The sequence below is a fragment of the Macaca nemestrina genome, chromosome 1 (assembly GCF_043159975.1).
Source record: "Macaca nemestrina isolate mMacNem1 chromosome 1, mMacNem.hap1, whole genome shotgun sequence".
Lineage (NCBI taxonomy): Eukaryota > Metazoa > Chordata > Mammalia > Primates > Cercopithecidae > Macaca > Macaca nemestrina.
The window spans coordinates 116,615,795-116,681,193 of NC_092125.1; the positions used below are offsets into that span (position 1 = coordinate 116,615,795).

Below are 65,399 nucleotides of genomic sequence, written 5' to 3' on the forward strand. Positions count from 1 at the left end.
TGAGTGTTAAATAGGAATGAATGCATACGAAACTTTACTTTAGAGAAGGGCTTGGCTAACATTTTCTATGAAGGGGCAGATAGAAACTATTTTTGGCTTTATTGGCCTTATAGGCTCTGTCTCAACTACTGAATTCCGCAATTGTAATAGCGTGGAAGCAGCTATAGGCCATTCATCAAGAGATCAGCAGGGCTGTGTCCACTAAAACTCTATTTTACAAAAACAGACAGTGCGCTGGGTCTTGCTCACGGGCTGTATTTTGCCCATCCTCACAGCCTGTTTCTGTGAGGCCTGTGAGCTCAGGATGGCTTTATGTTTCTAAAGGGTTGTAAGGAAAAAACAAAGAATAGGTGACAGGGCCCGGAGCGAGTATTTACCACCAGCTCCTTGGAGAAGCTAGCTGGCTCTGCTCTAGAGCACCACAGGAAAGTCAGCCCAGGAGGCAGGCAGCTATGTCCCTGAGTATCAGGGGGCCTGCCAGGTAAGTCACAATGAAACAGACGGGCCAGATGAACCCTGGGCCCTGTCCAGCTCCAGGGGCTAGGGTTCACGTGATTCTGATGACCGAGCTCTGGGGCTAGAGGGGGGAAGGGAAACGGCCCCCTAGTTCTCTTTTCAGTTGTCTATTTCAGATGGGTCTTATGAAAGAGGATCAGAAAAGCCTCCATCAGAAAATGAACCCATAATCAAGTGAACCATAATCAAGGTTTTCGTTTCCTGAATTGTCTCTAGCCTGCGAGGCCGTGCTTTCATGTGAAACTTCTGAGTTCTCTACGAACTCGAACAATGAGTCATGGGTGAGCCCGAGACCCCCACCCACTTGGAGTCATGAGGCTCTGAAAATGGAGACAAGACCACGGGGTTTCTGTTAGGCCAGAGCCCTGACCCCTCAGCTAAGATGCTGCTGCTTTGTTCTAGATTCAGTCACATAAGCAGAGGCAGCAGGTACTAGGCCTCAGGGTAATAGTCCCCGAAGAAAATAAAGAGAAAGTCTGTCTGAGAAAAGCGAGTTGTGCCGGTTAAAGAATAACCTATGGCCACAATGCCTTACTGGAGGGTGCTTGGGAGCCCATGCCCTCATGTCTGTTGTATGGGGTTAGGGAGAGCCTGGTGCATTTCAGCGGTGAGGGGGTTGCTGCTGGTCCTGTTTTCACTCCTTCTCTCCCCTTCCCGAGTGACCCCAAGACAAAATGCTGTTAGGTAAGTAGGGTCAGCTTAGCCCCACTAAGTTCCCCGTCCACCATTAGGAATCAGTGGTATTATTATAGTCTACCAGGACTGACCTGGTGCTGCTCAGAACCGGGGGCTCAAAGCAGGGCCTCCCTTCATCTTCTTAAGTTATTCTGTAGCAGCTCTGAGTCTCCTAAAGATTGATCCTAGAGAAAAGACTATGTCACTTACTTCTTTTTGTGATTGTAAAAACACGCATATTTACTGCAGAAAATTTGAAAAATAGAGAAATGTGTAAAGAAGAAAATGTACAGGATAATTTTAGAATCAAAATCAATCTGATTGATTCAGGAAATGATTATTTATTGAGCACCTACTATGTGCCAGCCACTGTTCTTGGTGCCGGGGACATAGCAGTGAAAAAAACCAAAGTCCTCACCCCCGTGGAGCCTACATTTCAGTAGGGACAGTCAGGACAGTAGAGGAAGGGGCTGGGCTGATGGAACAGAATGCCTTTTTTGATAGGATGGTCAGGACAAGAGGAAGCAAGGGATGCAGCTATTTGGGGAAGAGCGTTTCCGGCAGAAGGAAGAAGACCTGCCCAGGTGTTGGATAAGAACCTGCTTGGTGCATTCAGGGATACAAAGGAGGCCAGCATGGCTAAGATGAGGCAGGGGCAACCAGGGCGAGAACAGGTGGGACTTGCCGGCCGTGAAGAGGACCTTGGATTGGTGTTGAGTGAAATGGAAAGCCAAATGCAGGGTCTTGAACAGAAGAGGGCCATGATCAGCCTTATGTTTTGAAATGATCATTCTGGACACCAGCTGGAAAACGGACAGGGGCTGGGGGTGGGGTTGACAAGGGCAGAAACTGGGAAGGCATTTGGTTGTTGCGAAAGTTACACAAAGCTGTGAAAGCAGGGCTGGCCTGGTTGAAGGAAGGGTGAAGGCGAGGGGAGGGCTGGCAGTTCCTCCCACTGGGCCTCTGCCCTTTCCTTTCGTGCTCTCTGAGGTTCCACCATGGGACCCCGGGGTACCTAGGATTACATTTTGAAAGCTATTGGACTAGAGGTTCTCCAAGGGCCCTTCCAGCTTTGGCTCCTGTGCTCTTGTGTTTCAGGACCATGCTGATTCTGTGGAACCAGGCCCGGGCTCTACCAGCCAGGCCTCTGAACATGTCAACTTGAGAACTGAACAGGTTCAGGGTCTAGGAAGGGGAGAGATTTCAAAATTTTAATTAAAAAATATTTTAAATGTTTAAATTTTTGTAGAGACAGAGTCTTCCCATGTTGCCCAGGCTGGTCTCAAACTCCTGGGTTCAGGTGACCTTCCAAAATATTGGGATTACAGACATGAGCCATGAGATTTGGAAACTTAATTCAGCTCCCACGTACTGAATGTGGCCAGCCCTGTGTGGGGATTGTAATGACGAGTAAGAGGAAATGTCTGCTCCAAGAAACTCACCGGCTGGGATGGGAACTAGGGAATCAAACGAATGGCCCATCCCAAAGTCTGAGAGGCCCCTGGCCCCTCCCTGCCCGGCCTTTCTTCCATGTGGTCCCTGAGCCAGTGGTTCCCAAACTGAGCAGGTCATGGGGTCATCAAGGAACTTCAGAATATGCAGATGTCCAGACTGTGCCCTCAAAGATTCAAATTCAGTTAGTCCAGGATAGGTGGGGCCTGGGAATCTGTTCAGACAAAGGCCTGGCCTGAAGCCTGGGCTGGAGGGTTCAGTCCTGACAGAAGCACAGAGACTGAACGAGAGCTTCTGCCAGCCTCACCAAGCCCGTGCTGGGCAGGATGTGGAAACTAAGCCTGTCTTCCAGTGGGATCCTGAGGTGGGGGGATGCTGGAGGAGAGGGTGGCAACTCCTTCATCAGCTGTCCCCAACAGAGGCCCTTCCCCCAGGAAGGAATGTTAAAAAACTCCCAGGAAGGAATTGCTAGGTTTGGAGACCATGGGAATTCCCCATCTCCCCCAATCTCCTCAGCCACCTCAAATCCACCAGCCCATCTCCCCATGTTTGGGTTAACTCCTTGTTGGCTCGGAATGTCTCCCCTGGGTTGAGCTACTGATCTGTGAGATGACTTAGTGGCCTGAAATAGTTCCAGAATACAAGCAACACTGACAAAAATATTCCTGTAGGGTCCCACAAATCTCACTGAGGAAGGACCCCTACAGGTGGAGAGGAGTATGGGGTATGCAGACTGGAAGGTGGGACCCTAAGATTCATTCCAGAACTGGAATGAAATCAGGCGTTTCCAAACAGGAGAGAGATGGGAAGCAGGAGGAGGAAGCAGGAAGAGGAAGAGAATGAATCTTATGTGAATGAATGGTAATTTTCTCTCAGTTACTGGGAAGAAAAAAAAAAAAAAACAAAATCAGACCTTGGTCTGGTCCACTCAAAAGAATTCTCTGAATCCGACTTCTTTCCTGGAAGTTGTGAACTTTATCCTCCGGCAGCCATTAATCTAATATTAAGCCCCTTAACCTTCCTAATTGTTCTCTTTCAGTATCAGCTGGTTTCATATTAACCTTTCAATCTTTCCCATAATGCAGTTACCTCCAACTCCAGCCAGACCCAATTCAGAGCTGCGGTCAGCTCAGACCTTTGCCTGCTCTTGGCAACACGTCCGCCTGTCCTGCTCCTCTGCAATCTGCCCCTCTTTTTCTTCATGTGCTGTGAAGGCATCATGTGGATGGGGGTTCAACTCCTGGATTGGGGATGCACAGAGCCTGGGGGACACACTTTGCAAACCTGCACCTTGCACTTTTGAGTTCTGGTCTGCAAGGTCTACTTTATTCTTTTGGACCAAGGCTGTCCATGGGAGAGGGCAGCCGCCGGCCTGTCAGAGCAAATCAGCCTCAGGCGGTTTTTGCGGCTCTGGTATTTGAGCTTTGTTTTCCCTCTCTCCCGGGAAGAACTCGTTGAAATAGTTTCTCTGGGAAAGACAAAGCATCTCGCCCAGATGCTGAAGGATCACTTGGTACCTGCCTGTCTTGGCTTCCCATTGTGCCGGTGACGGCGCATTCGCTCTAAAGCTGACCTGTGGTTCTGTCTCCAAACAGCTAACTCAGACATCACCCTCTTGCAGCCAGCCGCACAGCCTGAGTTGGAGTTCTGGCCTCTCCTGGCAGTGAGTGACAGTGTTGGAGGGGCCTTGGACACCTTGGGTAATTGCCAACTAAAAATGAGCAGCTGGGGGAAGGTGTTCTGGTCCACGGGAGAGCCAACAGGGCATTTCCTCTTCTGTTTTCTAGTCAGGGTAGAAAGCTAGAAAGAATCCTAAAACTCACTATCCAAGTCCCCCTTGTGTGGCGACAGAGCCCTGTCCTGAAGCCTGGGCTGGAGGGTTTAGTCCGAAGCAGAAGCGGGGAGACGGCATGAGAGGGTTCCTGCTAACTTCACCAAGCCCGTGCTGTGCGGGATGAGGAAAATCAAGCCTGTCTTCCAGTGGGGCCCTGGGGCGGGAGGCGGGGGTAGGGGGTACTGGGGGAGGGGGTGGCAGCTCCTTTATCAGCTGTCCCCAGCAGGGGCCCTTCTCCCAGTCACCGCAGACCAAAGCCAGCTCCTCCTGGGGGCTCCAACCCGTCTGTTCACTGTTTGCCTTGCGCCTTTTCCTGCTGAGGCCACCTCCGGGACCATCTCAGGCCTCAGAAGGACCACCTCACTGAAAGAGCCCTGAGGGTGGGAAAGAAGCAAGCCCTCCGCACCCCGTCCCAGTCTCTCATCTGGGCACTAGCACACACAGATGCCCGGGCCCCGTCCCTGCGCCAGAATGGCCGCTGGCGTTTCCCGGTACGATGCCACTTTCCGTGAGTGCACAGAGAGCCCCTGGGCTGAGCTGGGGGCCGAGCTCCACGCTCTCTGAGCAGCTCTGAGCTGCACGCCAAGGAAGGTCTTTCAGATGGGCTCTGGGATGTGGAACATGGCGTCCAGCCCCAGTGTCCACCCCACGCTCGAGGCACCCTGACTTCCCCCACCTTCTTACCTGAGTATCAGCTTACTTCCATCTGGTGACTGAATATGGGGCAGATTCCAGAAAAAGGAGGTTGGGGCACCAACACCAACACCAACTCTGCCAATGGAGCCAGCACAGCTATTTTTCTTCAATCACAGACAGCAGGGGAAGCTCACGGGCTCTGCATCCCCGGCCCCGGATGTAAGGATATTGCCCGTTAGACAAAGGGAAGGCCTTGACTCCACAACTTATGTTTGTGAGCTCAACCTTTGGAAAAGGCCCAGGTTCTCCCACCATGTACAGCTGCTGTTGACGTGGACAGTCCTGCAGGGTCTTTCACTGGAAACCCAGAAGGGGGTCACTGGCCCTGGAGGTCAAAGTTGCTCTAGGTGACAGGCAACCAAGACTAAAGGCAAACTTGAAACATAAATGAGTTAAAGCCCACAAAAATAAGACAGTTTTAAATAACTAAACACGGTTTTCTCATTCTTCCCTTATCATCTGAGGACGTTTGAGGCAAATGAAGCTTTAGAGTTTTTCTCCTTTCATTGGGTTGACAATATTTAAAATGATATCCAGAGCTGTCTCATTTGCCTATTGCTCTAGGCTTACTGATCCTCAGGAGGTAAGACTGGATGGGTTAAAGTGGGCGGGCTCGAGGTCTGAGACTGTCCATCTCTCTGAGAGTCGAGGGCAGCATTTATCAGGGGCCTGTGGTCAGCCAAGCTCGGCTTGAGCTCTGTGGGAAGATAAAACCAACTGACCCAGATGGGCTCCTGTGGGGCCTGGGTACTGTTGGGAAGATAAAGCATATGAGCCTGATAAGAAAAAAAAAGCAAAGTCCGGCAGAAGGAATGCAAGTGATTCCAATGCAACTGAATTAAGTGCAAACTCAGTAGGAATGGGTGGGGGGTTTGATTGGAGAAGGGGTTATTCAGGGGTGGTTAACCACAGAAGATTGAGGAGGTGAACTCTAAGTTGGACTTGGAGGTAGAAGAGAGAAGTTAGGGGAAGCATTTGTTTTATATTTGGGTGCGGTGTGTGGGGGGTGTGGATAAGTGAAGTGTCTCTCACACACACACACACACAAACACACACACACACACAGCTTTGAGTAGGAAGAGGGTCAAGAGGACCAGGTTGGCCTAGACAAGTCAGTCCTAGCTTAAAAAGTCACACTCAGGATTCCTGCAGTACCTCTGCCATACCCACCCCCACCCCCATGGGCACAGCACTCCCTCTTCTCTCCAACGCAGGCCTGCTGCCTGGGGTGCCACGATCATTTCCATAGCAACCAATTGCTCTGTGACACAGACATAATTCTGACTCCAGGTAGGTTATGAACAGAAGAAACATATGAAACCACTAAGTGACAGAGATCTAGTTTTCCAGTAAGTGCCCTGCTAATAAAGAAGAGAAAATGCACAAACTAGAAGATAAATGGAACAGGAATGAGCAAATGCTAAATTTTCCATGAGGCATCAGCTGTTTGCTAAAAACAATAGCAACCTAATAGGTTCAACAAGAATGGTGCTGGCAAGGACAGCCCGGAACAGCCTCTTTGTCAGTCTGCAGAGTAGGGGCGATGGCAGAACCCGGGGATGCACAGTGTCAGGGTTGTGAGGCAGAAAGGAGATGCCTTAAATGCATCATCTCAATCCTGCACACGTGCCTAGTGCTTTTACTGGAAAAGCTGCACTGCTGCTGCTGTGAATCCAGCATGACCTCGCCTTCATTCATTCATTCACTTATACATGCATGCATGCATACATTCAAGAACTCATCAGTGCTAGGTAGGTTACTAATTAGAAATAATTGGGAGAAAAGTCTGAATTACTAGGTATTTTAGAAGCAAAGCTTTCTTACTCTGAAAGCATGGCTGAGATGGTGCCTTCGGCAGGGAATCGGAGCGTCTGATCCAGTCTGAGTCTGCCACTCATGCTCTGTATGACCTTGTGCAAGCCACCTACCTGTCTTGGTCCTTATCTTGTAGATGAGGTGGTTGGTAATCTGTGTGATGCTTCCAGATCTGTCTAGTTCAGAGGTCTGCTTTAAGTGTCTAAACGGTTAATGTCAGAGTGAGTTGATGTGTCGGGTGTTTTCATAGAGCAGAACCAAGACCGTTTACTCATTTACCCTTTATTTCCACCTTCTGTTGATATTCATTGACCACTTACTCTGTGACAGTCACAGATCTAGGCATCAGAAATAAAGGTAAGACATGATGGTGGCTTCAGGGCCCTCATGGCCAGGTTGGGGGATAGGCAGGCCCAGGCTCAGACCCACAGGGCACAGGCTGGTCTCCAAGTGCAGACAGAGCTCATCAGGTGTGGGGAAGGGCACTTCTACCTGTGGTCAAGAGCTCTCTCCACACCCTGGATGGGGCTGGAAGGAAAGGCAGGAGGCAGACTCAGGGAGGAGGAGCTGCATGGAGAGGGGGTGCTGAGGAAGCCCCCCATGACCCAGGAAGCTTGTGGGGAGGAGGGGAGGAGAGAGATGCAGACAGGCCATGTGAGGGCCCGTGCTCTGACATCATGGTCATCCTCGTCAAAGATCTGGAGATTAACAGACCACACCGAAGAAGGGGCAATAAGTGAAGGGGAAAGAAAAGAAGCAGAATCCCAGGAGGGAAGAGCATAAGATCTGGGCTTTGTGCAGGCATATTTGCCTCCAGGGGTGATCCCAGTTGCTGCCTGGCGCTGTCATCACTAAGGCCTGGGGTGAGGCTAAGAGGGGGACACCTGGGGAAGAGTTGGGAGTGAGTGCCCAGACTTGGAAAAGACTAAGGGAACGTACTAGGCTGCCAGAAAGGCTGGAGCTTTCTGAACTCACCTGAACCTTCTGAGCTTTGGGCGGGGTGCTTTAGTCTGCCCCAAAACCGACAGAGAGCTTAATGCGTGGTTTCAGTGCAGAGCAATGTCCGTCTTCTCTAAAACACCCAGAAAGATATGGGGAGTGAATTACAGACTGTGGTGCTAAGGGGACTCTTAGCCAAAGAGACTACTTGCCTCTGAGTTTTCCATGCTTGTCTACTTAACCGAATCACGAGGACTCCCATAGCCTCTCCTAAAAATTAACCAGTTAATCATTCAACACACATTTTGCAGCAGCTCCTTGGTATTATTTGTTATGCTACAAATTCTCAGGGCTCAACAGAGGCATTGTTCATGTCCTTGAGGAGTTTATAGTACAGCTGGGAGTTTGCATATGCAAGTGAAAGTTTATATGTGCTAAGTTGTATCTATTAAGGGCTAAACCAGGAGTGCAAGCAGAGAGGATTACAGAGGTAGAAGAGAGAGCGCGTGTGCGACCGTACATAGTCTGTTGGGACTGGCTGATCAGGAAGTCTTCATGGAGAAGTTGGAATTTGTGTGGGTTTTGAGGACAGCTAGATAGAGAGAAAGAGGTCAGAACAAAGATATGTTTGGGAGAGACAATGCTTTGCAGCAGCATTTAGTAGCTGCTACTTTTCTGAGAGGAAACCTGGGCACTAGCATGGAAAGAGGACATTATCTGACGTTGGAAATACACTTCAATTCAACCTCGACCCAAGTTTGAATCCTGGGTCTGCCACTTAATAGCAGGTAGGCCTAGGCAAACTCCTTAACTTGCCCTATCTAAATTGCCCCATTTATAAATTGAGAGCGTGGATAATGTTTATCTCAAAAGGCTATTGGGAGGATAGAATTAATGTGACCACAGGTAAAACACTTCCAGGAATACTTATTCCTTCTCCCTTTCTTGGCCCATTAGGAAAGTGCATTTGAGACCAAAGGGAATAATTATTCCAGAAGTCCTCTGAGTGCCCTTGTAGAAGTAGATAAACAGATTGATCAGTGAGAAAAAAAATATGTTCTCATCCAGACTGTGGGGTGAGTTAACCATGCATGCTTTTCTCCGGATGTTTGACTTCCTGAATCTTCCTTGAACAATGCCATCTCTGTCCTGGTACCCCTGGCAAGCAGTCCCATGTGAGCCAGGTTCTTGTCACATGTCCTTTTCCTGAAGTGAGTCACTAGAGAAGTGGGCTGTAGTCATAACCTTCACCAATTAAGGGAGGTGAATGTGGATTGGAATGAACACAAACACGGTGCAACTTGGTGCCTAATGTTCCTTTCCATCAACATTTTGCCCCAGGCCTTAACCTTGCAACTCAAAAAAGTAGGGAAGCATAATGAATGGGATAAACTGAATGACCGCTTGTAATCCACAAACAAAAGGCCTTTCAACAGCCCATGGTCGGAGGCTTTATCTATTCCAATCAAATCTAGCCAGTTGCAAACTGGAGAAAAAAATGGGTGATCCTAGTAAGAATTAGTTCAGAAGAAAATTGAAAAAGACATTTTGTTACCTCCTCAGGGAAAGTGATAATGTACAAAGAAGGGAAAAATCTAAATAACTGCTACAAAGACATAGAATTGAAACTTTGAGAATTGGATGCATGTCTACCCCCTTTAGTTGTATAAGCATAAATTAATTTTATGATGGCAAGCATAAAATTAAGATCAGCAGTGCACAAATCTATGTGTAACCTTCAAGATCTTTTATTTCCCCAAATTAGGTTGACTGATGGCATCTTCACCGCGGGCAGCTATGGTGGTGGAACAGAAAATAGTAGACTGGGATTGGGACAGGCTAAGTCCCACCCTTCACCCTGGCTGTGTGACCTTGGGCATACCACTCTTGTTTTTCTGGGACTCAGGGTCTTCATCTGAAAAATGAATCATTTTTCTTGATAATTTACAGTTTTCTTTCAAATCCCTCCACCACCCCACAACCAAGGTTTTTGTTTTTGTGGCAACTCAGATCTTGAATCTTAAAAAAAATAATAATAATAAGGTAGAGAGGACAGCAGTCCTTACCAGTGCCACTCTATCACCCTATACAGCTCCTCAAACACAAGCCCAGAAGGGGCTTCACTTTAGTGGAAGTCCTGGGCCTACATTTGTATATTTAAGTGGAACCCAAATAGTTGCTCCCAGAATGGTGTCAATGGTCACCCCAACTTTTCAAATTCTGGTAGGCACAGCAGGTCATTCTGTGAGCTGTTCTCCTTCACATCCAATTTCCATGGAGCCCCAGCTGTACTCTGCAATTTGGTTCCACCAATACTCATTGCGTGTTGCTGATATGGCAGGCACTAATATGAGATGCCGTGAGCAAGCAAGCATAGCCCAGCCCTGTGGAAGCTCGCACTGTAGTAGGGAACACAGAAATACTTGTAGTCTGAGCCTAATGGAAGCAGAATGCCCTGTGACAACACTTAGGAGGGTGAGGGTCATTCTAGCTTGGGCAAAGCTTCCTAGAGGAGGAGGCCTTTGTCCTGAGCGTTGTGAGATGGGTAGGATTTAGACAGGCTGAGACGAAGGAAGAGCATGCCAAGCAGATGGAAGAGCAGGAGGGAAGGCATGGTGGCAGAAGGGTTCCAGTCGTATTTAAGGAGTGGCACTTGCTGGATCTCCAAGTGTCCAAGAGTGATGAGCTTAGAAATTCAGGCAAAGGCCTTGTCATAGAAAGCCTTCGGGATTCTAAGGAATTTAGACTTTAGGGCAGAAAATGGGAAACCATGGACATTCTTGAGCAGGGATGTATCATGGTGGGACTTGTGCCTCAGGAAGAGAAATCCGTCAGCAGAAAGGCTTGGAGACTGAGAGTAGAGGCAGAAAGAACAATGAGGGCATTGTTACAAAAGTCCAGACCAGTGGTCATGGAGGTCTGAAGTTCAGTGATGAGACCAAATTTGGAAAGGAGGGAAACTTTGGACAGGTGCTGTAGCAGCAACAGAATGGAGGCTCTGGGGCTGATGGGGCATGGGGAGTAAATTCACACTGAGGCAGGAGAGCGTTGAGAGGGAATCCAGCCATCTTCTCTTCCTGGGCTCACAGGGTGGTTTATCCTTGGGGTTGTTGTACAGAAGTTCTCTGATGTCAAAAATGAGCAGGCTTAGGGAAACTGATCTACTTTGGTAGAGATTGTGGGTTATCCACCAATATCTATCTGCCTTACTTTATTAAAAATAGGACCCTTAATTTTTAGCTAGGCACATGCCTCCTACCCCTAGTTGGAATAAAGACATTTTTCAGTTTTTTTGTATCAGAGTGGGTTTGCATGAGTACACCTGGCCAGTGATTTATAATCAGAAGTGTCAGATTTTGGGAAAATATAGTTTTTTTTGTTGGCAAAAAAATAGTCTGGATGGAGCTCAAGTAACCATCTTAAACCACTAGACAAAAACTCATGTTGAAGATAATGGAGCCATAAGATAGTGACCGGTGATACTGTAGAGTTGCCATACTTGTCCCAGGCTGCCAACATCTGGATTTCATTGACATGGGAGAGAAATAAATGTACATTTTATTTATGCTACTATTTTGTCTGTTTTATGTAACCAAATCTAACCTAATCTTAGTCCATATAACAAAAGTCAAAGGAGTATAATGCGAACTCATTTGTAGCTTTCTAAAAATATAAATATGTATATCTCCTCTAAAGACACTTCTTCCAAGGATTTTAGCACCCAAGAAGCCAAATTATCCATTCAAAGATCGAGGGGGTGAGCAGAGTCTTGGATGGGGCAAGTCCATCAGGCCAAGTCTTGGGCCTCAGTCCATCAGCTCTATAGAAACTTCGCCAACTCTCTTTACTGCACAAGCCCTCCACTCTCATGAGAGGGGAACTCATGTCCTCTAAGCCCGTTTCCACTGAAGAGCACTGCTCTCAGATTCCCATTTTTCCCAATTTTATACAATTTGTGTCTTGTTAACATAATATTCCTTTAAATCAGGTGCAGTACCACTGAGGATGACTCAGGTGTTGGAATTGGAATCAGATCTGAGTCCTGCCCTTTCTATACCTGACATCTTAACTGGCCAGTGACTCATTTACACAAAATCTTTTGGGTTGGTTTGGCAAGTGTTTAGTGCTTAGATACTTTACATTCAGGATGTACTTTATCATATTAAGAGCATAGGAATTCTAGGGGATACATTGTGTTATGTACTAACTGCAGGGGACAAGTACAAATGAATAGCCAAAACTGAGGCTGATGTTAAAGGTTAGCTGCCGGGGGAGGATCGAAGAACCAATCTCCATTCCCCAACCCTATAAAAGACATCTAGAGGTGAAACTGGTTTAACCAGGACGATGTCAAGATCAGTTCCAGCCTGCTGAAGTGGAGGTTCTAATCAATAACTGATAATATCTAATACGTATTGAGCACTTGCTTTCTGCCTGGCAATGTTCTAAGCACTTAGATTCATCAAACACATCACCTCACAACTACACGAGGCAGCTACTCCTAATACCCCCACTTGCAGACAGGGAAACTGGAAGCTAGAGATGAAGCAATTTGACCAGTGTCATTCAGTTAACACATAGAAGAGCTGCTACTTGAATCCATGTGTTTCTCATTGCAGAGCCCTTAACTACTACGTTAGTTGCTCTTAGGGAGCTTAGCAAAATTTCCTTCCTCATAATCTCCCTCTTATCAGAATGTATTTCTTCTCTATGACACCAATTCCATACTTGATGCTTTATCTGAGAAAACCTTTATAAACAGGTTGATACTTGCCCTTTCCCAGGTGACAATATTTTAAGTTTGATAGGGGTTTTACAAGGATGTACTGATGAATCCACTGGAGGAAGGGTTAAGGGTGGAGAAAACTCTAATCTGTAGCCTTTACCAATTTCCATGGTGTAAATACTCCCACCATGACCAGTGCGGCTGGTAAATTTCCTGAATATTTGATGATTGCCTCCTGCCCGGCAGCTCCAGCACACCACTGGGCCGAGGGTTCTATTATAGTTAAGAGTGCCCACGCTGGCTGGGAATTCTAGGAAATCCATGGCCAGCCTGAGAGAGTTCTGACATGAGAAAGCCTTGCAGTCTCCTTCAAGGCATACCTGTTAGGGGAGTCCCCAGCTTCTTTTCCTCAGCTGTGTGGCCCAGGACATGCTGGGAGGTGGTGCTGTGGCCCACAGAGAGGCTGCAGACCTGGGCTGATGGCCCAGTCTCCCTCCTGAGGCTCCAGCGCCTCTTCCGGAAGCAGCGCTGTGACCAGCAGGTGGCAGCACTCTCACATTCAACCGTCTGTGCCTCCGCAAAATGAGGGGCCTTTGTTCTGAGCCGGAGGCTGTGTCACCAAGAGAAAGGCCCTGAGGGGCCAGCTAATCAGCCTGTCCTTAGCTGACCTTCATCAACGTGAGCCAAGTGGACAGTCTCTGGCAGCGTGATACCATGAGAACAACCTTAGCAAACGGCAGAGACAGTACAGTCTCAACCCACCCCTGCCCATCCTGAGGGCCTGGCCTGGGGCCGCCTCATAAAAACAGGTGGAGCTCCATTCAGGAAGGGAGCTAAGAGACAAGAGTGGCGCTTCCAGTGCTACGAAGGAAACGTCTCCTGCCTGCTCCCACCACCAGCCTCGCTGTGGTGCCGCCTACCTTCTCTGCTGACTCCATGGGTGCTCAGTTCCCACCAGGTGACCAGCTGTTCCGGCTTGCCCAGGACTGTCCTGGTTTTAGTACCGAAAGTCCCAGGTCCTGGGAAACTCCCTGTCCCCAGGCAGCAGGCCAGCTGGCCATCTGAACTTCTAGTCCCCGTCCATGTGCAATGCCTGCCTGGCACACAGTAAGCACTTTCGATGGCGTTGCTGCTGCAGGAGAAGGCAAAGCGGAAGTTAGGTGGGACTACAAGAGCTGACTGACCCCGATAGACAGGTTGGTTAGTTAGTTAATTGATATTGATTGATTTAATTTATTTAGAGGCAGGGTCTTACTCTGTCACCCAGGCTAGAGTGAAGTGTCATGATCATGGCTTGCTGTAACCTTGACCTCCTGGCCTCAAGAGATCCTCCCACCTCAGCCTCCAAGTAGCCAGTACCACAAGCACATGCCACCATGCCTGGCTAATTTTAAAAAAATGTTTGTAGAGATGGGGGTCTCACTATCTTGCCCTGGTTGGTCATGAACTCCTGAGCTCAAGTGATCCTCCTACCCCGGCCTCCCCAAAGTGCTGGGATTACGGGCGTAAGCCAACACACCCTGGCCTCATTCCATTGGTAAAAGGTGCTCCCTTTGCTTTTGGTCAGAGGTAAGAGCCAGAATGCGTGAGGGGGAATCCTCAGAACAGTCCCTTTCTTCTCCAGCTCACCTCCTATCTTTGACCTCCCTCCCTCTTCCTTCCCTCTCACGCTCGCCCGCCTGACTCAATAATCTCACCCGCCCCAGAGTCCAGTGGCAGAGAACTCTGTGTTCCAAGGAAGGGTGGAGCCTCTTAGAATGGGCAGGTAGCAGGGTTGGTAAAGAGGACAGGCCAGAGGAGGGGATGAGGCAGGTCAGGAGGCACTTCAGCCACCTAGACATGGAGCAGCGGGATTTAGGCAGCCCAAAGATCTGTGCGAGGTTTCCTGGAGCCCTCCTGCTCCTGCCCCCACATCCAAGCAGGGACGTGCACATTCCTCTCTCCTCCTCTAACTCAAGCCCCATTGTGCTGTGGCTTATCTGTTCACGTCACTGTTGACCCCTCCAGATGGTTCACTTGGACTCCCAGTGCCTAGCTTGGGGAGTCAGGCATGGCAAACGCCACCCTGCGCTATGGCTTGAAGGAGGCCAGAAAGCTTTGCTTAAGCCAAGGCATGTGTGAGAAACTTGCAAATCCTTCTTCCCTGCTCTGGGCATGGGGAGAAAAGGCAGACTTCTCGCTGTGACCCTCAGATTCTGCACAGACCGGCCCTTGTCAATTCTCCAGGCTTATCTTGTGCTGCGTTTCCCAGGACTCACTGTGGCCATCATCCTGGCCTTCTGCCAGGCCCTACTAATGCCATGCTCTCTCCCGCCTCAGAGTCTTCACTCAGGCTGTTCTCTCTGTCTGGCCAAGAATAGCAGGCAGGGTCTGGTTTAGACATGGTCGTCTAAGAAGCCACTGTGAGCAAGGGAAAGTGAAGCTTTGATCTGGAGGATGTCAAGGGTCATGGCGTCCACCTGGGGAGGAGGTCTGCTCTGACCAGCACACTCCCTGTGGCGGCACCAGCTCTCTGTCACCCTGTTAGGAAGGAGTTAATGGGCACTTACAAAGGCAAACTTCTCATGGGCTTTCTGTTTTGAATTTTCTATATAACTGACCACTCCTCATATCAAACTATCATACTCAGCGGGTTTGTATTTTCATTCCACTGGTGACAAATTAATGCAGGCATAGCCCTATTCTGGATAAAAATTGACCATCCTGGTGAAATCCTGCTGACTCCTGTCTCCCAGCCAGCACTTGGATTTGGTGGAGACTGCATTAACCCCAGGGTCTCAATAGAGATTCCTAGGTCTTGGAGGTTTCTACTAAAAGGCCCAATCTTCCACCTTACAGAATACAGGCCAGAAGTTTGGGCTACTTCGGCTGCCAGACCATAGTAAATCAATATTGAGTTTATTGAAGAAATACTGAGTTTATGACACGGAGTTTGCCAAGTAAGCCAAATCCTACATAGAGTGCACAGCAACTCTGGTTATTAAGATCTAGATAAAAACCCAGGCTGGCAACTATAGTCCCAGCAACTCAGGAGGCTGAGGCAGGAGGATTGCTTGAACCCAGGAGTTCAAGACCAGTCTGAGCAACACAGCAAGACCCCGTCTCTAGAAAATAAAAAGTTCAAAGTTCGAGGAGGTGGCCAAAGCCTTTATTGGTGTCAAATACTCCATCTCAAGAGCTACAGAAAGATCTTAACTCTTTCAGAGAGGCCGTAGTCTCTGTGTAAGGCGCTCTGTGTCAGCTACATGAAGGACACCCGGGAGGTACACGTGCCCAGAGAAGAGCGGCACCTGCTCCCCCCCACCCTCGAAAGAGCCAGGCGACGATCCTTATGCACCTCACCCAGCTGTGAGCAGCCTCTTCCGGGTCCTTGGGGGTGGGGAAACTAAATCTCTAGGTTTGAATAGCATTTGGTATTTTCCAAGAGCCTGTGTCTACGTCCGCTTGCTTTTTGGGTTAGCTCCAGCCAATCAATCCCTGTTATTTTTCACAGAGGAGGAAGTATCCAGCTATTGGGGAAAGTCCCAGGATCTGGGGCCTCAGGGCAGTTACAGGGATGTTGGGTTATGGCTGCTCTTTTCTTTCACCTATTTGTCTAGAAATGCAAACTATTTAGGTAGCCAGTAGCAAAAAGGCCAACGTTGGGAAGCTAAGGCATGAATGTGGTGAAGGAGAGTTGGAGGAAAAGGCTCAAAGAACCTCTGTTCTGTTTTGGGGGAGGCGGTGACTTCAATCTTGTTCCTTCATTTCTACCTGGCCGAAGAGTCGCCTTGAACGACCTCACCTTCACCCAACCCCCACCCAACCTGCTTATTCACCTACACTGACACCTGCCCTTCAGTAAGAAGCCCTACCCTCCCCAGAACAAAAGTTCTTTCCAGAGAACTGCTGCATTGGATTGGCCGAGTGAAGTGTCTGTGGGACTTCCTTGTCAATTTTTGATTGTGGTAATATACATAACATAAAATGTACTATTGTAACTATTTTTACAGGCACCGTTTGGTGACTTTAAATACATTCACATTATTATGCAACAAACACGACCAACCATCTCCAGAACTTTTTATATCTTCCCAAACTGAAAGTTCATACCAATTAAACAACTCCTCATTCCCCTCACCTCCCAGCCCCTGGCAGACACCATTCGAATTGCCATCTCTTTGAATTTGCCTACTCATATAAGTGCCTCATCTAAGTGGAATCACAGAGTTTTTGTCTTTGTGTGACTGGCTTATTTCTCTTAGCATAGTGTCTTCAGGGTTCATCCATGTCATAGAAACATATCAGAGTTTCTTTCCTTTTTAAGACTGAATACTATTCCATTATATGTAGGTATAGTAGCCCACCCCCTCTTTTCCATAATTTTACTTTCCTTAGTTTCAATTACCCACAGTCAACAGCAATACAAAAATATTAAATGAAAAATTCCAGAAATAAACAATTCATACCTTTTGAACTGTGAGTCGTTCTGAGTGGTATAAAAAAATCTTGCTCCATCCTGCTCAGGGCACAAACCCTCCGTTCGTCCAATGTGTCCATCTGTCTACACTCTCCACCCAGTAGTGACTTAATAGCCATCTTGGTTGTCAGGTTGTCTGCCCCAGTATCGCAGTGCTTGTGTTCAAGTAACCCTTAATTTACTTAGTAATGGCCGCAAAGCACAAGTGTAGTGATGCTGGCAACTCACGTATGCCAAAGAGAAACCATAAAGTGCTTCCTTTAAGTGAAAAGATGAAAATTCTCGACTTCAGCAAAGAAAAAAAAATGGTATGCTGAGGCTGCTAAGATCTATAGTTAGGAACGAATCTTCTATCTGTGAAATTGTGAAGGGGAAAAAAGAAATTCGTGCTAGTTTTGCTGTCACACCTCAAACCACAAATTACGACCACAATACTGGTAAGTGTTTAGTTAAGCTGGAAAAAGCGTACATACCTACATACAATTTATGTATGTACCTACATACAATTTATGTAGGCGGAATATGTGAACAGAAACGTGTTGCCACTGACAGTAGTTGGGTTCGGTACTATCCATAGTTTCAGGTATCCACTGGGGGATCTTGGAATGTATCCCCCCAGGATAAGGGCGGACCACTATACCACATTTATCCATTTATCCATCAATGGACATTTGAGTTGTTTCCACCTTTTAGGTACCTTCTGTGGATTTACAATTCTTTCAAAATAAAATGTTAAAAAGTACAATCAGAAATGAAATCTATGAATTGGCTCACTCTTTCACCTACTGAGTGTGTAAATTCGTGTTTGTTGTTGACCTGTTGACTTTTGTACAGTTCCCATCACAGAGACGATTTAAGCTTGGTAGGGCATACAGAACCTGATTTTTTCTTTTCTGCTTTTAAAGAAGCAACATGTATGATTGTTCAGAGGATAGTATGTGATGTTCAGTGAGCTTTAATTAACCTGGCCCATGACACTATGTACACGCTTAGATCGAGAAATAAGAAAGGAAATTCAGAGCCCTCTTGCACTGACAGGTGATTTCAGGAGAGACAATGACATTAACATTGAGCCAGCTCCTGACTGTACAAAATATGAAGCCATTCTTTTTTTTTTTTTGAGACCGAGTCTCGCTCTGTCGCCAGGCTGGAGTGCAATGGCACGATCTTAGCTCACTGCAACCTCTGCCTCCCAGGTTCAAATGGTTCTCCTGCCTCAGCCTCCCGAGTAGCTGGGACTACAGGCACGTGCCACTATGCCTGGCTAATTTTTGTATTTTTAGTAGAGACGGGGTTTCACCATGTTGGCCAGGATTTCTAATGCGACCAGGTAAAAGTAATTAGTAGGAGAAGGGAATGCTTGGCTTTGGAGGATTCATTTGCATTGCAAAGCATTTCCCATTGGTGGCTTGGCCAGGCATTTCTCTGTCCAGCTGTGTAATGGTCTCAAGACTGCAGAGCATATTCACGCACAGCATGGACACCACTTCATGTAGGGGCACTGGACTACCTAAAGTTGGAGGAAGGGACCCTGTGAGTAAGCATAACCTCCCCCTGGGAACTGCATGGCGGTGGGCCTGCAGGTGGGGAGGAGAGGGGGTGGGCGCTCACAGGGCAAGACAGAGGCTCAGCAAAAAGAATGTGTATTGTGGCTGAGGCCACTGTCACCTTTCCAAACTTGTTTCTGAAAGGCATCACATGAAGACGGGATGGTGACAGGGATGACACAGTCCCAGCTCCAGAAACACCATCAGCTGAACACAGGGGTTTTTCATTTCTGTGTTTTTTTATAGAGGTTTAGGGGCTTAGTAAACCCCTAAGTAAACCTCTTTATGTGTATTTTTTTTTCTGGGGATAAACCCCAAACCTTTCCTCAAATCTTTGAGGTCCATGGCCTCCCAATATGTAGAACCTTATGCTAATAACTGCTCCTGGGAGACCTCTCCTCAGGAACTGACTTGACCCACCTTCCTACCAATGTCGCCGTGGGCAGAAGGAAGTCCCTAAATGTGCTCGAGCCTGTTTGATCCAGCTCCTGTGGGAGTCCGTGTTCCTCTCTTCGCCCTGTCCTTCCCTTGTTCTTCTCTTCCTTCCCTGTCCGTCTTTGGCTTTGCCGCCTCTCTTCCCTTCCCATTGTTTTTCCTCCCTCCTCCTAGGTTCTCACATCACTCTCCTGTTTGCCTCTCCTGCAAACATATTTGACATATTAATAATTACAGCAAGCACTAAAATTCCACTGTGCTTCATTAATCTGGAGGAAAATACTATGTCAGCTGGTAAGTGCTGTAGGGTACGCTCATATGTTTTTCCCGGGGTCCAGGATAGTGGAAATTTATCCGTTTCTATGAGTAACAAAACAGCAGGCCATATGGAAGGCCACAGTGAGCACGGGTGGTGGACGGACACAGGGAGGGTGGGAACGTGGATGGGCACTAGTCCTTGAAGGCATTAAGTCACCCATCACGGACCCTCGCAGACCCTGGGCTGTTCAAGAACTCTAGTCAGAGAGGTTGAGTTGTAAAATCCTATTAGGATTGCCAAGACCAGAACAGTGTGACTTTAATAAGGTTAAAGTTTGGCATTTTTATGGCTTTCATTATGATAAGGTTTTCAGTCACATGACAGGGAAAGAGCTAGAGAGGGTCCGTCCAAACGTAGCCGGTCAGACCTCAAGGTGTGGCCAGGCATGGCCTCCTGCCAGCTCCCCAGGGGTTCCTCATGCTGCAGCGCCGGCTTTCTAGTTGCAGTTTCTGCCCTGCACGTGGAGAAAGCCTGCTCCTATCGCTGGCCTCTGGGACTAATTGGGGAAATGAATTCAGGCAGCTATTTTCAGACAGAAAGAGCCCTTGGCTGACTTAGAAGCAAATGCCCCATTCTTTGGCCAAAGGTGTCACCCTGACCTTGGTCAGCAATTAGGCCACCAGCCACAATGAGAGCAGAAGAGATTGTTCCACTCCCAAAGAACTGAGGGGGTTCGATGCTTTGGCTAATACCCTCCAGCCTAGAATACATACTCTATTGTCCATCTGGATCTGTCCGTCCTTCAAACATCCGCTCCTCTGGGAGATCTTTCCTAATTTCATCCTCCCTTTCTGGCCTCAGGAAGAATTCACTGCTTCTCACACCCATGGAGCTTAGGCCATACTTCTCAAGCAGCAGCTCTTTCAGTGCCATGAGTTCCTTGAGAAAGTGCCTTTAGCCCCACTAGACCTGTAGCTCTCCATTCACGATTCACCTGTGCCTTGTTTTTCTTTGAATACTCAGCCCATAGTACAGTGCCTAACACACAGTAGCTGCCCATAAATGTTGACTGAGAGAAAAATTTAGCTGGAGACACATCCCTTCCACTGGGAAGAGGGCTTAAATGTCATGTTCTCCATGCTTGGATCATCTTTGCCCATGAAGAACAGGAGAAAGTTTAATTTCTAAATAGGTTACTAGTTTCTCGAAGTTGGAATTTACATGGGTTCATGTATCTATCACCTCTACCATCATGTGTCCACTAGTGTAAATTTCAAATGCATTAGTAGTCTCATCTATGTCCATTGTGCCATAATGTCGACTTATTTAGAAAATTCTTTATTCAAACTGGACAATTCAAACCAACACCATCAATTATATACCTACCCTGTGTCATAGCCAGCACTAGGCCATTCAGAAATACAGAATTAAGAAGTCCCTGTCCACGAGGAGCAGAGTCTGGTAGCCAAAGAGATATAGTCAAGTGTTAAGTGCATATGAGGTCATGGTTTGCATGCTGGCTGTGTAAAGATAAGGACACAGCATGTTCCCTTGAGAAGTTTATGGTCCAGCTGAGGAGCTGAGCCATTCACTAATGAAAAACCCCAAATCGCCGCTGAGTATGTACCAGGTATACAGAGACCCCTTAGACCACAGCTCCCAGGATCACGGTGGGTAGCCCCTCTCTGGATCCACAGGTGTGTGAGAACCTCCAACGGGAGAAGGGCTTGGCCCTTCCTATTGCTTGGAGTCTGACGGACTCCAAAGGCCACTGTGCTTTGGTGCAGAACTGGAGTTTTTCTTATGGGCCTGAGACTGATCTGAACCATCAGTGCTGCTATGGAGTGGAACTGACTCTTCAGCTAGGCCCTGGGAGACCCCCCAGTCAGGGCTCCTTGGATGAGGGATGCCCAGGCCTGAGCTTGACCTCCCAAGGTTATTTTGGACCATGATGGGCCCTGCTTCCAGCACACCCTCGGCTCAGAACCAGGCCAGAACTGCACTGGATGCTACAGGAGGCAGCAGCATTGGTGGATGACCTTCAGAAGTAGGCAGTGCTGCTTAATGGGGAGGAATCGCCCGCACTTCACCTCCACAGCTCGTCTTGTAAGCTCTGCAACTGGAGACCAGGGACCAGTAGAACTCAGAGGACGGCAGCGTGACACTGGAACTGGCCTCCCACGCTGCTCTGACTTGCTTTCCCCGAGTACTCCAGATGTGAGAAGACAGCCAAAGTCACCAGCAAGGGGTTGGGGGCTGAAAATTGTCCCCTGTGCTTGACCAAGGGCCAAGGGACAAAGTAGCAGGGTCCAAGGAGGTGCCTCTCTCACATGGAGGGAGTCAGGCTCTGTAAGAATAAGCGTTCTCAGTTGGAGGCCCTCCCTGCCAGGGGGAGGGAGATATCCTTGGCAGTGCTGCTCCCGGCCACTACAGTTCTCTCAGCTGAGCCAAGAAGCAATTCTCCTTTGCCCCTGGCCACTCCTCACTCGTGAGTGGGGAGCGTGACTCACATCTGTGGGGAGGGCAGGCGCAGTTAGGTGAGCCTCATTCAAATGCCAGGCAGACGCAAATAGCACACTTTCCTATGAATAGCTTCCCCAGCTGTTCTGCGGGAGGCTGAGTGCGTCCTTATCCAAAGTACATTTGCCCTGTTCTTATTTATGAGCCGCACCGAGAACCATGGGCTGCCTACCTTTGGCCCCTCAAGGCCAGCTTTGTGTTCTTTGTTCCCTAAAGTCTCACCCAAGTGAAATATTAACTGGTGGTGGGACAAAAGGGCCTGGCGCCTCTGAAGGCAGGGCAGGTGAAGAAGGATGCCTGGAGGGGGTGTTGTTCCCTGACCTGGAATTTTCCATTCCCCTTGTGCTCGCATGACCAGGGCAGTGTTTTCTTCAAGTCACAAAATGAAGATGGCTGCCAGGGTGGCTGGTGCTAAAAAACCAAATAGTGGTGGCCATGGCTGTTAATGGCACCATCATCACTGATGATAATAATCTCAGTGGCACAGCGTGATGGAAGCTGTTAGGCCTGAGTGCCAGGAGGCCAGGGCCCTGGCCATGGTTCTGCCTCCACAGCAGCCTGGAGAACCTTGGGGAAGCCACTAGATGCCTTGGCCCTCTACTCTTCAGCTATAACACGGGGAGGCTGGGAGCACAGAGGTCCTTTCCTGCTCTGACAGTCTCTGCGTTTATGAACTGCATTGGTAGCTGGTCACAGTAGCTGTATTGTTTTATCTGTGAGGAGTTATTAGGGTGCACCCTCTACTACCTTTGTACCTTTCTTTTCCTTCTTTCCATCTGCCTCACTGTTTCTTGGCCTCATTCCCTTTATCTTACTTCCTTCATCTTTATCTTCAGGCCGAGGACTTCTAAGCTAGACTACACACTGATTGAGTGTCTTTTGAATCAAGAGGGCCCACCTCTGCCACTTGCTAGTTCTGCCACTTCCTAGCTATGTGACCTAAGCCAAATTATTTTGTTTCTCTGCATATCAATATCTATAGAAAGGGAATCGGATTAGGGCTTTTGTAAATATCACACATAGTGCCTTGTATATGAAGGTTCCATGGATAGAAGGCATGACTTTTTTTTTTTGTTTTTTTGTTTGTTTGTTTGTTTTTTGAGACGGAGTCTCGCTCTGTCGCCCAGGCTGGAGTGCAGTGGCCGGATCTCAGATCACTGCAAGCTCCGCCTCCCGGGTTTACGCCATTCTCTTGCCTCAACCTCTGGAATAGCTGGGACTACAGGCGCCCACCACCTCGCCCGGCTAGTTTTTTGTATTTTTTGGTAGAGACGGGGTTTCACCGTGTTAGCCAGGATGGTCTTGATCTTGTGACCTCGTGATCCTCCCGTCTCGGCCTCCCAAAGTGCTGGGATTACAGGCTTGAGCCACCGCGCCTGGCCGGCGTGACATGTTTAACATGTGAAAGTTGGCATACATAAAGAACTCATCCTTCTTCCTGGAGACCTTCTGTCTCTGTTTCTGTTACCAGGGATACTGTCCTCCAAATTACTGGGGTTTGGGCTTGATGTCCGCTTGCCTTTTTTGTCACCTTGTTCCCTGCAGTACGTGTCTCCAGAAGCCTTCCTTTGCATTCCTGTGAGATCTGACAGTTGTGGGCAGAAGGCCTGCAGGTCCAGGGCGGAGCAGGGGCCTTCACCGTCTGCTGAGGTGGGGGTACTGTCTTTGGGAATCGCTGGAAGTTTTACTTACACAGGGACTTTGCCTGGGAGTGGTGAAGGAATTGGTTTAAATCATTGTTGACTGAGCAGGATTTCCTGAAGGTGAATGTGGACCTCATTGACTGGGGTCAAACAGACCTGAGTACACTTTCTCGGACTTGCTGCTGACCTCCTTACTGTCCAGAGTCTACCTGGTGCATTCATGTTCCCTGCACACTGCAGGTTGTACATGAGGATGTCTTTAAGGGTGACACTGGCTTGAAAGTTAAGGGAGGCAGCCAGGTGCAGTGGCTCACGCCTGTAATCCCAGCACTTTGGGAGGCTGAGGCAAGCATATCCCTTGAGGCCAGGAGTTCTAGACCAGGCTGGCCAACATGGTAAAATCCCATTTCTATGGGTGTGGGAGACTGCACTTGTAATTCAAGCTACTTGGGAGGCTGAGGCATGAAAATCGCTTGAACCTGGGAAGTGGAGGTTGCAGTGAGCTGAGATCACACCACTGCACTCCAGCCTGGATGACAGAGCAAGACTCGTCTCAAAAAAAAAAAAAAAAAAAAAAAAAAGAGAAGAAAAGAAAAAAGAAAGAAAGAAAAGTTAAGGGAGGCAGGTACTTCCAGAATAGCCCATATTACTCTTTGGGAAAAATTTTTTTTAAATTGCTTCCTCTGGAAGATGTTGCTCTGTGGGCACATAGCTTAGTGGAATATAAGTTGGGTTTCAGTACCCACTTGCCCCCTTAGTGCAGAGCCTTTGTGCAAGGTACAACCTGCCCAATCTTAAGTGAGACCTTAACTCCTATTCCAGACCCTGGCACTCACTCATTAGATTCCAAGTTCCATGAGGACAGGGTCCATGGAACTCATTAGATTCCAAGTTCCATGAGGACAGGGTCCATGATGAACCTCACTTCATCAGTGAGGCCCCAGGGCCTAGCAAAGGGCCTGGCACAATGCAGATGCTCAAGAAATATTGCTGGATGTTGAATGTATGGATGAATGAATGAACAATGCCTTGTAGCTAGGAATGCCTGGTGTAACTGGTGCCAGAGAACTCTGAGGGCAATAAAGTGGGGCAGTTGACAGCATGTGCTTTGGAATCAGAAAAGACTGAGTTTGGATTTTGCCCTACCTCTTAATAGATGTATGATCTTAACTGAGTCTGACTTCCTTCATCTTTAAAATAGGGGTATAATACACCTAACCCATTAGTGTTATAGTGAGGCTTCGATGAGATGATATGTGTAAAGCACATATATTAGTGTTTGGCCAAGGGTGAAGTTGTAAATGATGCTTCCTGGAAAGCACTAAGGATAGCATTTCCCCGGGGGCCTCTCCATCCGAACTGCTTTAGGGTTCCCATACCAAGTAGCCTTTCCAGTCATTCTCAGTGTGCATCTCGGATATGGAGTGAGGCGGCTTGTGGCTGCAGTGATTTGTTTGCTCTTGGCACCCATCCACACAAACTAACTGGGGCTCCAAAACCCATTAGGCACTCAAGCATTCAGTGCTTCATGTATTTCCCAGAAAATGCTTGATTTCTGTTGGTTAGATTACAAGTATCTCCCACGATTTACTGCTTCCCATTACTGTACCCCTAGTTGCTCTTTTTCTTGGTTTTGGAGACCTGCCACCATCATTTAGCTGATCTCATGCTATCAGCAAAGGCAAGGAAAACAATAGCTTCTCTACAGGACTTTGCCCTCCCACAGGCTCAGGGGCCACAGATCCTACATGCTGGGCTAGAAAATGCATGTCCCCAGCTTCTGAAGATGTTCAGTTGAGAAATATAATACAGGCACACACTCACTGTTGCTGCATCTGTGTTTTTGAAGCCCACAGCAGTAGTCCAGCTGAGAGCACATCAGGAGTCTATCCTTCAGCAGTGCTGCAAGTGGGAATTTCTGAAAGGCTCTGCTGAGGAGCTGAAGAAAAGTTGCTAAATCAATTCAGACTGGAGGGGGAGAAGTGGGAAAGAATTTTCCATCACTGGTTGCATACATCCTTGGGGACTTAAAGATGATCTTGACTTTTTTAAGCCTGAAAGTTCGCTATTTTAAAACATCAATACTGGCCCATGCTAATTCATCAAGAGATCAAGTGACTTTGCAGGGGTGGGCAGGTGAGGGGGAACTAGGGTGTGGTAGAGGGGAATGTTTATGGAATAATGAAAAGGACACAGGATGGGGGGCTGTGGGGGCTCAAAAATGTAGGTTTAATCTCTGTTTTGTCCATCAGTGGTTCTGTGATCAGTTGATGTGACTTATCAGCCAGGGCCTCTGTTCCTCTATCTGTCCTATGGGAGCAACACAGGGATGTGCAGAAATTATTTCAGGCCATAGATTTGAGTGCGTGTGCAGCACACAGAGGGTGGGAAGCTACTGCCCCTGCAGTTGGCCAGTGCAGGCAGTATTGGTTCTATAGCCTCTGCGGGGCCCAGGGGATGCTTCTGAAGAAGGGAAACAGAAAAGAGAGCTGTAGAAGATTCAGAGCCTTATTCCAGGCAGGTGCTCTCCTCTTGATGATTCAGCCAGGGAGCTTGTCCTTCCTGCCCAGATGACAGGATTTCATGGCAGGCATTAAAAACTTCTTCCATTATAAAGCAAGTCAGTTGTGGGTAGAAGGGAAGGGAGGAGGGAGACAGAGCAGGCTCTGGAGAACATGCAGCCCTAGTGTTGATGTTGGGTGAGATGGCATTGAAGCACAGGGATGGGGAGGTATAGAATGCTCAGACTGCTAGAGGAAGAGGGGAAGGCAAAACGGGAAAGGGAGGTGAATCAGGCAAGCAGAGTGAGCCCTAAGGATACACAGCTGAGCCCTGGTGGTAGCTGACATCCAGCTCCCGCAGAGAGAGTCTGAGTTTCCCCTGTAATCTGTGTACTAGGAAGGCAGAGCTCACAGGGTGGGGGCCCCCAGGGCTGGGAGCTGTGGGGGCAGGCTGAAAAAATTGATCAATCAAAATAATTTATATTTTAATAAATAAAAATTAATGCAATAAATCATGATGCACTAAAAAAGTTAAATAAAGACAGAATGTGATCCTGCAACTTGTATGACCTGGTCTCACTCATCTCACCCTAGTCTGAGCCCTGTTGGCTTTTACCTCAGCAACTAAGCAGCTTTTTGATGAAAACTTTCCTATTCAAGTCATATTTCTCAGAGACCCTACCCATGGTGTCTTAGTCCATTTTGTGTCGCTAGAACAGAATAGCACAGAGTGGGTAATTTATTTAAAAAAAAAAAAGGAAATTTACTTCTCACAATTTTGGAGGCTGGAAAGTCCACTATCAAGGTGCTGGCATCTTGTGAGGGCCTTCTTGCTGTGTCATCCCATGGCAGACAGTGGAAGAGCAAGAGGGTGTGAGAGAGGGAGAGGAAAGGGGCAGAACTCATCCTTTAATGAGGAACCTACTCCTGCAATAACTCATCCACTCCCCCAATAACAGCATTAGTCCAGAGCCCTAATGACCTAATCACCTCTCAAAGGTTCTACATCTCAACACTGTTGCATTGGAGATTAAATTTCCAACACATGAATTTTGGAGGACACATTCAAACCATAGCATGTAGTAACTTCAAAATGATTTACTCTTTACTGGGGTAATACCATTAGTGACTCCAAGTAATCCTCTGATATTTTCTTATTAAAGAAATTAAGTATACATAACATTTACACCCATTTTATCCCTGTTGGGGACAGTCCACGGCTCCCAGGAATATTCATGCTGGGTAAAAAAGGTGCACTTTAAATATTGGAAAGAGGATGCTACATGATTTGATACATTGAAATATTGACTTGCACTTAATTGTTTGCAAATGGTTTTATTTGTATATGTTCAGTTTCCTGCCTCATCAACCAGATATTAAAGGTTAGGGGCATTCATTCATTTGTGCATTCAGGAAACATTTATTAAGCCTCTAGTATGTGCCAAGCATTTGCTTGGTGCAGGGAATACAGAGGTAAATGACACAGGCCCTGATCTAGAAGTGCTCAAAGACTGATGGGGGAGATACTTGAAGGACAGTGAGGGTGATGAGGATGATGTTCAAGGATTTTCACAGGATGTCGCAGTGCACAGGGGTTGAATATGTAACAATACAGAGAGGGTTCCCTAGTCTGTAGGGATGTGTGGGCACTAGAACTTAGCTAAGGGAGGAGAAGAAGGAAATATTTCAGGCAAAGGCAACTAAATGTGTAGGGCAATGACTTCCTAGTACGCTCAGGGTGCCAAGGGATAAAGCGGCCAGCAACTAAATGTGTAGGGCAATGACTTCCTAGTACGCTCAGGGTGCCAAGGGATAAAGCGGGCAGGAGCCATGCCATCAGCACACCCCCTACAGGCCACTCCCAATAAATCTACATCCATTTAAAAATATTAGGCCTAATATGCTGGCTGACTGGATGCCCTTTGTGAGTGTATGTGCAGCACCCTGCCTTTCCCGCCCACAGCATTTATCACACTGCCTGTGGCTGCCAGCATCCTTGTTAGTGTCTCCCATTGGGCTGATAGCTCATGATGTAGGGATGGTTCTATCTTGCCCGCTATTGTAATACCAGTGCGCAGCACAGTGTGTAGTTCCAGTAAGTGCTCAATAAAACATGTGTTCAATGAATGAATGAATGAGTAAATAAATAAATAAATGGAGGTAAAAGCACCAAGTTCAAGGACCCCAAGTCACTTAGCGCCTAGATTCATTTACATTCCTTTTATGTTCTTTTAATATTATCTAATGTGTAGACTCTGGATGTAGCCAGTGTCCAATACACAATTTTAATGAATTATGATCCATTAACTGGGAACACTAGAAGCATGGGCTAGGCCTTACCTAAGATCTGGGAGACCTCTCATCTTTCCTCTCCTGCCAACAGGGTCCATATGACAATCATTACTTGTGGGATGGACCTACAAGGTTAATAATTATATTCTTCTCAACATGACAAACTGCCATTGTCTTTATGTTTAGCTTTCAAAATAAAACTTCGAGGAATTAAGAACAATATTATACAATCATAAATAACATCAATGCAATAATTAAAGGGTAGTTTAAAAATTCTCTACTTCAATATTTTCTACCCTTTCCAAGCAGCTAAGTAATAGATATCTTAATGAGGCAAATGTATTACTTATTAGTTTGTAACATTCAGACTATAGGGTTGACAATACCACAGCCTAGAGAAGTGCAACCTTAAGGCAGAGATGATGAAAGAATCCGTAATTGTTAAATCCTAGGACTTCCATTTACTTTTTATAAATCCTTGGCAAGTTACTTATTCTCTCTGAGCATTTCTTCATTTGTAAAATGGAAACAGTAATACCTGGCCTATTTACCTTAACCAAAGCTACTGCGGAGATCAGATGACACAATGAAAGTCAACATATTTTACGAACCACAAAGCGCTATACTAGTATGAAGAATTATTATTAGTTATTTGCTGGATCATATTCTTACAAAAAAGAAATGTGAATAGTAATCATACAAGATTCAAAATTGCTAGATTTCTAGGGACATGGCGTGGTAGATAAAGTGCCCTTCTGCAACCCTTCTTCTTCCACCAACCCAGACCTAAAGACTAAAGAGTTGGGTAAATTGATAGTCTTCTAGAAACTTTGTTTAGTAAACCAAGTACACCAAGACAATATAGCTATTTGACTGAAGACTTGGAAACACTCAAAACTCTGTCAAGGTAATTTTGCTATAATCTTAAGCAAACAGGCCTGAATGTGATTGCCCATTAGAAAGCGGGAACCAACGTCTTCTGTTTTACTTTCCCAAGTCAACTGGGAGGTGGCAATGTGCCTCAAGTGTGTTCTACAGGGAACTCACACCAAAATTACCTGTATACTGGGGAGAGGGACGTTGTATATTGGGGAGAGGGGAAGGAGGGCGTTGTTAAGATGCACATTCCTGGGCCCCATACCCCAGAACTATGAATGAGAATCACTGGTGATGAGGGCTAGAAGTCTGAACTTTCAATACATACCCCACGTTTCACAACAACTACTTTTTAGAGTCTGTCTGATGACGATTCACCTGGGGGCATCTCTTCATCTTAAGGCTAAAACAACTTTGGAAAGATTTCAGAGAGGAAATAAATAATTTAGGGAAAAAGGACTTCATCATAAAAAAATTAAATATGTATAGGATTGACTGTATGAAGTCATGATTATGGTTTATAAATATTTGAAAGGTTCAAATTCAAATGATAGAATCTAAATGTTTTATTCAGGTACCAGATGGCATAAGTAGGAATAATGATGAAATGACATAAGCAAAGAGAACTGGGGCCAGATATCAAGGAAAACATCCTCACAGTGTAAAAAAAAAGTTATAGAATCATTTCAAATGGTCAAGTTAACCAAAATATTAGTCCATGTAGTGGAAAAAACCAGCTGGGCAGCAGTTGAAAAAACAACCAATTGAGTGGTTAAATTCTCTCTCTCTCTCTTTTTAAAACTATTGTTTTGATGTCTGAAGCTTTCTGATCCTCAGTCATATAAATCTAATCTTTACTTAATAAGTAAATACGTAACTCATGAAAAATGTTTTGGGTAGGAAGTGCCTGCTAGTCCTAGCTAAGACCTAGGTTTAGGAGAAGCAGAAAGTAAGCATAAAACTGCCTGGAGCGCCATTACTTCCCCTTCTGGGAAGAGTGTGACATTCACTGAGAACTATGTGCCACGCTCTGTCTCATTTAATTTGCCCAGCCTTGTCAAGTAGATGTCATTTCCATTTCACGGATGAGGAAAGTCAGGCTTAAAGAGTACAAGTTAGTAGGAAATGAAAAACCTGAAATTTGAACCCTCATCCGTATAATACCAAAATCCCTGCTTTTTCTCCTCAAGCAAGTACTGGGTACAAAGCACTGTAGTCACCACTGGTATCTTCTTTCTGTATCTAAAGATTGCCAAGGTGAGCTAACAAGTAATGACTCATACACATGATCAAACTCTCTCCAGAGTGGGAAGCTCTGTGAGAAACTACTGTGTTTTTCTCAGTATCCTGCTATTGTCCACAAAAACTTGATATTTTTGAATGCTAGCAAGGACAGAGTTAATGGGGTGGCCTATGGAAGGGAATCCACTTTGGGCAGTCTTCCGGGCTGAAAGGAGGTCACAGACCCAGGAGCATAATAATGGAAATATGTCCCTCCCCATTACCACTCCTCCCTCCTTTTCTCTTCACCATCATCTTCCTCTTCCTCCTCCACTAACAATCTTATCCCCATCATCTCAACACCACCTCTATCATCACAACCACTGTCCATTGTCACCGTCATCACCATTATCATCAGCACTATCATTACCATCATCAGCATCACCACCATCACTGCCACTATCTTACCATCATGACTGCTACCACTAGTACCACCATCACCATCATTGATTTATGGAGAAAAATTGAGTTTTCTGTATTTGATATTGTTCATGAATACTACTCACCACCACTCCCATCCCAAAGAACCCCAATAATACTCTGTGCTAGATAGTTTTTATAACACCAGCCACACTTTGTGGAGCATGAACTAGACCAATTATACCAACATAAAAACGAAACTGAACCGTAATTCCTCACCACAGTCTTAACAAAAAACAACCATGTACCAAATTATTAAGACTTCAAAACTCCTTTAAAAAGAAAGCAGATAATAAACAGATATAAAGGAAGCTCAGCTTTCTTCATACACCCCTGGGGCAGCCCCTGAAGCAACAGAGTCATTAGGTTGAAAGAAAGAAGCATCTGATAAACCCCAGACATCCTGGTGCCGATTTGTGTCTCTCCCTTTCTGGCCTGTGCAGAGCTCAGAGACAGCGTCTAAGAGGGCGGCTCAGAAAGTGCCTCAAACACAAACACATGACGAATATAGTTCTGCAGTGAAGACTTTAGCTCCACGGGGAAAGCTGAGACTCAGGAACCTGCTGGCATAAACAAGGGGAAAGGCTTGGTAGCAAATCAGAAGACTTGGTTTTGGAAGCTGAAAACTTACTTCGGCAACAAGAGTCCTCCATGGCTCCCTAATTGTGCTCTTGCTGGTGAGGCCTGAGAAGCCCTCTTGGGGCCTCTGGGGCTTGTAACCAGCCCTGCTTAGGTAAGTACACTGTGCAAATAAGCCCTCTGGGGCTTACAGATGTGTAAACAGCTCTCCAGCTGACCTTCAGATACAAACTCGGGATTTAAAACACTAATTTCAGACCCATGAGTCCAGAGAGGGTCAGGGCTGGAGGAATGGGGGCCCCCAGAGAAGGGGTCACAAAATAATTCGTCAGTGAGCCGAAGGGCAAGCCATATGAAAGAGGGGAGGCAAATGAGCCAACGGGTGTGAAACCAGCTCCCACAGGACCTGGAAAGAAATGGATAATCAATACAAGGGCAGTGATTGCTCCAGGAAGCACAAGTGTTGCTGACAAAGTTAAAGGAGAGCAAAAGGGAAAGGGATGATTGGAGAGGGAGGGAGAGGGAAGGAACGAACAGGAAAGCTTCAGAAGGGAGCCATGTAAGTTAAGTATTTTCCAAGAAACTTGTTGTTATAAGGGGCAAGGGGTAAAATTTCTTTGTTGCCTGCCCTGTCCAAAATCACAACGCAAAATGAAGTAGCGTTGCACAACATCATCGATGTTAACACTGCTGAACTGTACATTTAGAAATGGTGAAGATGGTAAATTTCATGTTATGTGTATTTTATCACAATAAAAAGTAGGAAAAAAAAACTAGGATTAGGTGACAATCCCAAAGTCCTGGGATATTCTTATCAATAAAAGAAATGGAAGGTAAAGTCTTACTGAGAGCATGCATACTGAAAGCACTTGGCCATGTCTCCCCATTTCGACATTTCAGACATATCCAAGGCATCGGGGAGGAAAGCGTTTTCAGTATGGATTGGCAAAATCTCTCTTCTGTCTGGATTGTTTTGGCTTTATGTCTTGACCTACCCTTCCAGGCATGGTTGGCATGGACACTGACTCCTGCGTCTTCCCCAAGAGTTCCCCATGCCTTAAACACTGCAAGAAATGACGCTGAGTCATGTTCTCCTCACAACGCGGTTTCCTTCAAAGGAGGAATTCTTCCTTCCTGGATGATGCCCCAACTAAGAGCCTTTGTATTGCTATAAAAAGAGGCATTGACTTTTCAGGGTTGTCCTTCCTCCGAAAGCTCTCTTTTTCCAGCATGGCAGCCTCCCTGCCCACCATTTTATTTCCTATTCTAACCAGTGAAGCCCACAGGGGAAAGAGCAGCAGACTTTTGGGGTTCAGTTTAAACAAATGAGGTGGCACAGTGAGGACGACTGGGACAAGATAAAAGCTTCTAGATAATCTGTAGTTACCATCTAACTTCCTGCCAGTTTTCTAAAAGGATTATGTATTTTTATCTTAAAATTTTACAATTGTCTGTTATTTTATGCAAAATAGGCACATCAGCCAGGTAGACAATAAAGTGAGTTTCTAAAATGCAAAATCCATTTCTCCACTGACTTCATCATGAGACTGCAGATGTGTTCCTACAGGAAAAAAAAAATCCCCCGATTATTGGAGATAAAAATTTATCACAAGAAGAGATTAAGTTGAGGTCAGTTCTGTGGCAAACATAGTAATCTGTTATTCTAGCAAGATTCTTACCTGCCTGGAGTCAAATGGTGAGGAATAGGGTGATGTGGTTAAAGGGTCACAGGATTTGGAGTTAAGCAGGTTTGGATCCTAGCTCTGCCTCTAACGGGTATAATGTTAGGTCAGCTAAACTCTGAGCTTCAGTTTCTATTCCCATGAAAAGATAATAGTCATACCTATTTTTGTAGGATCCTCAATGAGGCTTAAATGAGACAATGTTGCTGGCACAGTGGCTCACACCTGTAATTCCAGCACTTTGGAAGGCCGAGGCAGGCAGATTGCTTGAGCCCAAGAGTTCAAGACCAGCTTGGGCAACGTGGCGAAACCCCTTCTCCACAAAAAATACAAAAAATTAGTCAGGCATGGTGGCATGCACCTGTAGTCCCAGCTACTCAGGAGGCTGAGGTGGGAGGATCTCTTGAGTTGGGGAGGTTGAGGTTGCAGTGAGCCATGATCATGACGACACTACACTCCAGCCTGGGCAGCAAAGTGAGACTCTATCTAAAAAAAAAAAAAAAAAAAAAAAGACAATGTGGCAAAGTGCTTGATATATATGATAGGTGCTCATAAATGATGGCCACTCTTAACAGCTCTCTTTCTTTTAGAAATAAGAACCACTTATATTAAGGGCTTATTGTTTGCCACTCGCTGGCTATAGGCCCTCTACATACCAATAGTGACTACTATTTCCTGCATACAGGAAATGTGACAGACATTTATGTAATTTATGACTTCACTGATAATCCTTACAGCAGCAGCTCTGCACAGTATCATTCTCCCCTGTACAAATGAAGAGATGGAAGCTCGAATTCTCACATAACACCCTTGCAGCACTTGAGCCACTCCAGGATTCTCTTCTGCTGGTCACCCAGCTATTCTCCAGGTCACTTACAATCTTGGATTTAGGGTTGGCAGATTTAGCAAATAAAAATACAGTATGCCTGGTTAAATTTGAATTTCGGATAAACAGATAAAATTTTAGCATAAGTATGTCCCAAGCAATATTTGGGACATACATTCAAAAGACAATTCACTGTCCTATATTTCATCTGGTAATCCTACTTGAATTCCATTTGCAGCATTCTCCCTGTTCCATTACAAATGATCACACTTGGAAACATTGGATGGTTCTATCCCATTTCCTGACAAATGGTGCTTCGCCTGCATTCTGTGCTCCCTGCACATTCTCTAAATCAGGGGCATCAAGTATTCACCAGGGTGTGTTTGAAATAGCCATATGTGCATTTTCATTAAAAATGAGAATCTATGCATTTATTTCTGCTTAGATCTGTAAATATTTTATTTGCTGCTGCTACTCAGTTAAAACCCCCAGTTTCATCATGTTCTGACTGGCAAGTGTTTGAGGCGTCTGATTTTAAAACAGCTCTAATTCTCTTTTAATTAGATATTTAATTTAACTGGCTGCTGATCAATAGTTTCAGGATATTTGTTTTCAGCTTCATGGGAATGGCAAAGGACCATTTGTGCATAAAATAGCCCACTAGTTATCTTTGTTTTCAGCCACGCCTTTGCTCTTACTGTTCTTTGTTAATGTCACAACTGTTGGCTCCCCAGCAAGTTAAATATCAGCCCTGGTAGAAGCTGATCTGATGAGTCCCCTTCTATATTGAAAATGCTGGTAGAAACACTGAAGTCAGGAAAACGGAGGAGTAAAGGAGGGCAGGGCATTGAGGAAAGGAGGCCAAGTGTAGAGCGATCATACTTGAACCTGCCAATCGTGAAGCAGGAATCTCTGCTGCCTTGGGAATAGAGAGGCTGGGGAAGAGTCTTGAGCCAGCTCTTTGGCTGTGGACAGGGAGGGGTCATGGGGAGTCTTAGCCCAGCTCACTCCAACATGAGACCCTCATGAGCCCAGATGCTCCCATTTACTTTCTTCCCTGAATAAAAAAGAAAGGGATTTCTATATCCAAGGCCCTACCAAGCTGTGTTCTTAGGTAGAGCAAATCCATTGCATTCACAAAGCTTTCATCCCCAGACCTGGGGAAATTCTTAAAATGGTAAAGACATCTATAGTATATCATTTCGGTCAGGTCTCGTCTTCTCTTTACGCGTTTTCATACCTCAAGCTCCCACCCTTTCAGATTTCACACAGTTTTCCAGACAAATATCTGTAGAAATTCACAAACCGCTTATTCTGAGGTTTTGCACAGAGCTTATGGTAGACGTGATTGTGGCACAGATCTGGGTCACTGCCAATCCCATGTTCCACTCTTCTTCAATTTGTTTAAGACTCCTATTTTGAAGAATGAATGATCAGTTTTGTATATGTCTTTGCTTCCATCATCAGCACCAGCAGTTATCATTCTTGTGGCATCCATTTTCCATAAAGAAACACGAGTGTTTGTCATTCACAAGTTTCTATATGAAAAGCAGCAGGCCCGGCGCCGTGGCTCAAGCCTATAATCCCAGCACTTTGGGAGGCCGAGACAGGTGGATCACGAGGTCAGGAGATTGAGACCATCCTGGCTAACATGGTGAAACCCCGTCTCTACTAAAAAATACAAAAAAAACTAGCCGGGCGAGGTGGCGGGCGCCTGTAGTCCCAGCTACTCGGGAGGCTGAGGCAGGAGAATGGCGTGAACCCGGGAGGCGGAGCTTGCAGTGAGCTGAGATCCGGCCACTGCACTCCAGCCTGGGTGACAGAGCGAGACTCCGTCTCAAAAAAAAAAAAAAAAAAAAAAAAAAAAAGAAAAGAAAAGCAGCAAACAGAGGGTAATGAAGCTGTGATGTGATGCAGGCACGTCGCAGCTGGCTCGGCCCATTCACTGACGACAAGATCAGTGCTCAGAAACCAGATTCTGAATCCGACACATGACTCAGATTTATGCCTCTGGAAAATTAGGAATCATAATGAGTTATAGGTCTTTAGACAAACGAACTAATATTAAATGCAGGAGTGCCAAAGATCATGTATGTGGAATTACTTTGTATCATCCTATATCCCTGACTTGACTAGAACCGGCCATTTACCAAAGAAGCTTGTTCCCAGTCATTTTTCCACAGTGAAAAGGTAGGCGAGTTGAGGCTGTGGTAAAATAGTAATGCTAATCCTACTACCATTGCCCAGTACCTGTTATATACCAAGTGCTTTACATTAGATTTTGCCTCGTGGTTAGGGCTGAGCATCCCGGGTTTGAATCCTGGCTCTGCCACTCCCTAGCTGAATGACCTCAGAAAATTTAGTTCATCTCTCTGTGACTCAGTGTCCCCATCTATACAATAAGGACATGAATCGTGTCTACCTCACAGGGTCATCACGAGGATTAAAGGAGCTAGTATTTGTGAAGTGCGTAAGTCAGAGCCTGGTATGTAGTAAGCACTAAGTGCCTGGATTTCATATATATATATATATATATCTTACACATATAATACATATACATACACACACATATATACATTCAAATATACACACATACTTATATATATAATACATATATATACACACATATATACATTCAAATATACACACACTTATATTTATATTTATTTATATTTCTATGTATGTATATTTGAATGTATATATTTGTGTATATAGTCACATACATGTATGTGTGTGTACATGTGTGTGTGAAAGTTTATGTGTTTGGTTTCTGGTTCACAGCCAGTTCAGCTGTCAAGGGTGAGACTCTGGGTGGGTTGCCTATAGAGAAAAGGCAGGAGAGACTTAACAGGACACCTCTCTTGCAGGGGCTCTTATCAACTCTGCATTACTTTCTGCACTTTCCCCAAGCAGATGGTAGTCACAGGGACCCACAAGTCAAGTTAGATCTTTAGTAGAGTAAGTGATCTTTAGCAACTATATTAGCCTTGGCTAAAGTTTATTTATTCATTGAGGGCAATCAGCAGAACTTGGGCCAGGGCAGTCACCCAGAGGTTCATAGGTCAGATTCCCTGGGTCTGTTTGAGGCTAGATGTATCTGAGTCTCTGAAATGCAACCATTTCTAATGTGGAACAGAGAAAGACACAGGCAGGGCGGGAAGGTGAATGCTGCGGAACTAGGAGGCCAAAGGGAGCCCCTTGCCCTGAGAGCAGTCTGGCAGGTGTAATGACAGAGGCAGGGAGCCACTGCCATCACTGACGCCCAGGTGTTTTACTGCAGAGATGATTCCAGATTGGCCCCTGATCTTAGAGCCTCTAGGTCTGAAGGTCCAGGACTCTGCTCTGTGTAGAGGAAGCCCGTCTCTCCAGGCTTGGCTTCTGCAAGGGCCAGTGCTCTCCCTCCACCTCGCTAGCGTTCAACATCTCAGTGCATGGGTGGCTTCTCAAAAAGACCTGGAGGGCAGGCTCTTTCTGCCTCTTCTAGGTGGGAGTTGCACTGTAGGAGTGGAGATGCTGTCCTTCTCTGCTAGAGAATAAAGCAAGGAGTTTTGTGGGTGGAGCTAAGATCATTTAAGAAGCCCCAAAGGCTAGAATTTGGGGATTTTCCAAGTCAAAGGAGCCAGATGCAGATAAAGCATCCTGGGTACAGAAGCAAGAACCTGAGAACCGGGAAAGAAAAGCAAACACCAAGTGGGTTGAGAGTCAAAAGAGGGTTTGCTCTTCTAGACTGGGATGGCTCTCAGGTGGGGCAGCTGAGCTCTCCATGAAGAGCTTAAGGACACAGAAATCCAGCAATCAATCTCCTGAGATCAACACATCAGCTCCCATGCTTCACTCTTCTATCCATATGGCCAAGCCATTGAAAGGAAATGATGTATCTGAACTTTAGATCCCAACTGTAGCTACCAGAACCCTCAAGACAGGTCTGGATCCCCCAAAGTCACAATAGTGCCTGAAGGAATGAGGATTTTTTTTTTCACTGACTTCTCCAGGCTACTTCAAATGAGGTCATACCTTACAGTTAACCCTACTTCCCTCGAGTTTCTCCTTACTGTTAGGTCCTGTCCCGGGGCCCTCATCTGTCCTTGTTTCCTTCACTTTTGTCTTATGATGCCTTTGTAGACTCACCCTCTTTTTTGATAAATCACACACTTATTTTAAACTCATTGTTGCATTAATCCTTAAAGCAAGTGTACTTTTAAATGAGCCTTGGCATAAATCTTTTTTAAAAAATCAATTTTTTAAATTTTTATTTTTTGTGACCGGGTGTGGTTGTTCATGCCTGTAATCCCACCACTTTGGGAGGCCAAACAGGGTGGATCATTTGAGGTCAGGAGTTCAGGACCAGCCTGGCCAATATGGTGAAACTCCATCTCTAGTAAAAAATACAAAAATTAGCCAGGCATGGTGATGCATGCCTGTGGTCCCAGCTACTCAGGAGCCTAAGGCAGGAGAATTGCTTGAACCCAGGAGGCAGAGGTTGCAGTGAGCCGAGATCATGCAACTGCACTGCAGTCTGGGCGACAGAGTGAGACTCCATCTCCAAAAAAAAAAAAAAAAAAAAGATTATTTTTTAATGATATAAATATACATAACATAAAATTTACCACTTTAACAATTTTAAGTGGCATTAAGTACATTCATATTGTTGGGCAACCATCACCATCATCTATTTTCATAACTTTTTCATCTTCCCAATCCAAAACTCTGTACCTATTAAAAAAAACTCCCCATTTTCTCCTCTCCCAGCCCCAACAACCGCCATTCTGCTTCTGTCTCTTTGAATTTTACTACTCTTAGGTACTTCATGTAAGTAGAATCATATAGTTTTTATCTTTTTGTGTCTGGCTTATTTCACTCCAGTTTCATCTATGTTGTAACATGTATCAGGATTTCCTTCCTTTTTAGGGCTGAATAATACGCCATTGTGTGTATAGACCATATTTTGTTTATCCATTCCTCTGTTGATGGACACAGGTTGCTTTCACCTTTTGGCTGTTGTGAATAATGCTGCTATGAACGTGGGTGTACAGATAAGGAGTGGGAGATTTAAAAGCACCCTCTTCTTCCTAGGCTGTCGCCACAGTCACATTTGGTAGAGGCTCTACCATTGTTAGGCCATGTTCCAGATGTGGGGATGGTTTCTTCAAATCCTTTCCTGCCCAGGACAAGCTGAAGTCCTCCCTAATTGTTTCTCCTTAAGCTTTTAGCAAATCTACCCAAGCAACCCTGAAATGAATCTGGAGTCAGGAGGAGTAGGAGCAGCCAGAGGTGAGGGCCCATTGGCTTTTCTTTCGAGCTGCAGACAGATTACAAATGTGCAAGTGCAGGGAGAGCCGGCTGGCTGCTAAGCTAAGAAGGGCAGAGAAGAACAAAGCCCCTGACCACCTGGAACAATTAAAAAGAAATGAGTGTGTGGAGTGGGGGAGGGGGGAGGGATAGCATTAGGAGAAATACCTAATGTAAATGATGAGTTAATGGGTGCAGCACACCAACACGGCACATGTATACATATGTAACAAACCTGCACTTTGTGCACGTGTACTCTAGAACTTAAAGTAAAAAAAAAAAAAAGAAAGAAATGAGTGTGACCCTAATCATTTAAAAACAATACTAGTGACCTGGAAATAATAGAATCAGTGACAAAATGTGGACATAAAATTTGTCCTCCAAGTTTTCCAAGTGGAGAGGCAAATTTTGAAATGTACTTGCTCTCAGTTTCTGATGGGTCTATTTCACATGCCTCTGTGCTGGAGTGGGAAGTTGTTGCTCCCAACTGTACCCTGTGGTCTAAAAGCTTTAAAAAGAGCCTTATGTTGCTGCAAACTATGGAGGGACCTGCTGCAGATGCCCAGGGTTGCCTGCACTGCCTCGCGCTACAGCCTCTTTGGTCATGGAATGGTTCTTCATTGTCTCAGGAGCATTTGGGGTGACCTCTGAGGGCTGTCCTGTTGTCAAGCTATTCCTGAGAAGCAGTGAGGTTTCCTTCCTAACAGAGGGTTGGGATTCCACTGGCCCTGCCCCAGCTGCACCCCAAATGCCGTCAGCTCAAGCGTGCCAGTGCGCTGACAGAGCTGGCAGGTGACATGCAGCTGTGAAGCATTTGTTGTAGGAACAGAGTCACAGATGGCAACATAGCCCATCCTGCTGCATTGTTCTCTTTACACCATTTTCACAAGGGAGGGGTAGGGTGGGGAGGGGGGCATATTTATAGTTTGTGCTATAAACAAGCTAAGTCCTGGGCAGCTGCTGTCCTTCAGCTAGTTTGACTTTACAGTTTTGAATGTGAACACACACTGAGAGGGTGGACAGGATCTCTCCCTGAAGAGCTGAGGCCCTTTTCTTCTGGGCTTGGGGTCTGGAGGCCCCAGTGGGCATGAGGCACATTGAGCACAGCTACCTGCCTTCCCAGTCCTCCTCTGTTACATCCGATCTTTCAAATTATTAATCTTATAATAATTGTCTTTCAGATCATTATTAATGTTACATTGTTACTAATCATCTCCCAACTCAGAGATAGATCCTCAAAGCTTGTTGACTCCAGGCAGCCTTGGATGGCAGTAGTTTAGCAATGTCCCTGTAATATAGGTGTCTTCACCTCAGGGCCCTTCCCAACCTGCCACTGTGTGATTCTGTGATTCTCCCTCTTCTCAGAGTGCTCCCTAGATACTGGCCACTCTGGAGGTGGTTGTGGGCCATACTTTATGGGCAGTGCATGAAGCAGCAGCAGGTGGCGGGAGAGGCTGGTATGATATTAAGAGAGGCCTCAGCTACAACTCCTGTGGAAGGGAATTTGGCAATATCTAACAAAGTTACATATGTATGGACCCTTTGGAAATCCCACAGCTAGTAATCCATCCAAAAGATTTGTTGGCACAAATATTAAAAAGATGACACTCCAGGTCATTCATTAGATTATTGTTTAGCAGTAAAAGATTAGAAAGTAATCTAGTGTTCATCAAAAGGGAAATGTTTGAATAAACAATGGTATATCCACATAATGAAATATTATGCAGCTGTAAAAAGAAATGAGGAATAATTATATGTACTGCTATGCAGCTATCTAGAGGCTATGTTAACTCAAGCTGGAAAACAAGTACAGTATTTTATTTTTATTTAAGAAAAGGGGGATGTAAATACATATATTTGTTTCTGATGAAAGCATGAATCATAAAATTTAAGGATTACTTAAGGGAGTGAACAGGGTAGAGGCAAACTGAATGTGAAAGTGATAGTCTAAGCTTCAGGGCCCCTTACTCATATAGATCTTTTTCAAGGCCCTAAGAGAAGCCCCTAGTAAATTTTGTATAATTTTTCTTAGAGGCATTGCAATTTAGATAAGATTTCTTCTTTAGACACCTTCAATTGTGCCTCACTTGCAGGAGGTGCCCCCCAAAAAGTCGTTGAATGAATGCATGAAATCAAATATGTTGATGATAGGTCAGCCCCACCACATTTTCACTTTTTGATCCTACTCCTTTTTTCATTTTTTAAAATAATTTTTAAAAAATAGAGTCAGGGTCTTACTCACTATGTTGCCCAGGCTGATCTCAAACTGCTGGGCTCAAGGGATCCTCCAGCCTCAGCTTCCCAAAGTGTTGGGATTACAGATGTGAGCCACCGTGCCCGACCTGATCCTAGTTGTCATGGAGAGAACAGGAATTAGAACCTCTTCCTCTTCCACACACCCTTACCCAGCTTTCAAATATTTGGGGACAGAATGTTCTGTTCTCTAACAGTACTAACAATGGTTCTTCCTGATATATCACTGTGGGGCTCCTTTTAATCCTGATATTTTCCTCTGAACAGGCTTCAGTTTGTTGTTTTTTGGTTTATTTTTATTTTTTAAGAGACAGGATCTTGCTCTGTTGCCCAGGCTAGTGTGCAGTGGCACGATCACTGCTCACTGCAATCTCAACCTCCTGGGATCAAGGGGTCCTCCCACCTCAGCCGCTCAAGTAGCTGGGACTAAAGGCACATGCCACCGTGCCTGGTTAATTAAAATTTTTTTTTGTAGAGATGGAATCTCACTGTATTTTCCAGGCTAGTCTCGAACTCCTAGGCTCAAGCAATCCTCCCACTTTGGCCTCCCAAAGTGCTGGGATTACAGGCATGAGCCACTGTACCCAGCCCAAGCCCATTTTTTTAAGACCTGGTAAGGAAGACACAAACTAAAATAGGACCTTTGTTTCAGAATTGTCCTCAGCATACAAATACATACGGATGTTGTCTGAGAAGACTAACATCTTCATTTATCATCATCAAGGTTCATTTCAACATAGGTAGTGTCTCTTATTCGTTCATTTATTCATCTATTCATTAATTCAACATTGATGTTCTACCTCTTACCTACTGAGCAGCAGGCCAGCTCTAGGGCATACAAAATTGAATAAAGTCCATCCCCATCTAACTTAGTTTAGACTTCAGAAAAATGTTAAAAATTGGACAAGCTGAGTGAAAAAAAAATGCTTTGAGATATCGGCACTGGCGCTTTTTGCTGTGTGATCTTGGATGCAGTCTTTAACTTCTCTGAGCTTTAAGTTCCTCCTGACACAATTCCCCAAAGAACTGCTGTAAGGACTGAAGATAGAACGTTTGTAAAGCTATTCCAATGGCTGGAGTCTAGTGGGACCCTCAGCTAGTTAATATTATTTCCCCTCTGGAAACTCCCAGTTGGGCTCAGGGAGGCTTGGGTTAATTTTGGTGGGAATGGTTAGGGACTTGAAAAGGTTGGCGCGTGGGAGGCAGTGTGGGGTGGATCTCAGGCAGCCAGGTCAGCATGTGGGTTTCGGACCCACGCCAGCACAGAGGTGGAGAGGGAGGGTGTGTCTGTATGCTGAGGGTGGACAGGAGGGAGGGAAGCCTGCTCAAAACCAGGCCTTGTCCTGTGGGCAATAAATAAGGATTGTTTGTTTTGATGAAAATAACTAGCTTCTGGAACTCTGAGTGCTGTTCTGTACGCGTTCCCATCACTTCAGGAACTTACTGTGTCTCTGTTTGATTGAGCCTGGGCATGAGATAAAACACGAGGTCATCTGCAATGGCGCTGGTGCTGTGGCTGTATCAGCATGGCTCTGGGTGATTCTTCGGGGCAGGCAATAGTTCAGGGAGGACTTACAAGCAAGCTCTGGTAAGTGGTAAGTGGGGCTGTGCCCAAGAAGGCGCCTCTGCATGCATTCTTACAGAATGGATAAGGAGGGCTGAATCTGCCTTCTCGTTCAGCACAGGGAGGAAGGAATCAGGTGCCCACTTGCGACTCTGCTTTCGAGCTGGACTAGGTGGGCTGCTCTGAGGAGGGAAGGGGGCAGGAGCAGGAAGGGACAGTGAGACAACCTGCTCTGTCCCACTCAGGACACAGCCCTCCCCAGCCCCAGGTTCCACTGGAGGAGTCTCTCAAGTTTCTGTCTCAACCTCCTTCTGCCTCTCCACCCTCCCCTCACCCAGGCTCCTGCATGTCAACTCCCCACCCACTGCCTTGAATCTTGGCTTGAGCCTCGTGTCCTTCCTTGTCTGCACCTGGTGCTTTGGTCCAGGCCTTCTAGTTTCAGTTCTGACTGTATTAACATCTCACCCCTCTGGAACTGCGTGAGTTTCCACCCCAAGACCAGGCCTACGTGTTCTCATGTCCAGCTTGGGCCTCAGAGATACATGGCGAGGGCCTGTTCTCTTGCCCCATCTGGGCAGGGAGACTGGACATCAACACGCAGCTTCTGTTTTTTCTGCCTGACCTCCTTTCTCTCTGCACCGCTTCCAAAGCCCTCTCCCTCCCTCCTTCCCTTTCTTCTTCTTCCCCTTCCCCTTCCTTCCTCTCCTTCTTTTCTCCCTGCCTCACCTTCCGTATCTGCTACACTGTTTGACCACACTAAGGCTTTAGCCCTAGCAAGCAGACAAGCAGAGTGAGCTCAGAGGCCTTGACTGAGACAGGGCTCCTTCTGGGAGTGGTGGGTGGTTGCCCCTGGGCAGCCTGGGCTGAGAGGTCAGCAGGATAAGGCCTCGCCATAGAACTATGTGGAATCTCAGGAATCTGCTGCGGAGTGAGTATGTCCTGAGGGAAGAGAGCCTGCTCTGGCCTGAAAGCACTGTGTGCGGCTCCTCGATCTGCACAGTGGCTCAGTCCACCCCACTCCTAGGTGGGAGGAAACTGTTCAGCCTTCCTTCTCTTCCATTCCGATCTCCCACTACCATAACCACACTAGGGGGAGGGGTCTGAATTCAGCTCATCTCAAAGCAATTTGGAAAGACAGATGCAGGCTGCCCGTGGTGAGTCTCCGGAAACCAGCTTTCTTCCCCTAGCTGTTCATGTTGGCATCGGGTGGGCTGCATAACCAACATTTACAGAATTAATGGGCTCTGAGTCTCAAGTGAATACAGCAGAAACAAGAGGGGCCATGTCACTTTACATTGTAAGACTCAGAGCATGGAATTTCAGTCTCTCTTGATCTGATCTGTGTACTCACTTGTAAAGTAGGGGAAGTTCTAGAGCAGGACAAACAGGTTAAATGAGATGAGGGTTGAATGCCGAGCAAAGCTAGCAGCTGCTCAATAAATGTGGCTCCTGGAATGACAATTACAATTATTGCCTGCTGCCAGGGTAGCAGCGAGCAATGGCATCAGTGAAGAGCTGGAACCCATAAGCTTCAAGTTTTGGTTTTTCTCCATTCTCACTCTGGTAAAAGTCCCAGGAAGAGGGTAAGGAAAGGAGAGACTTCAGGATTCTGTTCTTTATGACCTAGGAAAGGAATGGGCCATCTTCTTGCCTCTGTTTTTAAAATCAAAACTAGCCCTGAAGAAGATTTAGCTCTGGGTCCCAATGTGGCCTCTGCCTCTAATTGTGTAACTTTGGGAAAATTACCTCTCTAACCTAACTCTTTATTTATCTGTGAAATTCCTATCTCATAGGAATGTTGTGAGGATTGCATGAGTTAATACCTATGGAGAAGTTAACACAGGGCCTGTGGGGCACAGAGCATGCGCTCAATAAATGGTCATTATGATTATACTTAATTGCCATTTTAGGAACTTGAAGTCTCAAGAGATGACAAATAGTCAATTCTCAAAAAATGAAGAAAAGGAAAACTGGTTTCTTCATGTTTGCTAACCCTATCTAGAGCTATGGTTTGGGCCTATAAATTCACTGTGTTTAAATCCTCATTGCACTGATTTCTGTCTTCCGGAAAATGACTTCATGGTGTTTATGTCTCTGAACCATCCTGTCAGAGAAGATCTTACTACTCCTATTTTTTTTTCTTTCAAGATGGAGTCTCGCTCTGTCGCCCAGGCTGGAGTGCAGTGGCGCGATCTCGGCTCACTGAACCTCCCCCTCCCTGGTTCAAGTGATTCTCTTGCCTCAGCCTCCCTAGTATCTGGGATTATAGGCCCCCACGACCATGCCTGGTTAATTTTTAAATATTTTTAGTGGAGACGGGGTTTCACCATGTTGGCCAGGCTGGTCTCAAGCTCCTGACCTCAAGGGATCCACCCGCCTCAGCCTCCCAAAGTGCTGGGATTACAGGCATAAGCCACCGCTTCCGGTCTACTCTCTCTTTGTTTCCAAGGATAGTCAAGTGAAGGAGTGGGAGTGGAGAAGGAACAAAGAAATCTGTAACTGCTTGTGATCAATTAGTTGTAAATATCAATACCACTGCACGTGGACCGGCTAATACTTCCATTTTAAATACGAGAAGGCAGAGGTTCACAAAGGTGAAGTGATTTATCTAAGGTTTTATGTCTGGTTTGTAGAGAGCCAGGACCCAAATCCAGACCTCTCCCTGCAGACCCTGGCCCTTCCTCTGTCCTGTGCCAATGCCTTGAGGGGACCCTTCCCACGGTCCCCTGGGCCACACCCTGCTCCCCTGACCCACCGGGCTGCTGAGATCACCTCTTTCAAAGGGTCCACTTTGGTTCCACTTTGCCATTAGACTAAAACTTTGGGACTCTCAAAACTGACAAGTCCCAGACATTATGATTATGAAACATCACAGAATGCCCCTGGAATTTTATTGTGTTAAGTCAGCAGGTTGCTTCTATTTGTACAACAGAGAAACTATCAACGGCTGGGCACTTCTATGTCTCTTGACAAAATTCCTGATGCTGCTATATATTTCACTCCTTTCCCTTTTGCCTGTCTTGTACTTCTCTCTATTCAATTTCCTATGCAAAGCAAAAGAAGCCCCCAGATTGATAAGATCCTCATTTAATAGAAGGTAGAAAAGATTAGTCACAACAGGGCTCAGAACTGACCCCATTTTTCTGCAACCTGAGCCTCCTGCGTAAGATCCCTTGGTGGTTATTAGCTTAGCCTGTAAGATGCAGGCTTTGCAAAGTGATGTGGCATGTGGACGATGCTGGAAGAGCAATGCTTGGCCTGCATTCAATAGAGAGAGGCAGAGCTCAGAATGCTGCAAGGAGTCAGGCCAGCTCTGCTAAGGGCAGAGCCCATCACAAGGCCTCAGGTAGGGGTCTGTGGTGGGCAGAGGTGGTGCAGAAGTGAAGTGGGCCAAGATGAGGCTGCTTTGCAGAGCATGTCTGGGAGCCAGTATTTCACCAGTAGCCAAGCACTCACCAGCTCCATCAGCCTTCATTTACCAGCATCTTATTGAGTGTTTTCTCTATGCCGGGAAACTGCTCCTCCCACTGCGCTTCCACAGCAATTCACTTGCAGCTCGTCTAGAGCATGTATTTTGTTCTTCCTAATATTATTGTCAGCTTTTTTATATTCTTCCATTAGATTTTAAGTTTCTTTAGATCAGGAACTGTCTCTTAATCATCTCTGGCCTTTGAGCCTTGCAGAAGTAAGTGCCCAGCATGCATTTATTGAGTAACTAAATTAATGAATCAATGAATCAGTCAATTGCTCAATAAACATTTATGAACTATATACTCTAGTAGGATCTTGGCAGGATGACTGCTTTTCTGAGCTAGAAGCTCCATAAAGGAGGCCTTCTTATAAAGAAACTCTCTTTCTTTGTTACTTGACTATCCCCTAAAGTAATGAAACTTACAGGCCACAAGTATGGAAATGGCTGATGCAAAATGATTATAATTTGGTAGGTGGGATTAGGTGCCTATGCTGTGGTTGAAATATAAGAGTTCAGTTCTCTTTTAGCGAGATGTTTTTAGAAGTTTGGGAGGTTACTTATGCATGGGGAGCCCAGTCGCTGAATGACTGGTCATTCTCATTAAGAATCAAGATGATACCAGGTGGCCCCATAAGAGATAGTCAATGTGGCTATTTCTTAGGACTGGCTGCAACTTTAGAACATCTCTTTACTTGGTGTAGGTGGCTTAGACTGGGACCATCTTTGGAAGTTCTGTTCTTCCCCCACTTGGGAGGATCTGATTTTCTTAGGTGAGAATGACAGGCTATCAGAATGCACCCCCATAGATACTTTTCACCTTCAGCTTGTACCATGCCCTAAATGAAGTGATAAGAAACCATATTCTTTAATACACCTTTTGCTTAGGTGTCCCCGCTTCCTTTCCTAATAGATATTTGGAGGATGAAAATGGAATTTAACTTATGCTTATGTTCGTTTGTGTCCTTATGTAAATGGCCACTTGCTAGAAAATGAGTTCTGAAGCAGAATATTAAAACAACTACCATTTAGTGAGTTTTTACCTGCCAGTCACTGGTAAGCACTCTGCATGCATCATCTTTCTTTAATTCACGAAGTTCCACTATGATGTGGGCATTTTAATTACTATTGTATAATTGAGGAAACTGAGTTAGTGGCACCTAACTCTAACTTTTCCAAGGGTCACCAGGTCCCACCCTGAATAAATGACAGAGCCAGGATTCCATCCCAAACCTATCAAACAGCAATACCATTCTCATTGCCACCATGTTACTGGGTGCTATGTCAGTGGCTGTGAGCATCTGAGGATGAATATCTTCTGTTTCCCCTCTAGATGCTCAGGGAACAAACTTGCTAACATCACAGGAATATGTCTCAGCCCTCACTCCAACAGATATTCCTATGCAATTGCACTACAATTTCACCTGGGATTCCTTGGGCATATATACCCTATAAAAGTTAACTCAAAGGGAAGCTGAAAATATCCTATGTTAAGACTTAGATTAGATACTAGGAATTTTTGTTTTTTCCCTTTGATGAGCTGAAGGCCCTTAGCTGTCAATGGCTTCCCCAAACTCACTTTTACCATTCGAATCCAATGACATGGGATGTTGACGGGCGAATGTGTGTTTTCCTGCCCATCTGGTTTGGCTTCAGCACCTGTGAGACAGGTGTGTGCAGGGAATTTTAGCAGTCCTTTAGAGGAGCAGTAGGCAGGGGTGGGCCATCAGTGGTGGCCACTGAATGAGGCTGGAGCTTCAACTATGTCTTGGAGAATAGCCCTTACTACATAGTGAAGGGCTCCTGTGACCTTAGGGACAGGCTGTTGAAAACCAGTGAGACAGGATGCTCAGGATGTGGAAATATAGCTCCCTGAAGGAGGTGAGTGACCTTCCACATACTTCCATTTCCTTTTGTCTTGGAGTGCTCTTATCAGAAAGCCATCTGACCCACAATTTCTCCCCACCTCAGTCAATGATGTTGGAAATTCCTTTAGGATGTGAGGTTTAAAGTGCAACTGCCCCTTGAAAAGACACCCTTCCATCCACGTGACCTGTAATACTGTTCATATTTGCATGGAGGTTTACAGCAATATGGAAGTATTTGCGCTTCCTCATCTCACTGTGAATGCTCCTAGCAATCCATAGGCAAGATACCCTGTTTATGTCTTGGTTTATGTAAAAGGAGAGCAAGGTCAAGAGAGCTGGAGTGACTTACTCCCAGGCAGTAGGTGACAGTGATAGAACTGAGACCTGGAGTTTATGGTTCTGAGCCCAGAACTCTTTTCACCACACCAGAGCTACTTCAGACTTAGCCATATTTGTGTACACTGAGTTATAGGTGGCCATTGTCCCAGCTGCTGGTCTTGCTAGTAGAAAGAGAGGGAAAAAGCCTGGGGTACCTGCAGGAAGTGGGACCTGAGGCGACACAGGGAGGACTGAAGGTAGAGAACGATGCAGGAAGGGGGTGGCATCCCGATTGTCAAGTGGTGAGTCTGCTTTTAGCTCAGAAGTGGACACAGGAACTCCTCCTAGTCCTTTAAGCCCTTAAAAATTTTTTTTTGTTATTGTTATGACTTGCCTGGAGCAGTGAAATGTTTTCTCCAGCTAAGCAATAATAGAAGACAGTGAGAAGATGCCAACTCAGTGATCCCATGGGAAACCTTCTGGACTGTGGCGTTTACACAAGAGATGAGGTCAGAGGGGTGGCTACCGGCTTGGTGGACTGAGAGCGCAGCAGAGCACCCTAGGGGCTGCGGAGGCCAGATCCCCAGCTGCGGGGGCACAGGCAATCCTTCTCAGGCACGAGAGGGGCGGTGAGGGAGACTGTTTACATTTCTTGCCCTGGTTGGTTAAAAACAGCTCAAAGGCACCATATTGTGTATTCTTGATAAAAAGAAAGATAAAAGGAGCAAGTGCCATTGCACCCAAGCTCATGCTTTCTTCCTCCTTTTGCTCCTTCATTCAGTCCTTCTCGTCTGTTGAGCATGTAGGAGAGCGCTGGCAGGTGCTGGGGATTCTCAGATCCTGTCCTCAAGTAGCTCCCAGTTTAGATGGAGAGGCAGACATGTCAATAAAGGAATTGTAATTCAGAGTGTTAAATACCCAAAAAGAATATAGAACTAGGCAGAGAAGCAACAGGAAAGGGGCAGAATTAACTCTAAAAGAGGTATCCACAAAGGCTTCCTGGAGGAAGAGTCATCTGAACTGGTACAAACCCTGCACATGTCATGAGTGCACAGTTAATGAATTTTCACAAACTAGAGTAAAACCATGTAACTAGCACCCAGATCAAGAAACATGACTAGCATCTGCCACCATCATCAAGGGGTAACCACTCTCCTGACTACTAAAGCATAGGTTAGTTTTGCTTATTTTGAACTTTACATAAGTGGAATAATTCTGCAAAAACTCTTTGGTGTCTGAGTTGGAACTGAAAGAACAAATGGGGATTTTTCAGGGCACAAGGTAGAAGAGGCCATTGTGGGAAGAAGGGGAAGTACAGTTACCTGTTGCTTAATGATGGGACACATTCTGAGAAATGTCATTAGGCGATTTTATCATTGTGTGAACATCATAGAATATACGTACACAAACTTCGACGGTATAATCTTCTACACACCTAGGCTACCCACAAATACTTAACCACTGTGCTACAATTGCCTACAATATTTGGTATCTTAACACGACAGTATTCCGAAAGGTATAACTTGAGTCTGTGAGCATTACCATACTGAATGCTGTAGGTAATTGTAACGCAATGGGATGTGTGTAGCTAAACATACCTAAACATAGAAAAGGTACAGTAAGAATATGGTATAAAAGATAAAAAATGGTGCGCTTATATAGAGCACTTACCGTGAATGGAGCTTGCAGGACTGGAAGTTGCTCTGGGCAGGTCAGTGAGTGCATGGTATGTGAATGTGAAGGCCTAGGACATTACGGTACCATAGACTTTATAAACACTGTACACTTAGGCTCCACTACATTTATTTAAGAAATTTTTTTTCTTAAATAATAAATTAACCTTAGCTTACTGTTATTTTTTACTTTATAAACTTTTACATTTTTTAAAAACCTTGATTCTTTTGTAACAACAGCCTTAAAACATGAATACATTGTACAGCTATACAAAAATATTTTCTTTCTGTATATCCTTATTCCCTAAGCCTTTTTCTATTAATTTTTTTAACTTTTTAAATCCTTTTATCAAAAGCATAGACACAGCACACACATTAGCCTAGGCCTAGACAGGGTAGATCATCAATATCACTCTCTCCCACCTCCACATCTTGTCCCACTGGAAGGTGTTCAGGGGCAATAACATGCCTGGAGCCGTCATCTCTTATGAGGCAATGCCTTCTTCTGCATCCCTCCTGAAGGACCTGTCTGGGGCTGTTTTACAGTTAACCTTTTTTTTTTTTCCCCCCAAATAAATAGAATACACTCTAACAATAAAACATATAGTATTGTAAATACATAAACCAGTAACATAATCATTTTTATCATTATCAAATGTTACATACCATATGTAGTTATATGTGCTATACTTCTATACAACTGGCAATGTGGTATGTTTGTTTACACCAGCATCACCACAAACACATGAGCAATGCATTGCGCTGCGAACTTAACATGGCTATGACATCACAAGGGGTTAGGAATTTTTCTATCTATTATAATCTTATGGGACCCCCATTGTATATATGTTCCATCATCGCCCCAAACGTCATTATGTGATGCATGACTGTCTCTTAAAGCAGAGAGGTGAAATAACATCATGTGTGTGAATACTGTTGACTTTCAGCACTGTTGGGCCACAAAATTCCAAAAACTGTTAGGAAAGAGGCATGAAATGAAATAGGAGAGGAAGGCAGGGGGAGCTAGATCACTGAGAGCCTTCTATGCCAGGCAGAGGAGTTGGGCTGTGAGCCTGGAAACCTGTGATTTCCAAACCTGGCCGGCCATTGAAGTCACCTGGGCGTCTGTTAAAGCCTACAGGTCCCAGGACCTACTGTCCGCAATTGGAGCTTTCAAAAGTTCCTCCAAGTTTATGCCCAAGAACCCAAAAGCAAGTGCAACAAAAACAAAAATAAATAGATGGGACCCAGTTAACCTAAAAAGCTTCTGCACAACAAAAGAAATAATCAGTAGAGTAAACAGACAACCCACAGAGTGAGAGAAATTATTTGTAAACTCTGCATCTGACAAAGGACTAATATTCAGAATCTACAAGAAACTCAAACAAATCAGCACGAAACAAACAAACAAAAACAGATAATCCCATCAAAAAATGGGCAAAAGACGTGAATAGACAATTCTCAAAAGAAGATATACAAATGGCCAGAAAACATATGAAAAATGTTCATCATCACTAATTATCAGGGAAATACAAATTAAAACCACAATGAGAGGGCAATCTTAAGGATAAATAAAAAGTAGAAATCAGGCACACGGCTAATTAATAATAATACGATTCAAACTGGATCATGTGTCTCACTGGAAACCAAAATTTAGGGAGATAAGTTCCCTCATCTTCATATGAAGAAACTGACGTTTCTTCATAGTTTGGACTCAAGGTTGAATTGCAAACAAATGTCAAAATTCAGATGGATAGAAACTGGCCTTTTTCTGCAGCTCTGTTCTGTGACTATGCACAGCCAGTCACTGAAGGAAGCCCAGCACGTTTTGACTATGATCTGTGGCTCCATATGTACTTGTTGGGATTGGGCTGGAGGTCAGGCCCAGGGTAAGGTGGAGCTAGGGGTATTGCTTTGCTGAAGAGTCTTCTACAGGCCACAGCAGGGCAGGGGAGGACTGGCTATCCTTTCTAGAACTTTTGCCCACATACACATCAGGCTGTTGGGGGTGCCGCCTTGACCTTGGATACTGGCTTAATCTTCTCATGTGTTGAGTTGTTCTGGGAAAAAAAAATCTAGAAATGGAGTAAGAAAAAAACTAGCACAGATCCCTTTAGCAATATGTGGCCAGCAAGGTAAGCAAGATGTACTCTGAGATAGAAGAGATGTCAAAGGAAAAACCAGATCTGCCTGACACTCAGAGGAATCGTTAGCCTGCCTCTCCCTCAGTTTGCTAGTTTTATGGCCCTCAGAACCCTGAAAGAATTACTGGGGCATCTGGAACCCAAGGTTTCCCAAAGGAACTAATTACAGGGTTTTTGGAGCATATACTGAAGATGAGACAAGTGACTGGATTAACCAAAGCAAGGGGATTGAGGTCAGGTATAATGGCAGGCACACTGGGCAACTTTTAATAATCATAGTGTCAGCATCCTGCTTCCAAAAGGGCCAGGTCTCCTAGTCCAAACTCAAAGGCTGGGGCCACCTTGTAGAGGAACAGGAGGGCATGACGGCCCCACATGCCCCTTCCCAGGGTGCCCTTTCTTGCCTCTGCCTGCTTCTGGGTGAGGCCTCCTCCTGGTCACATCACAGCAGGTCCACAGAGGACACACTGACCCCTCTTGCTCTCCGACCCTCATCTCAACTGACGCCTGAAAAAATGATTTCTCTCAGCACACTCTGAGCAGTTAGGATGCGTAAAGGGAGTATAAGTCCTGAAGAAAAGCCCAATCAAATGACTTGAAGCCAAAAGGATGGCAGTTCGAATGTCTACATCATCTGAACTGGACAGGTCTGACAACAAGCCCAGAGTTGGGGCTGCTGTAGCTTCCACTTTGAAGTGGTTATTGTTGAGCAGTGACTCAGGGAGGCAATGGAGAGTGGAGGGAGAAAGAGGCAAGGCAGCCAGGATCTGGTGTCCCTTGTCCTCACAAATCCAGCACCAAAGTGACATCAGTGGGGCTGAGGCTGGGCTGGGCCTAAGACTGTGGCTGACTGCATACCCCTACACACTAGGGATGAGCTTCCACTCACATTCTTAGGCTGTTCGTTGGCCAAATGGGTCTCATCCACGTGAGTTGCATCCTCTGGCTCCATCGCTTCCCTCCTAGCACTTTCTGGTAGAAGCCCTAGGTTCTTCTGATCAAGGCCGCCCTTGTTTTATCTGGACTGAGGTGTGAGGAGGTGGTAGGGGAGCCCAGTTTGAATCTCATCTTGGACTTCCACATCTCCTGGTCCTTCCAGGGGACTCACGTCAAACTATGTCCCCAAATTCATCACATGGAGGTGAGTGGCAGGGGAAGGTCTTCATGTGTGTCCTAGTTCATCATCAACATTGTTACTATAAGCACAAGGCATCTTTTTATACTCTCCATCCCTCTTGTTATTGGACAAATAGGACCAGTGGATGAAGCTCTTGTGGGAGGTTTCACTCTGAGATGCACAATGCTGATGTGCATCTCAAGAAAGAAAGCAATGACAAAATAAGCATTGAACTCTACAGGTATCTCATAAAGAATAAAAATAATTCATTGACATTCTACACATTCTTAAAAGCAAAGGACCCTGAGGACACACGTGACCTGCACTGTCGGGTTGCTCCTGTGTGCACTGAGTGGCCTTCCGCAAAGAAAAGCAGAGGGCCCTTGTGTGTGGGCTTCTAGTGGCATGCGAGAAACCGTCCAGAATTCAGAGAGAAGAAAGAGAATGGGCAAGGGGATACATCAATAATATAATGGCTGGGAATTGTTCAGTACTGATAACAAAAATAAGTAAAGTGATTGAGAAAAAGAATAGTTGTTTTTGTTGATTTCTCCTTGTAATTAAATAGAGAAAATAACAACAACAACAACAACAACAATAATAATAAAAGTATGGGTGGACTGAGGTGTAAAGGACAATTATGAGTGCTAAATGGCTCAGGGCTTCTTTGCTTGGAAGAAAATGGGCAGAAAATGGTGTGGCTGCTGTAGTAAATAACCTCGGAGACGTGGCTGGCAACAGGGCATCCACTTCCAGGAGTCTCATAAGCAGAGCTGCAGCTGGGACACAGGTACAACAGAAGGTACCTTTGGAGACAGGGAAATAGGAATGCCATTGAAACACAATCAAGCCCATGAGCGTGGGTGACATGCCTGTGTCCCTGGGAGTCCAGTGGCACTGGGTTTGCCTCAGAACTAGCAGGAGACATGTTTCTCCCCAGGAGCCAGGAGCAGAAAAAGCTGGTGAATACTACCAAGCATGTGAATTTTCTTGGGGTGCGTTATTATTAGTCAGTTGTTCCCTCTCTTGACCCTCATCTCCTGGCTCCTCTACACATCTGATGGGGGCCAAATTCATGTTGGACTTCATTCCTCCTGGTTACCTGTCAGTGTTGTAAATCCATCTGATAAATGAAAACCTCCAGGAGTCAGCTGATTATGGTCCTTGAGCATACTGCAGTAGAGGGAGAGAGACAGAACTGGTTCTAAGTGCAGAGAAGTGGAAGAAATGGATACAATACAGCAAACAGGGCCGGGTGTGGTGGCTCATGCCTATAATCCCAGGACTTTGGGAGACTAAGGAGGGCAGATCGCTTGAGCTCAGGAGTTCAAAACCAGCCTGAGCAATACGGCAAAAATCCCATCTCTACCAAAAATACAAAAATTAGCCAGGTGTGGTGGCACACGCCTGTATTCCCAGCTGAGGCTGAGGCTGGAGGATCAGGGAGGCTGAGGCCGGAGGATCGCTTGAGCCCAGGAAGCAGAGGGTACAGTAAGCCAACATCATGATCTTGCCACTGCACTCCAGCCTGGGCGACAGAGTGAGACCCTGTCTCAAAACAGAAACAGAAACAAAAGCAAACAAACAAATAAACAAAAAAATACAGAGAACAGGCCGGGCGCGGTGGCTCAAGCCTGTAATCCCAGCACTTTGGGAGGCCGAGACGGGTGGATCACGAGGTCAGGAGATCGAGACCATCCTGGCTAACACGGTGAAACCCCGTCTCTACTAAAAAATACAAAAAACTAGCTGGGTGAGGCGGCTGGCGCCTGTAGTCCCAGCTACTCGGGAGGCTGAGGCAGGAGAATGGCGTGAACCCGGGAGGCGGAGCTTGCAGTGAGCTGAGATCCGGCCACTGCACTCCAGCCTGGGTGACAGAGCAAGACTCCGTCTCAAAAAAAAAAAAAAAAAAAAAAAAAAAAAAAAAAATACAGAGAACAAAATAAAACATATCAAATAGTTAATTCAGCTTTTCAGGAGAATCAGAGGAGGTTTTACAGCCATGAAACAAGAGCAAGTGGATAGAGAGAAGAACTCTTGCAAATTAAGAATATGACATTAAATTTTTTTAAATTTACTGGAAAGATTAGAGGACAAAATCAAGAAAATATCATAGGAACTCAAATGAACAAAAGGACAAAGAAAATGAAAACAGAAGGAAATACAATAAATTTAAAGAATCAGCCCAAGAGGACCAACATCAGCTTAACTGGAGTTTCTAAAAGAGAAAAGAGTAAAACCTGAGGTGAGGCTATGATAAGATATAATGCAAGAATATTTCCCAAAGCTGAAGCACATGTCTTCAGAATGAAAGAAGACATAGATCTTTACTACAATGAGTGAACAAAATCTCATACCAACACACTTTATTGTTGAATTTCAGAACACTGTGGAAAAAAAAAAAAACTAATAATCTTTTGGAGACAAAAAGAGGTTCATACAAAGGATCAAGAATCAGAAAACTGGCTGGGCGCAGTAGCTCATGCTGGTAATCCCAGCACTTTGGGAGGCCAAGGTGGGCAGATCACCTGAAGTCAGGAGTTTGAGACAAGCCTGGCCAACACGGTGAAACCCTGTCTCTACTAAAAATACAAAAATTAACCAGGTGTGGTAATGCGCGCCCGTAATCCCAGCTACTGGGGTGGCTGAGTCAGGAGAATCCCTTAAAGCTAAGAGGCAGAGGTTACAGTGAGATCCCGCCACTGCACTCCAGCCTGGGCAACAGAGTGAGAACTCTGTCTAAAAAAAAAAAAAAAGAAAAAGAAAAAAAAAAGGGCAAAAGCCTCAAACGGACACTTCTCCAAAGAGGATGTATAGATGGCGATAAGCACATGAAACAGTGTTAAACAGAATTAGCTATTAGGGAAATGCAAATTAAACCACAATGAAATACTATTGCACATTTGTTAATATGGATAAAATAAAAACACTAAAAATACCAAATGTGAGCAAGGATGTGGAGTAACAGAAAATGTCATATGCTGCTGGTGGGAATGCTGCTGGTGGGAATGAAAAATGATGTAGCCATTCTGGAAAACAGTTTAGCAGTTTCTTATAAAGTTTAAACATAAATTTATTATACAACCCAGTAATTCTGCTGCTGGATATTTACTTTAGAGAAATGAAAATTTGTGTTCCTGCAAAAACCTGTACAAAAATATTTATAGCAGTTCTATTCATAGTCTCCCAAACTGGAAACAATCAAAATTTCCTTCAACAGATGCACACATAAACAAACTGGAATATACAGTGGACTACTCAGCAGTAAAAAGGAATAAACTCTTAATACATGCAACAACATAGATGAATCTCAAAGGCATTATACTGAGTGCAAGAAGCCAGTCTCAAAGGCTGCATTGTGACTCTGTTTCCAGGAAGATAAAGATGTGCTTCTCTCCACTCTTCAAGAAACGTAGCCTAGAAATCATATATAAAAGAAGCATAAGAAAACTGAGGGGTTCAAAGAGCTAAAAGCAGAACTACCATTCAACCCAGCAATCCCGTTACTGGGTATATACCCAGAGAAATATAAAGCATTCTACCATAAAAACTCATGCATGCAAATGTTCATTGCAGTAATATTCACAATAGCAAAGACATGGAATCAACCTAAATGCCCATCAGTGACAGATTGGATAAAGAAAATGTGATAACATATCTACCATGGAATACTATGAAGCCATAAAAAAGGAAAAGATTGTTTCTTTTGTGGGAACATGGATGGAGTTGGAGGCCATTATCCTTAGCAAACTGATGCAGGAACAGAAAAACAAAAAACCAAATGTCACATGTTCTCATTTATAAGTAAAAACTGAGTGATTAGAACTCATGAACACAAACAAGGGAGCAACAAACACTGGGGTCTACTTGAGGGTAGAAGGTGGGAGGAGCAGAAATGATAACTATTGGGTATTGGGCTTAATACCTCAATGAAAAGTAATCTGTAAAACAAATCCCCATGACACGAGTTCACCTATGTAACAAACCTTCACATGCAACACCGAACCTAAAACAAAAGTTAAAAAAAAAAAAAAAAAGAAAAAAGAAAGAAAAGAAAATCGAGGGTTGAGAGAAGGCAGACCAGCTAGTGACCTTAGGATTTGAGGAACAACAAGGGGTTGAACTTCCTGTGATTTTTTTTTGTTTTATGGTGTTGTTGCTGTTGTTGTTTTTTGCCTTATATATCCAAAAATGGGTGCTGAAGAAACTGACAATCTGGAAATGCTGATGAATGCAGACTAAAAAAGCTCCAACAAAAGTATTTTCTCTCTAGCCAGACAACCAAAGAAAGGGCAGCTTGACCAAACAGAAACATTTTAGAAATTAACTACTTTACTGTTGACAACCGTTGTGAAAAAAACAAAAATCTTGTAACCTCCATACCAGCAATGATCAAATCAGGAGCCTAAACATTTAACAGGCTGTAAGAAGTTGCCTCTCCTGCTCCCCACTGGGGTAGCGTCAGGACTTACAGAGAGTCAGGGCTTTTCGTCATTACAGAGTAAAGAGGCCATTCACCCACTTGGTGCCTGTGGTGGTCATGTAGAGATCAGTAAGAAGCAACCCTACCCCATCAAGCCAGGAGGTTGTCGGTGGAGGCACAGTGGAGTTAGAACTCCCACCCCAGCCCAGCAGTGATAAGGAACCCCAATCTCAGGTGTCAGTGGAGGCCAGGTGAAGAGCCTGGTCTTCCATCTCCACCTCGCTGTAATAAAATAGTGCCTCTCCCCCGTTTTCCTGCCCCAGCAGTGTCAGAGAAAGTCGCTAAAATAGAAAACTTAAGTAAGATCCTGAATCTCGTAACTTAATACCCCAAATGTCCAGGTTTCAATAGAAAATTATTCATCATACCAAGAACCATGAAGATCTCAAACTGAATAAAAAGAAAGTGATCATCAGATGCCAACACCAAGATGACAGAAATGTTAGAATTACCTAGCAAGGATTTTAAAGGAGCCATCATTAAAAAGCAATTATAAACATTTTTGAAACAAATGAAAACAGAAAGTAGTAAAGAAATAGAAAGTGTAAAGAAGAACCAAATGAAAATTTTAGAATGAAAAAATACCATAATGAAAGTAATAAGCTCAATGGGCTCGATAAGAAAATGAAGGAAAAAGAGGAAAAAAACCAGCAAGTCTGAAGATAGAGAAATTACCCAAATTATCATCAATGTGAACAACAGAGAGAAAAAACACTGAGAAAAATATGAATAGTCTCTGCACTTGTGGGACCATAACAAAAAAATAAAACGTTTTGTCATTGGAGTGAAGAGGAGATAAAGGGCAGAGCTGAAAAAGCACTTACAGAATCAATACGTGAAAATTTCCCAAATTTGGCAAAATACCACAAAACCCCTATAGATTTTTAAAGCAGATTGTAAAAGTTTTATCCAAATAGGATAAAACCAAAGAAACTTATGTCAAGACATATGTTGAGCAAACTTCAGAATTTTAAAAACAAAGAAAAAAGTCTTCAAAGCAAAGAGAAAAATAATACTTTACTCATAAGAGAAAATCATTCAAATAACAGTGGATTTCTTATCAGAAACCACGGAGGCAGAAGGAAGTGACATAACAGTTTTCAAGTGTTGAAAGATGTTAACTGAGAATCCTATATCCAAGGAAAACATCCTCAAAATGAAGGGGAAATGAAAACATGCTCAGTGAACATAAAGTCAAACTAAGAAAATTTATCACTAGCAGACCTACTCTAACAGAATGGCTAGAGAAAGTTTTCTAACAGAAGGAAATGATAAAAGATGGAATCTTGGAATGGCAGGAAGAACAAAAAAACGTGGTAAGCAGAAATATGGGTAAAGATTCCTCTTGAGTATTTTAGATTTTGTTTGATAACTGAAGCAAAAATTATAATACTGTCTGAGGTGGTTCTAAATGTGAAAAGGAAATATTTAAGAAAAATATAATAAGGGGAGGATAAAAAGACATAAAGGGAGGCTAAGGTTTCTACACTTCATGTGTACTGATAAAATGATGGTCTATCTGTCACAGAGTACAATTTTTAAAAAATTGATGGCAGCAGTAGACTATGATATGTATATGTAACACAATACCAAAAGAAACCATTGAAAAAGCTGTATAAGGAGATACAGGCTGGGCACGGTGCCTCATGCCTGCAATCCCAGCACTTTGGGAGGCTGAGGTGGGTGGATTACTTGAGGTCAGGAGTTTGAGACCAGTCTGACCAACATGATGAAACCCTGCCTCTACTAAAAATACAAAAATTAGCCAGGTGTGGTGGACCAGCTGTACCTGTAATCCAGCTACTCAGGAGCCTGAGGCAGGAGAATCGCTTGAACCCAAGAGGGGGAGGTTGCAGTGAGCTGAGATCGTGCTACTGTACTCCAGCCTGGGTGACAAAGCGAGACTCCATCTAAAAAACAAACAAACAGACAAAACAAAACAAAAACACAAAAATCTAATCAGCATTTATAGAATACTGTGCCTAACAACAGCAGAATATACATAAGTTTTTTCAATTGTCTGTGTAACATATCCCAAAATAGATCAGATCCAGGGCCATAAAATAAACTTCAACAAATTTAAAAGAAATCATACAGAGTGTGTTCTCCTGACCACAATAAACTCAAGTTAGTGATCAATAACAGAAAGAAAATGGAAAAAATGACCAAACACTTAGAAACTAAATAACACACTTCTAAATAATACATAAATCAAAGAGAAAGTCTCAGAGGAAATTAAAAAGTACACTGAACTAAGTGTAAATGAAAATGCAACAAGAATTTTTGTGGGACACAGCTAAAGCAGTGCTGAGAGTAAAATTTATAGCACTGAAAGCATGCTCTAGAAAAAGGAGGAAAGTATCAAACCAATAATCTAAGCTCCCATCTCAGGAACATACAGAAGAAGAAAAAAATAAGACCAGAGCAAGCAGAAGGAAGAAAATCATAAAATTAATCACAGAAATAATGAAATTTAAAACAGAAAAACAGTAGAGGAAACCAATGAAATAAAAAGTTGATCCTTTGAAAGATCAATAAAATCAACAAACCTCTCTAGCAAGACTGACAAAGAAAAAAGGAGTGAAGACACAAATTATTAATATCAGGTATGAAGCAGGGCATATCACTACAGACCATGGAGGCATCAAATGGTTAATAAAAAAGGTATGAACAACTCTACACACACAAATTTGACAAGTTACATGAAATGGACAGATCTATTCAAAAATACAAACTACTACAGCTCACCCAATATGAAATAGATCATTTTCATAGCCCAAAGCTACTAAATAAATTGAATTAATTGGTAGTGAAAAAATTCCTAACAAAGAAATCTTCAGGCCCAAATAGTGTCTTTGGAGAATAAAAAAGAATAAAGCAGAATTTACTTCAATTCTACAAAATCTTTTCCAGAAAGTAAAATAGGAAGGAACCTGTCCTAATTTATTTCATCAAGCTGGTGTTAGCTGCATACCAAAACCAGACAAAGACAGTACAAAAAAAGAATATTACAGAACAGTATCTCTCATGAATACAGATGCAAAAGTTTCTAAGAAAATAGGAAATGGAACTTAGCAATATATAAAAAGAATTATTGTATTGCTAAATAGAATTTAGCAAATATATAAAAAGTCACCAATTAAGAGTTTATTCCCGAGATACAAGGCTGGCGCAATCAATGTAATTCACCATGTTAACAGACTAAAAAAGAAGGAGAAAAATTAGATGATCATATCAACTGATGTAAAAGAAAAAGCATTCAACAAAATTAAATGCCTATTCATGATAAAAGAAAATTTTTTGAAAAACAGTAATAGAAAGAAACTTCAACTTGATATAAAGCATCTATGAAACACTTGCAGCTAACATTATACCTAATTGTAAAGACTGAATACTTTGTCTCTAATATCAGCAACAAAGCAAGGATGTGTGTTCTCACCACTCTTATTCAACATAGTGCTGGAAGTTCTGGCCAGTTTAATCAGGCAAGAAAAGGAAATAAAGGCATATAGGTCAGAAAGGAATAAATAAAAATGTTTCTATTTAAGATGAAATGCTTATTTGCGTAGAAATTCCATGGCATCCACAAAAAGAACATCCAAAACTAATCAGTTAATTCAGCAATGTAACAGGGTGTGAGACAAACATACAAAAATCAATCATACATCTATATACTAGCAGTGATGACTTAAACACTACAACTAGAAATACAGTATCATTTACAATAGCCTTAAAAAAAGCAATACTTAGGTAAATCTAACAAAACGTACAAAACTTAAATTCAGAAAATCACATGACATTGATGAAAGAAATCAAACAACATCTAAATAAATGCAGAGACATGCCATGTTCATGAATTGGAAAATTTTTATGTGTATTTCCTGTGTGTGTGTGTGTGTGTGTGTATATATGTGTGTGTGTATACATATATATATATGTTCATAAAACCCATCTCCTGCAAAGCATAAATTGGAAAATTTAACAAAGATGTCAATTTCTCCCAAATTGATATACACTTATTGCAATAAAAATCATCTCTTGATATTTTCAGGGAATTGGCTCCAGGACACCCTCCTCCATACCAAAATCCTTGGATGCTCAAGTCCCTTAATAAAAAGTCATGGTATTGCATAAAACCTAAGCACAGCCTCTCATATACTTTAAATCATCTTTAGATTACTTATAATACCTAATACAATTAAATGTATGTAAATAGTTGATATGTTGTATGGTTTTTATTTGTGTTTTTTTGTTGCATTTTTATTATTATTATTATTTTTAATATTTGGTCCTTGGTTGGTTGAATCTACAGATGTGAAACCAATTGATAGAGAGGACTGGCAGTACCTATCAAAATCCTGATAAGATTTTTGCAGATATGGGTAGAATCATGCCAAGATCTACGTGAAAAGACAAAGGAACTAGACTAGCTAAAATATTTTGGAAAAAAAGAACAAAGTGAAAGGAAACCATCTGTCACATTTTAAGACTTACTGTATGGCTACAGCGATCAAGACTTTGTGGTATTGGCAAAGTAATAGACACATAGACCAATTGAATGGAATACAGAACCCAGAAATAGACCCACTCAAATATGCCAAACTGATTTTTTTGGGTCACAGCTTTACTGAGATATAGTTCACACACCACGCAATTCATCTACTTAAAATGTAAAACCCAATGGTTTTTAATATATTCACAGAGTCGTGCTACCATCACCACAATCAATATTAAACCACTTTTATTACCCCCCAAAGAACTTTGTACCCTTTATCAGTGATCCATACTTTTCCGCAACTCCCCCTACTAGCCCTAGACCAACCACTAGTCTATTTTCTGCCTCAATAAATGTGCCTATTCTGGACATTTTATGCCCAACTGACTTTTAACAAGAGTCAAGAGCAACTGCTTAGAGAAAGGAAAGCCTTTTCAACAAATGATGCTGGCACCAATAGACACCTATGGGCAATAATCAATCAACCAACCAACCAACCAACTAAATAACCAATATTGGCCTAAGTCTCACACCCTTAAGCAAAAGTTAACTCAAAATGGATCATGGACTTAAATGTAAAACACAAAAATATAAAACTTTTACCCTAAAACTAGGAGAAAATCTTTGAGGTCTATAGCTAGGCAAAGAGTTTTCAGACTTAATACAAAAAACATAATCATGAAAGAAAAAATGATAAATTGGACTTAATGAAAATTCAAAATTTTTGTTCTATAACAGCTCCTGTTAAAATGATGAAAAGATAAGCTACAGAATGGAGGAAAATATTTGCAAATCACATATGCAGTAAAGGACTAGTATCTAGAATATATAAAGAACTCTCAAAATTCAACAGTAAAAAAGCAAATAATCCAATTAGATCATGAGCAAAACACACAAATAGACATTTTACTGAATAAGATATACAAATGGCAAATAGCACATCTAAAGTTGTTCAACATCATCAGCCATTAGGGAAAAGAAAATTAAGATGACAATTTTATCACCACACACCTATCAGAATGGCTAAAAACAGATCGTGATAACATTAAATGCTGATGATGATGGAGAGAAACTGGACTACTCACATATTTCTGGCAGGAAAGTAAAAATATTACAGCCAATCTGAAAATGATTTGTCAGTTTCTTTAAAAATTAAACACGTAACTACCATATGACCCAGCAATTACACTCCTGGGCAATTATCCCAGAGAAATGAAGACAAATGTTCATACAAAATCCTGCAGACTAATGTTTATAATAGCTTTATTCATAGAGCCAAAACCTGAAAACAACCCAGATATCCTTCAGTGGGTGAATGGTTAAACAAACTGTGGGACATCCGCACTGTAGAATAATACTTAGCAGGTATACACACAATAATCTAGATGCATTTCCAGAGAATTATGCTGAGTGAAAAAATCCTATCACAAAAGGTTACATACAGTATGATTCCTTAAATATAGCATTCTTGAAATGACAAAACTTTAGAAATGGAGAATAGATTAGTGATTGCCAGGGATTAAGGAGTCGGCGGGGGTGGAAAGGAAGTGAGTATGGGAATAAAAGGTCAATGCGGAATCCTTGTGCTATTGGAAATACTCTGTATCTCGGCTTTATAGTTTTGCAAGATAATATCATTAAGGGAAATTGGATAAAGTGCACATAGAATCTCTGTATTATTCTTTACCACTGCATAACCTACATTTATCTCAAAATTAAAAGTTTAAGGTAAAAAAAGATTACATACTCAATTATTCCATGTGTAGGATATTCTTTAAAAAATAAAATAAAATCGTGGAGATGGAGAACAGATCAGTGGTTATCAGGGGTTAGGAGAGCTCTTTTTCTATGATCTTGCAGTCTGAAGTTGCCATACCTGAAGTAGAACCCAAGTCTTCTAATTTCTGAGAGCATGATCCCCAAAAGCCAGGGAAGATGGCCATTTTAGTATCCAAGGGATGTTTTTGTCCATCTAGAGAAAGAAGCATTTCACAAGGTAACTGATCATTCGGGGGTCCCACAGTGTGGTTAAGCAGGACAGCAATAAACATCCTTGGGTGCTTCCTGTCTCCTGCATTTGGCTTGGGCAAGGAAAGCCATTTGCTTTGGAAACCAGCCAGAATTAAGCCTAGTGAGAATTAAGTCTACCTTCATCAAGAAGCCATCTCCCTCAGGCTTCTCCAGGAGGTGATTTAGGTCCTTTGGTGGGGGCTGATGTATCTGTCAGACTCTGGGGCAGCTTAACGCTCCTACCAGAAAGGACACTGCTGTCAGGGGCAGGACCCCTGGCTCCCAGTGATGGCCCTATCGCTTACTCCATCACCTCTCCAATAAAAAGCAGGGGTCGGACTTGCTCTTGGGCCCTTTCAGCCCCTGTGTTCTGAGATTCTGACAGCTGAGATCTCTGAGGCCTGCAGCTACCTGGGGACCACTGTAAGCACCCCAAGGGCAGGGCTGGGGCTGGCCTCCAACTCTGTGCTCAGAGACAAGTGAAGGCACAGCTACGGCAAAGAGTGGGTAACAGAGGGAATGCCGTGTCATCTGATCCGTAGCTGATTGAAAACGCACTCTGAGGACATGTCCGTGAAGGACGTCACCGAGGTGGGGGAAGAATGCAGCCTGTTGTCTGGGCCCAGGACACAAAGGCCTGTCTGTTTGCACGTGGGCACTCCTGATCCAGGCCGGATCAGCTGCTCTTGTTTCCTCCTTCGCCATCACAATACAACTACAGAGTTACAGTCTGCCCTTCAACC

General features: G+C 44.4%; 2 long non-coding RNA genes across 3 annotated transcripts in view; one reads left to right on the plus strand and one right to left on the minus strand.

Moving 5' to 3' along the window:
* The window catches only part of LOC105479118 (uncharacterized), an 11,061-nt gene extending 3,593 nt beyond the window's left edge, over positions 1-7,468 (minus strand). The window contains exon 1 of one of the 2 annotated variants that reach the window (XR_011606103.1): positions 7,102-7,468. This is a non-coding gene — a long non-coding RNA (uncharacterized lncRNA). Of the gene's footprint in view, positions 1-5,161; positions 5,274-7,101 lie in introns of those variants that run through there. The other variant, XR_985697.2, reaches the window with a different exon arrangement.
* An 11,131-nt stretch (positions 7,469-18,599) lies between these two features.
* On the plus strand, positions 18,600-45,367 carry LOC105479124 (uncharacterized). The gene is made up of 4 exons (XR_985700.2): positions 18,600-18,645; positions 23,419-23,523; positions 42,952-43,103; positions 44,990-45,367. It is a non-coding gene; the product is annotated as an uncharacterized lncRNA (long non-coding RNA).
* The last annotated feature ends 20,032 nt before the right edge of the window (positions 45,368-65,399 follow it).